This window comes from Coregonus clupeaformis, unplaced genomic scaffold (assembly GCF_020615455.1).
Source record: "Coregonus clupeaformis isolate EN_2021a unplaced genomic scaffold, ASM2061545v1 scaf2969, whole genome shotgun sequence".
Classification (NCBI taxonomy): domain Eukaryota; kingdom Metazoa; phylum Chordata; class Actinopteri; order Salmoniformes; family Salmonidae; genus Coregonus; species Coregonus clupeaformis.
In genome coordinates, this window is record NW_025536423.1 from 1 (window position 1) to 58,925 (window position 58,925).

General features: G+C 44.4%; 1 protein-coding gene and 1 long non-coding RNA gene across 2 annotated transcripts; both read left to right on the plus strand.

Annotated features, from left to right (window-relative positions):
• Window positions 1-232: 232 nt before the first annotated feature.
• LOC121557200 (cytosolic Fe-S cluster assembly factor nubp1) lies at window positions 233-7,556 on the plus strand (the record flags this gene model as incomplete). The annotated part of the gene is given in 6 exon segments (XM_045219984.1): window positions 233-323; window positions 594-748; window positions 3,899-4,009; window positions 4,299-4,401; window positions 6,630-6,713; window positions 7,368-7,556. Coding segments are annotated over 6 exon segments (597 nt in total), but the record flags the coding sequence as incomplete, so codon positions are not given.
• Window positions 7,557-28,621: 21,065 nt separating this feature from the next.
• LOC123489290 lies at window positions 28,622-29,153 on the plus strand. The gene is made up of 3 exons (XR_006660530.1): window positions 28,622-28,634; window positions 28,726-28,990; window positions 29,101-29,153. It is a non-coding gene; the product is annotated as an uncharacterized LOC123489290 (long non-coding RNA).
• The last annotated feature ends 29,772 nt before the right edge of the window (window positions 29,154-58,925 follow it).

Genomic DNA, 58,925 nt, shown 5'->3' on the forward strand with positions numbered 1-58,925 from the left:
CTGCCCGTTGGTCACGTGACCTCTCGGACCATTGTCTTAAAAAAAAAAAAAGAGGATTATCTACACAATTAACATTATTTTACCCGTTGGTCAAAAGATGCATCTTTGATTGGACGCCCTAATGAATATGACAAGAGGCAGAAATCAAATCACAAGCCAGTTACTTTATTAGATATGTTCTGTGTTTCAGTACGTAGAGGATAACCCGTGTGTGTGTGTGTGTGTGTTTCAGTACGTAGAGGATAACCTTGCCGTCATGTCCATTGGCTTCCTACTCAGTAGTCCTGACGATGCGGTTATATGGAGAGGACCCAAGAAGAACGGTAACACTGTGTGTGTGTGTGTGTGTGTGTGTGTGTGTGTGTGTGTGTGTTTGTGTGTGTGTGTGTTTAGCTGACACTTGACAGTGTCAACAGCCACTGTCTGACCTCAACGGGACTTCCTGGATAAATGGAGGTTCAATTAAAGGCTAAGATTTTAAAAAATATATATATATATCCAGTGTGAATGATGATGTGATGTGGACTTTCATTGGTTTATTGGCTGTGAGGCTGTGATCTGATTGGCTGTGGTGGTGCTGTACTTCCTGTCAGGGATGATCAAGCAGTTCCTGCGTGACGTTGATTGGGGGGATCTGGATTACCTCATCGTGGACACGCCCCCTGGCACCTCTGACGAGCACCTGTCTATCGTCCAGTACCTTAGCTCCGCCCACATCGACGGGGCCGTCATCGTCACCACCCCGCAGGTAACTACGGCAACTACGGCCTACTATAGCAACTAGCGTCGTGGAAATTCTAATCAGAAGGAAGAGAGAGAATAGTAGATTCTTCAAAACAACTTTTTTATTTTATTATAAGAATTGCAATTCTGGAGCGGTTAACAATCACTCAAAAGGTGCAGTCAAGAGCCCAATGGAGTTGGGTCTCAGCTTTACAACCTTTTGTCTAAGTGGCGGTTTAGCAGGTGTGCGAGATACATGATGGGGAAACAAAAGCGTACAAACGATTGATAACGCCAGTTTGTTTTCTTACTTCCTTTCTGCTGATAGCATTGTTGCTGCCCTCTGTTCTCTCCATATCTCCACACAGCTGTGCCCTTTGAAAGATACCGAAAATGAACAGAATGGACTGAGACGCTGCGGTCTCTGACGGCCCTGTTTGTCTTTGACCACGTCACCTAAAGTTACTTTAGAAAACAAGAGCGTAAAAAAACCACTGGCTTCTTATTACGCAATCATACAAAAACGCATGATAACATGCGCACTATGTACACGTGGATTTTGTGTTATAGACGGTGGTAGGGGAGTAGGGGGCCTGAGGACACACAGTTAGTGTGTTGTGAATTCTGTAATGAATGTAATTTTTATTGTATAACTGCCTTAATTTTGTTGGACCCCCTCAGGAAGAGTAGCTGCTGCCTTGGCAGGAACTAATGAGGATCCATAATAAACCCCAGGAAGAGTAGCTGCTGCCTTGGCAGGAACTAATGGGGATCCATAATAAACCCCCAGGGAAGAGTAGCTGCTGCCTTGGCAGGAACTAATGGGGATCCATAATAAACTCCCAGGAAGAGTAGCTGCTGTCTTGGCAGGAACTAATGGGGATCCATAATAAACCCCCAGGAAGAGTAGCTGCTGCCTTGGCAGGAACTAATGGGGATCCATAATAAACCCCCAGGAAGAGTAGCTGCTGCCTTGGCAGGAACTAATGGGGATCCATAATAAACCCCAGGAAGAGTAGCCGCTGCCTTGGCAGGAACTAATGGGGATCCATAATAAACCCCAGGAAGAGTAGCTGCTGCCTTGGCAGGAACTAATGGGGATCCATAATAAACCCCAGGAAGAGTAGCTGCTGCCTTGGCAGGAACTAATGGGGATCCATAATAAACCCCAGGAAGAGTAGCTGCTGCCTTGGCAGGAACTAATGGGGATCCATAATGAACCCCCAGGAAGAGTAGCTGCTGCCTTGGCAGGAACTAATGGGGATCCATAATAAACCCCAGGAAGAGTAGCTGCTGCCTTGGCAGGAACTAATGGGGATCCATAATAAACCCCCAGGAAGAGTAGCTGCTGCCTTGGCAGGAACTAATGGGGATCCATAATAAACCCCAGGAAGAGTAGCTGCTGCCTTGGCAGGAACTAATGGGGGATCCACAATAAACCCCAGGAAGAGTAGCTGCTGCCTTGGCAGGAACTAATGGGGATCCATAATAAACCCCAGGAAGAGTAGCTGCTGCCTTGGCAGGAACTAATGGGGGATCCATAATAAACCCCAGGAAGAGTAGCTGCTGCCTTGGCAGGAACTAATGGGGATCCATAATAAACCCCAGGAAGAGTAGCTGCTGCCTTGGCAGGAACTAATGGGGATCCATAATAAACCCCAGGAAGAGTAGCTGCTGCCTTGGCAGGAACTAATGGGGATTTATAATAAACCCCCAGGAAGAGTAGCTGCTGCCTTGGCAGGAACTAATGGCGATCCATAATAAACCCCCAGGAAGAGTAGCTGCTGCCTTGGCAGGAACTAATGGGGATCCATAATAAACCCCAGGAAGAGTAGCTGCTGCCTTGGCAGGAACTAATGGGGATCCATAATAAACCCCAGGAAGAGTAGCTGCTGCCTTGGCAGGAACTAATGGGGATTTATAATAAATACTAATACATGAGAGAAACAGACAGGTTTAAGGCTCATACAGAGCATGTGCATAAAAAAAGTTTGTAATTTCCCACAATACTAGGTAGCTGCACGTTACTATGGCAACCAGGTAGTTTATATATACAGTGCCTTGCAAAAGTTATTCATCCCCCTTGCCGTTTTTTCCTATTTTGTTGCATTACAACCTGTAATTTAAATGGATTTATATTTGGATTTCCTGTAATGGACATACACAAAATAGTCCAAATTGGTGAAGTGAAATGAAAAGAAGATAACTTGTTTCAAGAAATTCAAAAAAATAAATAACGGAAAAGTGGTGCGTGCATATGTATTCACCCCCTTTTGCTATGAAGCCCCTAAATAAGATCTGGTGCAACCAATTACCTTCAGAAGTCACATAATTAGTTAAATAAAGTCCACCTGTGTGCAATCTAAGTGTCACGTGATCTGTCACATTATCCCAGTATATTTACACCTGTTCTGAAAGGCCCCAGAGTCTGCAACACCACTAAGCAAGGGGCACCACCAAGCAAGCGGCACCATGAAGACCAAGGAGCTCTCCAAACAGGTCAGGGACAAAGTTGTGGAGAAGTACAGATCAGGGTTGGGTTATAAAAAAATATCAGAAACTTTGAACATCCCACAGAGCACCATTAAATCCATTATTAAAAAATGGAAAGAATATGGCACCACAACAAACCTGCCAAGAGAGGGCCGCCCACCAAATCTCATGGACCAGGCAAGGAGGGCATTAATCAGAGAGGCAACAAAGAGACCAAAGATAACCCTGAAGGAGCTGCAAAGCTCCACAGCGGAGATTGGAGTATCTGTCCATAGGACCACTTTAAGCCGTACACTCCACAGAGCTGGGCTTTACGGAAGAGTGGCCAGAAAAAAGCCATTGCTTAAAGAAAAAATAAGCAAACACATTTGGTGTTCGCCAAAAGGCACGTGGGAGACTCCCCAAACATATGGAAGAAGGTACTCTGGTCAGATGAGACTAAAATTGAGCTTTTTGGCCATGAAGGAAAACGCTATGTCTGGCGCAAACCCAACACCTCTCATCACCCCGAGAACACCATCCTCCCACCATTTGCTCTCTGTTATGGCTGGTGGTCAGATCAATCATAAAGTCCTGTTAGACTACCCAGTCATAACTCAACCTAACAGGACTTTAACTCGCCCCTCTCTCTCTCTCTCTCTCACCCCCCTCTCTCTCACCCCTCCCTCTCCCTCCTCTCCAGGAGGTATCTCTTCAGGATGTAAGGAAGGAGATCCGGTTCTGTCAGAAGGTCCAGCTGCCCATCATAGGAGTGGTGGAGAACATGAGTGGATTTGTCTGTCCCAAATGCAAGGTATGAGTATCACACACACACACACACACACACACAGACACACAGACACACACACACACACACACAGACACACAGACACACACACACACACACATGAATGCAGGTCAGACACAATATGTAACTTTCTCTTATAGACAAACACACCATTCATCGGCATGATGGGTAACCCTTTATCTCCCCCCTCTCCCCCTCCATCTCTCCCCCCTCCATCTCTCCTTCCTCCATCTCTCCCCCCTCCATATCTCCTTCCTACATCTCTCTCCCCCTCCCCCTCTCTCTCCCCCTCTAGAACACGTCTCAGATCTTCCCCCCCACCACTGGAGGAGCAGAGAGGATGTGTGAAGAGATGAACCTTACTCTGTTAGGACGAGTCCCACTGGACCCCAGGATAGGTACTGGACTACAGATGGCTGTGTTAGGACCGGTCCTACTGGACTACAGATGGCTGTGTTAGGACCGGTCCTACTGGACTACAGATAGCTGTGTTAGGACCGGTCCTACTGGACTACAGATAGCTGTGTTAGGACCGGTCCTACTGGACTACGGATAGCTGTGTTAGGACCGGTCCTACTGGACTACAGATAGCTGTGTTAGGACCGGTCCTACTGGACTACAGATAGCTGTGTTAGGACCGGTCCTACTGGACTACAGATAGCTGTGTTAGGACCGGTCCTACTGGACTACAGATAGCTGTGTTGGGACCGGTTCTACTGGACTACAGATAGCTGTGTTAGGACCGGTCCTACTGGACTACAGATAGCCGTGTTAGGACCGGTCCTACTGGACTACAGATAGCTGTGTTAGGACCGGTCCTACTGGACTACAGATAGCTGTGTTAGGACCGGTTCTACTGGACTACAGATAGCTGTGTTAGGACCGGTCCTACTGGACTACGGATAGCTGTGTTAGGACCGGTCCTACTGGACTACGGATAGCTGTGTTAGGACCGGTCCTACTGGACTACGGATAGCTGTGTTAGGACCGGTCCTACTGGACTACAGATAGCTGTGTTAGGACCGGTCCTACTGGACTACAGATAGCTGTGTTAGGACCGGTCCTACTGGACTACAGATAGCTGTGTTAGGACCGGTCCTACTGGACTACAGATAGCGGTCCTACTGGACTACAGATAGCTGTGTTAGGACCGGTTCTACTGGACTACAGATAGCTGTGTTAGGACCGGTCCTACTGGACTACAGATAGCGGTCCTACTGGACTACAGATAGCTGTGTTAGGACCGGTCCTACTGGACTACAGATTGCTGTGTTAGGACCGGTCCTACTGGACTACAGATAGCTGTGTTAGGACCGGTTCTACTGGACTACAGATAGCTGTGTTAGGACCGGTCCTACTGGACTACAGATAGCTGTGTTAGGACCGGTCCTACTGGACTACAGATAGCTGTGTTAGGACCGGTCCTACTGGACTACAGATAGCTGTGTTAGGACCGGTCCTACTGGACTACAGATAGCTGTGTTAGAACCGGTCCTACTGGACTACAGATAGCTGTGTTAGGACCGGTCCTACTGGACTACAGATAGCTGTGTTAGGACCGGTCCTACTGGACTACAGATGGCTGTGTTAGGACCGGTCCTACTGGACTACAGATAGCTGTGTTAGGACCGGTCCTACTGGACTACAGATAGCTGTGTTAGGACCGGTCCTACTGGACTACGGATAGCTGTGTTGCTGCAGAAAGATCCTAGTTGTCCAGTCTAGACAGAGGACAGGGGATTTACAGACTTGGGAAAGCACTGGACACTCCTCCCTTTGACCACTGTTTCCTCCTCTCTCTCTCTCTCTCTCTCTGTCTCTCTCTCTCTCTCTGTCTCTCTCTCTCTCTCTCTCTCTCTCTCTCTGTCTCTCTCTCTCTCTCTCTCTCTCTCTCTCTCTCTCTCTCTCTCTCTGTCTCTCTCTCTCTCTCTCTCTCTCTCTCTCTCTCTCTGTCTCTCTCTCTCTCTCTGTCTCTGTCTCTCTCTGTCTCTCTCTCTCTGTCTCTCTCTCTCTCTCTCTCTCTGTCTCTCTCTCTGTCTCTCTGCTCTCTCTCTCTCTCTCTCTGTCTCTCTCTCTCTCTGTCTCTCTCTCTCTGTCTCTCTCTCTCTCTCTCTCTCTCTCTCTCTCTCTCTCTGTCTCTCTCTCTCTCTCTCTCTCTCTCTGTCTCTCTCTCTCTCTGTCTCTCTCTCTCTGTCTCTCTCTCTCTCTCTCTCTCTCTCTCTGTCTCTGTCTCTGTTCTCTCTCTCTCTCTCTCTCTCTCTCTCTCTCTCTCTCTCTCTCTCTCTCTCTGTCTCTCTCTCTCTCTCTGTCTCTGTCTCTGTCTCTCTCTCTCTCTCTCTCTGTCTCTCTCTCTCTCTCTCTCTCTCTCTCTCTCTCTCTCTCTCTCTCTCTCTCTCTCTGTCTCTCTGTCTCTCTCTCTCTCTCTCTCTCTCTCTCTCTCTGTCTCTCTCTCTCTCCTCTGTCTCTCTCTCTCTCTCTCTGTCTCTGTCTCTGTCTCTGTCTCTGTCTCTGTCTCTGTCTCTCTGTCTCTCTGTCTCTCTCTCTCTCTCTCTGTCTCTCTGTCTCTCTCTCTCTCTCTCTCTCTGTCTCTCTCTCTCTCTCCCTCTCTCATCCTCTTCTCTCTCAGGTAAGAGTTGTGATGAAGGGAAGTCCTTCCTGACTGAATTCCCAGACTCCCCTGCTGCTGCTGCCTACCGCACTATAGTACAGAGTGAGTATAGAACAGGGACACACCACATACAGAGACACACACACACACACACACACACAGAGACACACCACACACAGAGACAGAGACAGACACAGGGACACACCACACACACACAGGGACACACATGGACACACCACACACAGAGACACAAACACACCACACACAGAGACACACTTGTTTAATTGTGTTGAGGTGGAGTGAAAGGGGAAGAGATACTTTACTAGAGGAAGTAAGAAGAATAACAACATTGATATCAGGAAATGAAATGTAGGTTTAAGCAAGTTGGGGGGGGAGGCGGTGGGGGGGGATATCATCAGACTGCTAAAACAACGGTAATATGGGGGCGAGGGGAGGGGGGGGGATATCATCAATATGGAGCTACGCACCAAGGATTACTGCTAGGTACAGTGGGGAGGTGTGACACTTACTCCTAGCTTTTGAGGTGAGGCGCGATCGGCTAAAGACGCTTGAGAAGGGCTGTCGTGTGTGTGTGAGGTCACGAGTTGGCACCGAGTGTGGGCTTTAATCAGGAGGAAGTGTTACTCGCTAAGCAAGCAGTTTGACATACTTTACAGTGACACACATCTTAACTCCTTGACGTTATCAAACCCGTATCTTGATACGTCTACATTTCCCTCTCCACTTTGCATCCAGGTATCCAGGCCTACTGCTTGTCCCATGTGACACGGGAGGAGAGTGCTGGCTAGAAGCCCGTCTGGAGGGAGCCATGTTGCTCCTTGGATGCCAGGGGACAGATCACGTGTCAAGGGTCCTACTGTCTGGTGAATTTTGTAATAAACCAACATGCTCTGGTTAATAACTGATCTAGGATCAGCCCGCCCCCCCCCCTTAGTGTCTCAGAGTAGTTCTGCTGACCTAGGATCAGGGCCCCATTCACAAAGAGTTCTGTTACTGAGACTGTGTGAATATTGGACCTGATCCTAGGTCAGTTCTGTTACTTTCAGACTGTGTGAATATTGGACCTGATCCTAGGTCAGTTCTGTTACTTTCAGACTGTTTGTGAATATTGGACCTGATCCTAGGTCAGTTCTGTTACTGAGACTGTGTGAATATTGGACCTGATCCTAGGTCAGTTCTGTTACTTTCAGACTGTTTGTGAATATTGGACCTGATCCTAGGTCAGTTCTGTTACTTTCAGACTGTTTGTGAATATTGGACCTGATCCTAGGTCAGTTCTGTTCCTTTCAGACTGTTTGTGAATATTGGACCTGATCCTAGGTCAGTTCTGTTACTTTCAGACTGTTTGTGAATATTGGACCTGATCCTAGGTCAGTTCTGTTACTTTCAGACTGTTTGTGAATATGGGACCTGATCCTAGGTCAGTTCTGTTACTTTCAGACTGTTTGTGAATATTGGACCTGATCCTAGGTCAGTTCTGTTACGGAGACTGTGTGAATATTGGACCTGATCCTAGGTCAGTTCTGTTACTTTGAGACTGTTTGTGAAATGGGTCCAGGTCTCTGACCTTTTTTTTAAAGGGATAGTTAACCTAAAACGATGTATTGGTTTTCCTGACCCTGTAAACAGTCTTGGGACAAAGTAAAAGACCAATCCATGCTCTGGTTTTGTCTACCTGGACACTGTCTCCAAACGCTGACTTTGTAAAAATGTTTCTGTCCAAAAACCTGCTAGTCAATATCCCCTTTGTTGGTATGTTTTTTTTGCATTTCATGTCCCTGGATTAAAATAAATCCCTTTAACCCCTTTACAATCGGCCCTATATTGGATAGGGATACGTTGGAATGTTTCTTACGGAAGAAATATGGAAAAGCATATGCATAAACATGGTAGTAATTAAAAGAGAACAGTTTGGAGGTTATGGGAAAATTATTAGACCACAGGTGAAGACGCAATACAACAAATAATCTTTCTTCGCAATACAACAAACACGTGCTTATTCTGATCAGAACGACCCGGGGTTCTGACGCCACGTCATCTTTTAACTGTACGTCAAACACAGTGATCATAAACGTTGACACTGTGGATGGACAGGAGTTTTAATGATATGGAAATGTGCACGTTCTGCTTGCTTGTATGACATCAAAGCAGTATTTATTTTAACCTTTAAACGTCTCATCTTTCAAAATACGTAAGAGTCCTCTTTATTTACAGCATTTACACTCGCAGACAACAAAATGTTGCAAAAGTGGCCCAATTTAGTGGGAGGAATTTGGCAACTTAGAACGGCTGTCAGTCAAAACCTACACATATCCGGACCGCTGCTGGTTTTCAGTTCTACATGATTATAAATATCACCCACATGGGCTGCGTTTACACAGGCAGACCAATTCTGGTCTTTTTTCTGCTAATTGTGGTCTTTTCACATCAGATCTTTTTTTAGCAAGAGAGACTTCCGAGTCACCAATGGTCGAGTCTCGTGTCTCTATGGCTGAAGTCCTGGTCCAAGTGCTTGAGTATGAGCCATTGGGTCCTCATTAACTCCAAATAAAGTTCATTACCCAGTCAGATATAGTGTAGTGGTAATAAAGTAATGTTACCATGGCTACGTTCAGTAGACTACTGGTAATGTTACCATGGTCACGTTCAGTAGAAAATGTTTCTTGAACGTTACAGATAGAGATGCCATGAATAGAGACAACGTTATGAAATGTCATGTCAGAGAGGCGTGTTTTTGTTCCACGTGACGTATATTTTTTATCTGAAGGTTCCAAAACGTTGCGTCCTGCTGAACGCGCCCCCCAGGTTGTTAGCGATAGCTAGCTAACGAGGTGACATCACTGAACAAGATAAGGCCTAAACAGATGATTTAGCGGTCTGGTCCTAGTGGCCCAGTCTTAGAACGGGCCCGCCATAGAAAGAAGGAAATTAGAACTACATTGCTGTAAATGTATGTTTGGACAAAGTGTGATTTTCTGTAATCAAATATTCTTTTTTTATTTTTTTTAATGTACTTTTGACTAATGAATGAATAAATTATGCAAATCACATCCTGTTTCTTATGTTTTATATATATACTTCTGTTCAATGTGTTGTATTTATATACTATGCTATGGATGGAGACATGGTCTAGTGCCCCCCAGTTCTAGTGTCCTCATGGTCTAATGTGTCGTCAATGTTTGGTTGTCTTGGTAACAGCTACTGTCATTTTAATTTCTTAAGAAAATCTATTTGGGAGTGTGTGTTTTAAGGCCTACTGGAAACTCCACCCCAGCAGCAGTCCTTCTCAGTAATCTAGACTATAGATTGGGTAATACTATTATTCCAGTGTATTAAAAATAGTGAAGTGAAATCAGAACCAGCCCGGAGAGTGACGTCTTTCCAGTCCCCTGAGGACAACGGACAACCACAAGTGAAACTGGTAGACATAAAGAAATGGTCATTCAGTTAGCAGACATAATGATATGGTCATTCAGTTAGCAGACACTCATCCACAGAGACATTAAGTCATCTCTCTGCAATCTACAGGAAGGCAGGTCTTATAATAACACTGTTACACTTTTACTATGTTTAGTTAGGATTTGAGTCAAAGCTATTGTTTGGTATTTGAAACTGAAAGACCAGAGGGGGGTGTGCAAGAAAGGGAGAGGAGAGGGAGGGAGGAGAGAGGGAAGGAGAGAGGAGATGGAGGAAGGAGAGAGGAGAGGGAAGGAGGAGAGAGGGAGGGAGGAGAGAGGGAAGGAGGAAGGAGAGCGGGGTGTTTTCCTGTCGGTAACCACAACAAGTACATTAAACAAACATGGGAGGAGGGGTGGGAAAGTCGGGTCAGAGAACATGAGCTAGGAGGTGACTGTCACTATCTCTGACTCTGTCATGGTTCTGCTCCAGAGGTGACTGTCACTATCTCTGACTCTGTCATGGTCCTGCTCCAGAGGTGACTGTCACTATCTCTGACTCTGTCATGGTCCTGCTCCAGAGGTGACTGTCACTGTCTCTGTCTCTGTAATGGTCCTGCTCCAGAGGTGACTGTCACTGTCTCTGACTCTGTAATGGTCCTGCTCCAGAGGTGACTGTCACTGTCTCTGACTCTGTAATGGTCCTGCTCCAGAGGTGACTGTCACTGTCTCTGACTCTGTAATGGTCCTGCTCCAGAGGTGACTGTCACTGTCTCTGACTCTGTAATGGTCCTGCTCCAGAGGTCTCTGACTCTGTAATGGTCCTGCTCCAGAGGTCACTGTCTCTGACTCTGTAATGGTCCTGCTCCAGAGGTGACTGTCACTGTCTCTGACTCTGTAATGGTCCTGCTCCAGAGGTGACTGTCACGATCTCTGACTCTGTAATGGTCCTGCTCCAGAGGTGACTGTCACTGTCTCTGACTCTGTAATGGTCCTGCTCCAGAGGTGACTGTCACGGTCTCTGACTCTGTAATGGTCCTGCTCCAGAGGTGACTGTCACTATCTCTGACTGTGTCATGGTCCTGCTCCAGAGGTGACTGTCACTGTCTCTGACTCTGTAATGGTCCTGCTCCAGAGGTGACTGTCACGATCTCTGACTCTGTAATGGTCCTGCTCCAGAGGTGACTGTCACTGTCTCTGACTCTGTAATGGTCCTGCTCCAGAGGTGACTGTCACGGTCTCTGACTCTGTAATGGTCCTGCTCCAGAGGTGACTGTCACTGTCTCTGACTCTGTAATGGTCCTGCTCCAGAGGTGACTGTCACTGTCTCTGACTCTGTAATGGTCCTGCTCCAGAGGTGACTGTCTCTGACTCTGTAATGACTCTCAACTGAGTGTTTACCCTTGAGAGAGTAGGTTACTCATTAAATATTATTTCTGGCAATGGAGTTCTGTGTTCCCAGTGGTCCTAAAGGTTACTACAAGCTTTACGCCGTTGATCTACGTGCATGCGTGGGTGGGCGGGCGGAGTGGGATTTCTGGAGTAGCAGACAGCTTTTGGTAGCATGATGTACTCGCCAGTCCCATTCATAGCAAAGTATTTTCTTTTTGTGGAAGCAAGGAAGAGTCGCCTTCCCTTGCTAGTGGTAGATGGCTGGCTTTAGCCTGGCTAGCTGGCTTTAGCTTGGTTAGCTGGCTTTAGCTTGGTTAGCTGGCTTTAGCCTGGCTAGCTGGCTTTAGCTTGGTTAGCTGGCTTTAGCCTGGCTAGCTGGCTTTATCCTGGCTAACAACATAGCAAGCTATCTAGCCTTTTTAGCTTCCCACATCTCCATGTGAAATAATCAGTTGTAAATGAGAACCTGTTCTCAACTGGCTTACCTGGTTAAATAAAGGTGAAATAAAAAAAAAAAATTAAAAAAAATAATAAAAAAAAAAAATTCCCAGGTAAATATTGTTCTACTTGCCGGTTGTAACCTAAAACATTATCCCATTTTTGATATTGCTGCTTGTGTATTCATTCCCGTTTCAGCTAAAAAATAGAATGTGGTTATGTTTTGGTCATGGAGAAAAAAAGCCCATGGCTACTAGTGGTGTTTGTTCACCTGCACCCACCCGCAATTGCTAATAACATTTACATTACATTACATTTTAGTCATTTAGCAGACGCTCTTATCCAGAGCGACTTACAGGAGCAATTAGGGTTAAGTGCCTTGCTCAAGGGCACATTTACGTCATTTAGCAGACGCTCTTATCCAATAACCCATCCACAACCCATCCACAACCGCCGGACCGTGTGACAAAGTGATCATCTGAGGTTGCCGCACCCGACATAAAGCAACAAATATAGATATATACAGTGGGGAGAACAAGTTCTGCTTTTCTGATGTATCAAATACTTATGTCATGCAATAAAATGCAAATTATTTACTTTAAAATCATACAACGTGATTTTCTGGATTTTTGTTTTAGATTCCGTCTCTCACAGTTGAAGTGTACCTATGATAAAAAATTACAGACCTCTACATGCTTTGTAAGTAGGAAAACTTGCAAAATCGGCAGTGTATCAAATACTTGTTCTCCCCACTGTATATATATTATGTGCTGTACAGTGCCGCTTTTTTCTCTTGAACATTTATTGAACAATTTACTTTTTTTTTCTTCAAAATGTATACATTTATTTATTGGATATTTAGGCCTGTTGAACAGGAGCTTAATGTTTTGTGGAAAAAAGGAAGTCAAAACAATTGGCCTAAATTGACTCCTTGCGTCTGAAAATTCACTGTACTATTAGTCTACTTTGCCCTTGAACAATTTATTGAACTGAACAATTTATGTTTTTTTCTTGAGCATTTAAGTCCCATTCATTTGAAAAGGCTTATTGAACAGTACCCTCTATTTGCTGAAACCAAACAAAGTGTGAACCAATAGGCCTAAACCTCCCTGTTGTAGACCGACTGCCTGTGGGGTCTAATAGCCATATGAACTCAATTTAAAAAATAAAAAATAAATTTAAAAAAAGGCTATAACACAACATAAAGTTTAGAAAATCTAAGTACCCACAGCCCCACGCATCACTATTGGCTACAGCAGATTCTACCATTTCACAATAGCCTGTAATCAGTAGTTATTCTAAACAAAATACACTTTTGGGATTGATTCTTGTTGTTCGGTTTACTGTTTGAACAGTCGCTGAGATTATATTTGGTTATCAACGCAAAAAATAGGCTACTTTGATAAATAGCCTATAGATCAGATCAAGGAACCAGGAGACAACACTGCCCCCCATGGCTGTGGGAGGAATGACACAGCGCGTCCCAGGAGACAACACTGCCCCCCATGGCTGGAATGATACAGCGTGTCCCAGGAGACAACACTGCCCCCCCCATGGATGTGGGAGGAATGACACAGCGTGTCCCAGGGAGACAACACTGCCCCCCATGGCTGGAATGATACAGCGTGTCCCAGGGAGACAACACTGCCCCCCATGGCTGGAAGGATACAGCGTGTCCCAGGAGACAACACTGCCCCCCATGGCTGGAATGATACAGCGTGTCCCAGGAGACAACACTGCCCCCCATGGCTGTGGGAGGAAGGACACAGCGTGTCCCAGGTGACAACACTGCCCCCCATGGCTGTGGGAGGAATGACACAGCGTGTCCCAGGAGACAACACTGCCCCCCATGGCTGTGGGAGGAATGACACAGCGCGTCCCAGGTGACAACACTGCCCCCCATGGCTGTGGGAGGAATGACACAGCGCGTCGACGTCTCTTCAGGTGGTAAAATGTTGAATGCTGGAGAAGTATTACAAGGAGCTCGCCCCCTTTTGTGACGAAAAGCGACATTGCAACATTCCGAATCTTACGTCTGTGTATTTGTATTTATTATGGATCCCCATTAGTTCCTGCCAAGGCAGCAGCTACTCTTCCTGGGGGTTTATTATGGATCCCCCATTAGTTCCTGCCAAGGCAGCAGCTACTCTTCCTGGGGGGTTTATTGTGGATCCCCATTAGTTCCTGCCAAGGCAGCAGCTACTCTTCCTGGGGGTTTATTATGGATCCCCATTAGTTCCTGCCAAGGCAGCAGCTACTCTTCCTGGGGGTTTATTATGGATCCCCATTAGTTCCTGCCAAGGCAGCAGCTACTCTTCCTGGGGTTTATTATGGATCCCCATTAGTTCCTGCCAAGGCAGCAGCTACTCTTCCTGGGGTTTATTATGGATCCCCATTAGTTCCTGCCAAGGCAGCAGCTACTCTTCCTGGGGGTTTATTATGGATCCCCATTAGTTCCTGCCAAGGCAGCAGCTACTCTTCCTGGGGTTTATTATGGATCCCCATTAGTTCCTGCCAAGGCAGCAGCTACTCTTCCTGGGGGTTTATTATGGAGCCCCATTAGTTCCTGCCAAGGCAGCAGCTACTCTTCCTGGGGGTTTATTGTGGATCCCCATTAGTTCTTGCCAAGGCAGCAGCTACTCTTCCTGGGGTTTATTATGGATCCCCATTAGTTCCTGCCAAGGCAGCAGCTACTCTTCCTGGGGGTTTATTATGGATCCCCATTAGTTCCTGCCAAGGCAGCAGCTACTCTTCCTGGGGGTTTATTATGGATCCCCCATTAGTTCCTGCCAAGGCAGCAGCTACTCTTCCTGGGGGTTTATTATGGATCCCCATTAGTTCCTGCCAAGGCAGCAGCTACTCTTCCTGGGGGTTTATTATGGATCCCCATTAGTTCCTGCCAAGGCAGCAGCTACTCTTCCTGGGGGTTTATTATGGATCCCCATTAGTTCCTGCCAAGGCAGCAGCTACTCTTCCTGGGGTTTATTATGGATCCCCATTAGTTCCTGCCAAGGCAGCAGCTACTCTTCCTGGGGTTTATTATGGATCCCCATTAGTTCCTGCCAAGGCAGCAGCTACTCTTCCTGGGGGTTTATTATGGATCCCCATTAGTTCCCTGCCAAGGCAGCAGCTACTCTTCCTGGGGTTTATTATGGATCCCCATTAGTTCCTGCCAAGGAGCAGCTACTCTTCCTGGGGGTTTATTATGGATCCCCATTAGTTCCTGCCAAGGCAGCAGCTACTCTTCCTGGGGGTTTATTATGGATCCCCATTAGTTCCTGCCAAGGCAGCAGCTACTCTTCCTGGGGTTTATTATGGATCCCCATTAGTTCCTGCCAAGGCAGCAGCTACTCTTCCTGGGGGTTTATTATGGATCCCCATTAGTTCCTGCCAAGGCAGCAGCTACTCTTCCTTGGGTCCAAACATATTAAAGCACTTACATTACATATAAAACAAAATATAAAACTACATCATATAACATTATTACACCACTACCTATTTACAATACAAAATGTTTAATACCACCATACAACAATATTACAATGTTTGCATATGCATGTGTCTGTACCTTTTGTGTGTCTCTTCACAGTCCCCGTTGTTCAATAAGGTGTATTTTAATCTGTTTTTTAAATCTGATTCTACTGCTTGCATCAGTTACCTGATGTGGAATAGAGTTCCATGTAGTCATGGCTCTATGTAGTAGTGTGCGCCTCCCATAGTCTGTTCTGGACTTGGGGACTGTGAAGAGACCTCTGGTGGCATGTCTTGTGGGGTATGCATGGGTGTCTGAGCTGTGTGCCAGTAGACAGACAGCTCGGTACATTCAGCTTGTCAACACCTCTTACAAAAACAATTAGTGATTAAGTAAATCTCTCCTCCACTTTGAGCCAGGAGAGATTGACATGCATGTCATTAATGTTAGCTTTCCATGTACTTTTAAGGGCCAGCCGTGCTGCCCTGTTCTGAGCCAACTGCAAGTCCCTCTTTGTGGCACCTGACCACACGACTGAACAGTAGTCCAGGTGTGACAAAACTAGGGCGTGTAGGACCTGCCTTGTTGATTATAGACAGACTTCTCCCCATCTTAGCTACTGTTGTATCAATATGTTTTGACCATGACAGTTTACAATCCAGGGTTACTCCAAGCAGTTTAGTCACCTCAACTTGCTCAATTTCCACATTATTCATTACGAGATGTAGTTGAGGTTTAGGGTTTAGTGAATGATTTGTCCCAAATACAATGCTTTTAGTTTTGGAAATATTTAGCACTAAGTTATTCCTTGCCACCCATTCAGAAACTAACTGCAGCTCTTTGTTAAGTGTTGCAGTCATTTCAGTTGCTCATTTCAGTTGCTGTAGTAGCTGACGTGTATAGTGCTGAGTCATCCGCATACATAGACACACTCGCTTAACTCAAAGCCAGTGGCATGTCGTTAGTAAAGATTTAAAAGTAAGGGGCCTAGACAGCTGCCCTGGGGAATTCCTGATTCTACCTGGATTATGTTGGAGAGGCTCCCATTAAAGAACACCCTCTGTGTTCTGTTAGATAAGTAACTCTTTATCCACAATATAGCAGGAGGTGTAAAGCCATAACACATACCTTTTTCCAGCAACAGACTATGATCGATAATGTCAAAAGCTGCACTGAAGTCTAACAAGACAGCCCCCACAATCATTTTATCATCAATTTCTCTCAGCCAATCATCAGTCATTTGTGTAAGTGCTGTGCTTGTTGAGTGTCCTTCCCTATTAGCGTGCTGAAAGTCTGTTGTCAGTTTGTTTACTGTGAAATAGCACTGTATCTGGTCGAACGCCATTTTTTCCTGAAGTTTACTAAGGGTTGGTAACAGGCTGATTGGTCGGCTATTTGAGCCAGTAAAGGGGGCTTTACTATTCTTGGGTAGCGGAATTACTTTTGCTTCCCTCCAGGCCTGAGGGGACACACTTTCTAGTAGGCTTAGACTGAAGAGATGTGGCAAATAGGAGTGGCAATATCGTCCGCTATCATCCTCAGTAAATTTTCCATCCAGATTGTCAGACCCCGGTGGCTTGTCATTGTTGACGGACAACAATCTTTTTTTTCCACCTCTTCCACACTCACTTCACGGAATTCAAAAGTACAACTTGGTCAGATATACTCGGATGTGTAGTGTCAGCATTTGTTGCTGGCATGTCGTGCCTAAGTTTGCTAATCTTGCCAATGGAAAAAGTCATTAAAGTAGTTGGCAATATCAGTGGGTTTTGTGATGAATGAGCCATCTGATTCAATGAATGATGGAGCTGAGTTTTCCTTTTTCCCCAAAATGTCATTTAAGGTGCTCCAAAGTTTTTTTACTATCATTCTTTATATCATTTATTTTTGTTTCATAGTGTAGTTTATTTTTTGTTTAGTTTAGTCACATGATTTCTTCATTTGGGGATGCTTTGCTGCCTCGGGACCTGGACGACTTGCCTTAATAGAAGGAACCGTGAATTCTGCTCTGTATCAGAGAATTCTACAGGAGAATGTCAGACCATCCGTCTGTGAGCTGAAGCTGAATCGCAGCTGGGTCATGCAGCAAGACAATGATCCAAAACACACAATCAAGTCTACATGAAAATTGCTAAAAAAAGCAACAAATTGGAAGTTTTGGAATGGCTTAGTCAAAGTCCAGACCTAATCCCAATTGAGATGTTGTGGCAGGACTTGAAACGAGCAGTTAATGCTTGAAAACCCACACGTCACTGAGTTAAAGCAGTTCTGCATGGAAGAGTGGGCCAAAATTCCTCCACAGCGACGTGAGAGACTGATCAACAACTACAGGAAGCATTTGGTTGGAGTCATTGCAGCTAAAGGTGGCACAACCAGTTATTGAGTGTAAGGGGGCAATTACTTTTTCACACAGGGGAATTGGGTGTTGCATGACTTTGTTAATGAAATAAATATGTAATTGTTGTGTTATTGGTTCACTTATGTTCCCTTTATCTAATATTAGGTTTTGGTTGAAGATCTGATAACATTCAGTATCACAAATATGCAGAAGTAGAGAAAATTAGAAAGGGGGCAAATACTTTTTCATAGCACTGTATCTCAGTCCAAGTGGTGGTAAGAATGTTTATTCTTTACATCAAGAACATAGGAATCACTACTAAACGTATTGTGTGACCTCTTATACACAATATTAGGCCCAGCCTTTGGAGCTTTGGTTTTCCTAGATATGGCTACTATATTGTGATCACTACATCCAATGGCGCAGTGGTCTAAGGCTGTGCCACTAGAGATCCTGGTTCGAATCCAGGCTCTGTCGTAACCGGCCGCGACCCGGGAGACCCCATGGGGACGGCGCACAATTGGCCCAGCGTCGTCCAGGGTAGGGGAGGGAATGGCCCGCAGGGATGTAGCTCAGTTGGTAGAGCATGGCGTTTGCAACGCCAGGGTTGTGGGTTTGATTCCCACGGGGGGCCAGTATGAAAAAATAAAAATAATGTATGCACTCACTAACTGTAAGTCGCTCTGGATAAGAGTGTCTGCTAAATGACTTAAATGTAAAAGCAAATTTCTGCAGCATTAGTAAAGATGTGATCAATACATGTTGATGATATCATTCCTGTGCTGTTTGTAAATACCCTGGTAGGTTGACTGACAACCTGAACCAGGTTGCAGCTTGATGAGAGGCAGTCAATATTTAAATCACCCAGAAATATATACTTCTCTGTTGCTATCACATACATTATCAAGCGTTTCACACATGTTATCCAGATACTGACTGTTAGCACTTGGTGGTCCATAGAAGCTTCCCATCAGAATGGGCTTTAGGTGTGAGGCAGGTGAACCAGGCAGTACATTATGTGTGTTTGTGTGTGCGTATGGCATTCGTTTGAGGAAACTACGTCGGGTGACTGGTGATCCAACTGGTATTACCATGCTAGCTACAATGCCAGAGAAAGGAATGAGGTGGGGTGTGGTGGCATTTCTGAGAAAAAGGTACGGTGATCAAACTGGCATTACCATGCTAGCTACAATGCCAGAGAAAGGAATGGGGGGCGTGGCGGCATTTCTGAGAAAAAGGTACGGTGATCAAACTGGCATTACCATGCTAGCTACAATGCCAGAGAAAGGAATGGGGGGGTGTCTGTTTATGTTGTACCTGCGTGCGTGAGTCTACGTACGTGCCTATCAGACTGGTGTGGTAGTACCTGCCTACCACACAGATAGACAGGTTGGTATTGCCGGTACTTTCCCAGCTAGACTGAAACCAAACTCCCTGTATTTCCTCCTCTAAAAACAGAGGGAGAGGGAGAGAGGGAGGAGGGAGGAGGGAGAGGGACAGAGGGAGGAGGGAGAGGGACAGAGGGAGGAGGGAGAGGGAGGAGGGAGAGGGACAGAGGGAGAGGGAGGAGGGACAGAGGGAGGAGGGAGAGGGACAGAGGGAGGAGGGAGGAGGGACATAGGGAGGAGGGAGGAGGGACAGAGGGAGGAGGGAGAGGGACAGAGGGAGGAGGGAGAGGGACATAGGGAGGGGAGGGACAGAGGGAGAGGGAGAGGGACAGAGGGAGAGGGAGGAGGGACAGAGGGACAGAGGGAGGAGGGAGAGGGACAGAGGGAGGAGGGAGAGGGACAGAGGGAGAGGGACAGAGGGACAGAGGGAGAGGGACAGAGGGAGGAGGGAGAGGGAGGAGGGACAGAGGGAGGAGGGACAGAGGGAGGAGGGAGGAGGGACAGAGGGAGGAGGGAGAGGGACAGAGGGAGGAGGGAGAGGGACATAGGGAGGAGGGACAGAGGGAGAGGGAGAGGGACAGAGGGAGAGGGAGGAGGGACAGAGGGACAGAGGGAGGAGGGAGAGGGACAGAGGGAGGAGGGAGAGGGACAGAGGGAGAGGGACAGAGGGAGAGGGACAGAGGGAGGAGGGAGAGGGAGGAGGGACAGAGGGAGGAGGGACAGAGGGAGGAGGGAGGAGGGACAGAGGGAGGAGGGAGAGGGACAGAGGGAGAGGGACAGAGGGAGGAGGGAGAGGGACAGAGGGAGAGGGACAGAGGGAGAGAGGGACAGAGGGACAGAGGGAGGAGGGAGAGGGAGGAGGGACGGAGGGACAGAGGGAGGAGGGAGAGGGAGAGGGACAGAGGGACAGAGGGAGGAGGGACAGAGGGAGGAGGGAGGAGGGACAGAGGGAGGAGGGACAGAGGGAGAGGGACGGAGGGAGGAGGGACAGAGGGAGAGGGACAGAGGGAGGAGGGAGAGGGACAGGGACAGAGGGAGAGGGACAGAGGGAGGAGGGAGAGGGACAGAGGGGAAAGGGACAGAGGGAGGAGGGAGAGGGGAGCGGTATCCTCAGATCCTCTGGTCCTGGAGGGTCCTCTGTCATATCCTTTCTTTGTCCTGCTTTTCCCCTGCAACACAATTATCCAGGGAGCAAACTTTCACTGGAATGTGATATAAAAACCAGGCAATGGTGTGCTTCAGGACCATGCGGACGCCTCCGAGGGGTCCGGTAGGCTGTTTGGAGTGTTTAAAACAAAAATAATGTCCCCCTGCAATGATCTCTTCGCATAACCAAAAGTTAGTCTGGTATTATTGGGTTCCCAGGTCAACATTAGTCTCTGATTTATCAGATTTTAGCCATACAAACAATCAATCAATCAAGCAGTCAATCAATACACCCCTGGCCTGGTCTGATCTGAATGAACTGGAGTGATGAAAGTACCTGTCTTTAGTTTGTAGAAACAAGTGAACGCACACAACGACACTCCTATCGAAAGTAAAAGTAAATGGAAGTCTTGCGAGCGACGCGGCATCTCTTAACTTTCAGACGCGCAACAAACGGCCACAAAGTGCACGGGTCGTTCAAGGACAGCTGCAGCTTTTAATGCATAGGACACGGATCATATAGGAAGCTGTTGCGTTTACCGAGGGATGGAGACACTCGACGCCTGCCAGACAGGTGAGATTTTAGGGGGGTATTTTTCCTGCCGGTCTCCTCAGTATAGTTGAATTGCATGGAGGTTGTCTGTCTCCCCAACGCACTTGCACTGATAACATAACCACTGAAATAAAGTGAAATAAAACCCATATATTTTATTGAAAAGACGATAAATATAACTTATTATGCACTATTTATTTCGGAGTTTACTGTTTTATATTTATTTTTGTAAATACATTTTATTTCGCCGTACCCTGCGTGTGAATGATTGCGTGGGGCGTGTGATTTGATGTTTTGGGGGGGATTCCAGTGCAGCAAAAAGAGAGAAAGTGAGTGTCTTCTTTGGTCCGGTAGAGTTGTTCTCCGCTCTTGTTGTTCAGATGGAATAATACTGTGTTGCAATCTTATCTTCTGTAATGTTTCATGTTGTGTGTTTGGCAGCTTATCAGGCATTTATTATTTTATTATAGAACTTGTATCATGTCGTCGTCGTCGTCGTCCCCCCTCCCACGTGTTTCACAGAGCAATACAACTGTGACGCCTGAAAAAAAAAAAAACATGGCGGTCATTATTTCGTCTATTTATTTAGGACATCATTTATTTTCTGATCTGTTTTAATATATGGATGTGGTTACAATCTAGCTGCCCTGACTGTCTGCCAGGGTCTCTGCTGCAGCCCATAGCCTACTTATAGAGTAAATCAACAACTGGAACACCAGTCTGTCTGTTTCAGCTTTGGACCAGAGACATTATGTTTATTATATACACCTAGACACCTTATTGAGAGGTCCTGATGCTGGCGTAGAGACCGTAACCCAACACCTAGACACCTTATTGAGAGAGGTCCTGATGCTAAGCGTAGAGACCGTAACCCAACACCTAGACACCTTTATTGAGAGGTCCTGATGCTAGCGTAGAGACCGTAACCCAACACCTAGACACCTTATTGAGAGGTCCTGATGCTAGCGTAGAGACCGTAACCCAACACCTTATTGAGAGGTCCTGATGCTAGCGTGAGAGACCGTGAACCCAACACCTAGACACCTTTATTGAGAGGTCCTGATGCTAGTGTAGAGACCGTAACCTAACACCTAGACACCTTTATTGAGAGGTCCTGATGCTGGCGTAGAGACCGTAACCCAACACCTAGACACCTTATTGAGAGGTCCTGATGCTAGCGTAGAGACCGTAACCCAACACCTTATTGAGAGGTCCTGATGCTAGCGTAGAGACCGTAACCCAACACCTAGACACCTTTATTGAGAGGTCCTGATGCTAGCGTAGAGACCGTAACCCAACACCTAGACACCTTATTGAGAGGTCCTGATGCTGGCGTAGAGACCGTAACCCAACACCTAGACACCTTTATTGAGAGGTCCGGTTCTCTAATGGCTAAATTGTTGGGTTGACAGTCGCTGGACCCGGGTTCGACTACCCCCCTCCTGAATTCCCTACAATATGGTGATCCAGTGTGGTTTGGTCAGCAGGTGCCAGGATGCAGGATGTTGATATCATGGATCTGCCCTCTCCCCTCCGCCTGAGGTTGAAGACATTCTGTCAGGTAACCCTGCACTAACGCTGTTCTGCAAATATACAGTAACCCTGCACTAACCCTGTTCTACGAATATACAGTAACCCTGCACTAACCCTGTTCTACGAATATACAGTAACCCTGCACTAACACTGTTCTACGAATATACAGTAACCCTGCACTAACCCTGTTCTACGAATATACAGTAACCCTGCACTAACACTGTTCTACAAATATACAGTAACCCTGCACTAACCCTGTTCTACGAATATACAGTAACCCTGCACTAACCCTGTTCTACGAATATACAGTAACCCTGCACTAACACTGTTCTAGAAATATACAGTAACCCTGCACTAACCCTGTTCTACGAATATACAGTAACCCTGCACTAACCCTGTTCTACGAATATACAGTAACCCTGCACTAACACTGTTCTACAAATATACAGTAACCCTGCACTAACCCTGTTCTACGAATATACAGTAACCCTGCACTAACCCTGTTCTACGAATATACAGTAACCCTGCACTAACCCTGTTCTACGAATATACAGTAACCCTGCACTAACCCTGTTCTACGAATATACAGTAACCCTGCACTAACCCTGTTCTACGAATATACAGTAACCCTGCACTAACACTGTTCTACAAATATACAGTAACTCTGTTCTACAAATATACAGTAACACTGTTCTACAAATATACAGTAACCCTGCACTAACCCTGTTCTACGAATATACAGTAACACTGTTCTACAAATATACAGTAACACTGTTCTACAAATATACAGTAACCCTGCACTAACACTGTTCTACGAATATACAGTAACACTGTTCTACGAATATACAGTAACACTGTTCTACAAATATACAGTAACACTGTTCTACAAATATACAGTAACACTGTTCTACAAATATACAGTTGATATCAGGGAAGGTTAGTTCCACATGCAAATGGTACCTCTTTGTGTTTGGGTCAAACACTAACACTGTTCAACAAAGATATAAACTCAACAAAAAAAGAAACTTCCCTTTTTCAGGACCCTGTCTTTCAAAGATAAAAAATCAAAATCACTTCACAGATCTTCATTGTGAAGGGTTTAAACACACTGTTTCCCATGCTTGTTCAATGAACCATAAACAATTCATGAACATGCACCTGTGGAACGGTCGTTAAGACACTAACAGCTGACAGACGGTAGGCAATTAAGGTCACAGTTATGAAAACTTAGGACACTAAAGAGGCCTTTCTACTGAGTCTGAAAAACACCAAAAGAAAGACGCCCAGGGTCCCTGCTCATCTGCGTTAACGTGCCTTAGGCATGCTGCAAGGAGGCAGGAGGACTGCAGATGTGGCCAGGGCAATAAATTGCAATGTCCGTACTGTGAGACACCTAAGACAGCGCTACAGGGAGACAGGACGGACAGCTGATCGTCCTCGCAGTGGCAGACCACGTGTAGCAACACCTGCACAGGATCGGTACGTCCGAACATCACACCTGCGGGACAGGTACAGGATGGCAACAACAACTGCCCGAGTTACACCAGGAACGCACAATCCCTCCATCAGTGCTCAGACTGTCCGCAATAGGCTGAGAGAGGCTGGACTGAGGGCTTGTAGGCCTGTTGTAAGGCAGGTCCTCACCAGACATCACCGGCAACAACGTCGCCTATGGGCACAAACCCACCGTCGCGGTTTTCTCTCACCAGGGGTGATGGTCGGATTCGTGTTTATCGTCGAAGGAATGAGCGTTACACCGAGGCCTGTACTCTGGAGCGGGATCGATTTGGAGGTGGAGGGTCCGTCATGCTCTGGGGCGGTGTGTCACAGCATCATCGGACTGAGCTTGTTGTCATTGCAGGCAATCTCAACGCTGTCCGTTACAGGGAAGACATCCTCCTCCCTCATGTGTTACCCTTCCTGCAGGCTCATCCTGACATCCTGTGCGTGATTTCCTGCAAGACAGGAATGTCCGTGTTCTGCCATGGCCAGCGAAGAGCCAGGATCTCAATCCCATTGAGCACGTCTGGGACCTGTTGGATCGGAGGGTGAGGGTTAGGGGCCATTCCCCCAGAAATGTCCGGGAACTTGCAGGTGCCTTGGTGGAAGAGTGGGGTAACATCTCACAGCAAGAACTGGCAAATCTGGTGCAGTCCATGAGGAGGAGATGCACTGCAGTACTTAATGCAGCTGGTGGCCACACCAGATACTGACTGTTACTTTTTATTTTGACCCCCCCCTTTGTTCAGGGACACATTATTCAATTTCTGTTAGTCACATGTCTGTGGAACTTGTTCAGTTTATGTCTCAGTTGTTGAATCTTGTTATGTTCATACAAATATTTACACATGTTAAGTTTGCTGAAAATAAACGCGGTTGACAGTGAGAGGACGTTTCTTTATTTTGCTGAGTTTAGTTGATATCAGGGCATGTTAGTTCCACATGCAAATGCTACCTCTGTGGTAGACGAGATCTAAAACTGGTAACCCCTGCACTAACACTGTTCTACAAAGATACAGTTTGATATCAGGGCATGTTAGTTCCACACGCAAATGCTACCTCTGTGGTAGACGCGATTGTCACGATCGTTAGAGTGAGTAGACCAAGGCGCAGCGTGAGATTCGTGACATCTTATTTTATTAAGTGGACACACAAATAAACAAAACAACAAACGATACGTGAAGTCCAACGGTACAAACACAAAACCAACTGGAACAAGATCCCACAACTATTGTGGGAAAACAGCCTCTATAAATATGGCTCCCAATCAGAGACAACCAGCAACAGCTGACACTCGTTGCCTCTGATTGGGAACCACTCTGGCCAACACAGAAATACAAAACATAGAATATACACACCCTGGCTCAACATATAGAGTCCCCAGAGCCAGGGTGTGACAGTGATCTAAAACACAAGGGTGTACTACGATGCAAGCTAGATCTTACTCAGGGTTTTCTAAAGCTAGCCAGCGTCAGTTAGCTTCACTTTTCCCAGCTCAGGCCTGTATTACGACGGTGGATATTTTGCTCGTTCGCCTGCCCCTAACTCTAGCAGTGGCTAGAAGAACGCCGAACTCTCCATTGAGACAATGCTGAAACATCAATCCACATTTTCATGTGTGGCAGAAAAAAAATATATATATATATATATATATATATATATTATCTTGCAAATTCAGCAGGCTATAGTGTGAAATAGGCTTTTAGAAGTGCCGTGTTTATTGTATTAGTTATCGTTAATGTCATTGTGTGCTTATTCATGTGCAACCACCTTTTTTTCCCCACTCCTAACAATACAACTATTTGATTAAAATCATACAAAAGTTTTACTGTGCGTGAAGTTTCATTCTGTCATTATTAATGTGTAATGTGATAGGTATTTTTTTTTTAAATGACTCATTTTTAAACACAAAAAAACCCACATTTGATTAATAGAATATCACAATCTTTGCGAGCGGTGGGGGGGGGATGTGATTTCATTGGTCCTCAGCTTGCGTTACAGACATTTCATTCATAAATAATATAAATGATAAATAAAAATAATAGATAATAATAATAATAATAATTATAATTATAATAATAGATAAATGGAGTCAGCCCTGTTAACCTGCCCCAGAGCAGGTTAGTTCTGAATGATTCGTTGCCATAGACATTTACCTGGCTAAAAGGTGACCCACTTTCGTGGTACCGGTTATGCTGAAGTTAACTCAGAGTCGACCAAAGTTACCTTGGTAGTGCAGGGCTCAGGTAACCCATGACACCGTTCTACAAAAGGGCAATGTTCAGAAACCTTTAGTTCCCCGTGGATATCACACCCACCCACACGCAATGTTAAACCCTGGACCCAGAACCACTGGAGGACGTTAGTTCCCCATGGATATCACACCCACCCACACGCAATGTTAAACCCTGGACCCAGAACCACTGGAGGACGTTAGTTCCCCATGGATATCACACCCACCCACACGCAATGTTAAACCCTGGACCCAGAACCACTGGAGGACGTTAGTTCCCCGTGGATATCACACCCACCCACACGCAATGTTAAACCCTGGACCCAGTACCACTGGAGGACGTTAGTCCCCATGGATATCACACCCACCCACACGCAATGTTAAACCCTGGACCCAGAACCACTGGAGGACGTTAGTTCCCCATGGATATCACACCCACCCACACGCAATGTTAAACCCTGGACCCAGAACCACTGGAGGACGTTAGTTCCCCATGGATATCACACCCACCCACACGCAATGTTAAACCCTGGACCCAGAACCGCAGGAGGACGTTAGTTCCCCATGGATATCACACCCACCCACACGCAATGTTAAACCCTGGACCCAGAACCACTGGAGGACGTTAGTTCCCCGTGGATATCACACCCACCCACACGCAATGTTAAACCCTGGACCCAGAACCACTGGAGGACGTTAGTTCCCCATGGATATCACACCCACCCACACGCAATGTTAAACCCTGGACCCAGAACCGCAGGAGGACGTTAGTTCCCCATGGATATCACACCCACCCACACGCAATGTTAAACCCTGGACCCAGAACCACTGGAGGTTGGTGGCGCCTTAATTTGGGGAGGACGGGGCTCGTGGTAATGGCTGGAGCGGAATCAGTGGAATTGCTATCAAATACATCAAACGCGTGGTTTCCGTGGTTTCCAGGTGTTTCCGATGCCATTCCATTTACTCCGTTCCGGACATTATTATGAGCCGTTCTCTCCCCCTCCACAGCAGCCTCCACTGCACCCAAACGCTGTTCTACAAAGGACATAGAGTTGATGTCAGGACGTTATTCATTAGAGGACGTCAGTTACGCATAATAGCCTTTGAGCCTTGGGCTAGCTCTGTGAAAACACACTCTGTGAAAACACCTCTATCTAACACGCATCTAAAACCCAACCCGAAGATCATTTCCTCGTTTGCCAGTCCACGCTGCCAACAACCTGTCGTCTTCTTCATCTTTGTGGTTTAACGGGCGGTTGGCATTCAATATGTTGCATTACCGCCCCCAGCTGGACTGTGATATATATACCCATATATATATAATATATATAAATCCATTATACTGTGATACAACATGTGAAAAGGAAAAACAACAAACAATTAAATACAACCCCCCCTCTCTTCCAACGAACCCTACACTCATTAAAAACCCACTACCCCATTCCACTACTTTGACCCTATCTGCTCCTGCACCATGGCAACGGCCTGGGAGGACGGGACACCACCACTCAACACACCCTGGAACTCTTCTGAAGTCAAATCTCGCACTCCCCCCAAATACTTCTCTTGCAGCTGCCACCACAACGTCTATTTTCTGTGATTTACGTTCCGTTTCTGTGGTACGGTTTGGTAGCTTAGTGGTTAAGAGCGTTGTGCCAGTAACCGAAAGGTCGCTGGTTCTAATCCCCGAGCCGACTAGGTGAAAAATCTGTCGATGTGCCCTTGAGCAAGGCACTTAACCCTAATTGCTCCTGTAAGTCGCTCTGGATAAGAGCGTCTGCTAAATGACCAATTATTTTTAATTATTATATAACCATCGCTGTGAACGTTAAGAAGCCAAACCTTTACTGAAGCATATTATCAGTCGTTGGCCGATCCCTCTGCGCTGGCACAGATCTACTACTCACAGGGATCCTCTCAGCACTTGACACCGATCTTCTTCCACACCCCATTGTCCATTTTTTAGATCCATCCATTCCTGAAAAAATCCAAATCCTCATTGTCTTCGTCATCATCTTCCTCTTCCTTCTCCGTTCCTCCTCAGAAATCCACCTTTCTGTGTCCCTGTCCCAATATTCATCATCTTCCTCTTCCTCCTCAGAAATCCACCTTTCTGTGTCCCTGTCCCAATATTCATCATCTTCCTCTTCCTCCTCAGAAATCCACCTTTCTGTGTCCCTGTCCCAATATTCATCATCTTCCTCTTCCTCCTCAGAAATCCACCTTTCTGTGTCCCTGTCCCAATATTCATCTTGTTCCTCTTCCTCCTCCATTCCTCCTCAGAAATCCACCTTTCTGTGTCCCTGTCCCAATATTCATCATCTTCCTCTTCCTCCTCAGAAATCCACCTTTCTGTGTCCCTGTCCCAATATTCATCATATTCCTCTTCCTCCTCAGAAATCCACCTTTCTGTGTCCCTGTCCAAATATTCATCTTCTCCTGACTTTGCTTGCAGCCCGGTGGCATCCCGACGTAACTCCATCTCATAATTGTCCTCCTCACCTTGGAAACGTGTCTTTCGCGCGCCCCAAGAACCTGTCACTCATGAGGGAACGGGTATAGTTGTTGTTATAATGTTACTTCACTTCCTGGTGAGGCACAGCCGGGTAAGGTGATTGGCTGTTTAGTCAGAGCCAGGTAAGGTGTTTGGCTGTTTAGTCAGAGCCAGGGAGGTGATTGGCTGTTTAGTCAGAGCCAGGGAGGTGATTGGCTGTTTAGTCAGAGCCAGGGAGGTGATTGGCTGTTTAGTCAGAGCCAGGTAAGGTGTTTGGCTGTTTAGTCAGAGCCAGGGAGGTGATTGGCTGTTTAGTCAGAGCCAGGGAGGTGATTGGCTGTTTAGTCAGAGCCAGGGAAGGTGATTGGCTGTTTAATGGAGTTGATTGGCTGTTTGACTGTTTCCTTCCTGTTTCTCAGAATTAGACCTGGAGGCCATTCTGGAACATTTGGATCTTCATTTGGAGTTCAATGGTAAGTTATACACACACACACACACACACACACACACACACACACACACACACACACACACACACACTGTGACTGGCTGACTGACTCAAAGCAACTGTCTCCTGTTTCAGACTCGTTGTTTGACCTGGACTGTGATGTGGACATACAGAGTGGTAAGGAGTTTAGAACAGGCGCTTCTAGTCGTTGTGTTTCTATACCTGGTGATGCCATCTGTCTGTTCTAGTGGTTGTGTTTCTATACCTGGTGATGCCATCTGTCTGTTCTAGTGGTTGTGTTTCTATACCTGGTGATGCCATCTGTCTGTTCTAGTGGTTGTGTTTCTATACATGGTGATGCCATCTGTCTGTTCTAGTGGTTGTGTTTCTATAACTGGTGATGCCATCTGTCTGTTCTAGTGGTTGTGTTTCTATACCTGGTGATGCCATCTGTCTGTTCTAGTGGTTGTGTTTCTATACATGGTGATGCCATCTGTCTGTTCTAGTGGTTGTGTTTCTATACCTGGTGATGCCATCTGTCTGTTCTAGTGGTTGTGTTTCTATACATGGTGATGCCATCTGTCTGTTCTAGTGGTTGTGTTTCTATACATGGTGATGCCATCTGTCTGTTCTAGTGGTTGTGTTTCTATACCTGGTGATGCCATCTGTCTGTTCTAGTGGTTGTGTTTCTATACCTGGTGATGCCATCTGTCTGTTCTAGTGGTTGTGTTTCTATACCTGGTGATGCCATCTGTCTGTTCTAGTGGTTGTGTTTCTATACCTGGTGATGCCATCTGTCTGTTCTAGTGGTTGTGTTTCTATACATGGTGATACCATCTGTCTGTTCTAGTCGTTGTGTTTCTATACATGGTGATGCCATCTGTCTGTTCTAGTGGTTGTGTTTCTATACATGGTGATGCCATCTGTCTGTTCTAGTGGTTGTGTTTCTATACATGGTGATGCCATCTGTCTGTTCTAGTGGTTGTGTTTCTATACATGGTGATGCCATCTGTCTGTTCTAGTGGTTGTGTTTCTATACATGGTGATGCCATCTGTCTGTTCTAGTGGTTGTGTTTCTATACATGGTGATGCCATCTGTCTGTTCTAGTGGTTGTGTTTCTATACCATGGTGATGCCATCTGTCTGTTCTAGTGGTTGTGTTTCTATACATGGTGATGCCATCTGTCTGTTCTAGTGGTTGTGTTTCTATACCCGGTGATGCCATCTGTCTGTTCTAGTGGTTGTGTTTCTATACCTGGTGATGCCATCTGTCTGTTCTAGTGGTTGTGTTTCTATACATGGTGATGCCATCTGTCTGTTCTAGTGGTTGTGTTTCTATACCTGGTGATGCCATCTGTCTGTTCTAGTGGTTGTGTTTCTATACCTGGTGATGCCATCTGTCTGTTCTAGTGGTTGTGTTTCTATACATGGTGATGCCATCTGTCTGTTCTAGTGGTTGTGTTTCTATACCTGGTGATGCCATCTGTCTGTTCTAGTGGTTGTGTTTCTATACATGGTGATGCCATCTGTCTGTTCTAGTGGTTGTGTTTCTATACATGGTGATGCCATCTGTCTGTTCTAGTGGTTGTGTTTCTATACCTGGTGATGCCATCTGTCTGTTCTAGTGGTTGTGTTTCTATACCTGGTGATGCCATCTGTCTGTTCTAGTGGTTGTGTTTCTATACATGGTGATGCCATCTGTCTGTTCTAGTGGTTGTGTTTCTATACCTGGTGATGCCACCTGTCTGTTCTAGTGGTTGTGTTTCTATACCTGGTGATGCCATCTGTCTGTTCTAGTGGTTGTGTTTCTATACATGGTGATGCCATCTGTCTGTTCTAGTGGTTGTGTTTCTATACATGGTGATGCCATCTGTCTGTTCTAGTGGTTGTGTTTCTATACCTGGTGATGCCACCTGTCTGTTCTAGTGGTTGTGTTTCTATACATGGTGATGCCATCTGTCTGTTCTAGTGGTTGTGTTTCTATACATGGTGATGCCATCTGTCTGTTCTAGTGGTTGTGTTTCTATACCTGGTGATGCCATCTGTCTGTTCTAGTGGTTGTGTTTCTATACATGGTGATGCCATCTGTCTGTTCTAGTGGTTGTGTTTCTATACATGGTGATGCCATCTGTCTGTTCTAGTGGTTGTGTTTCTATACATGGTGATGCCATCTGTCTGTTCTAGTGGTTGTGTTTCTATACATGGTGATGCCATCTGTCTGTTCTAGTGGTTGTGTTTCTATACATGGTGATGCCATCTGTCTGTTCTAGTGGTTGTGTTTCTATACATGGTGATGCCATCTGTCTGTTCTAGTGGTTGTGTTTCTATACATGGTGATGCCATCTGTCTGTTCTAGTGGTTGTGTTTCTATACACGGTGATGCCATCTGTCTGTTCTAGTGGTTGTGTTTCTATACATGGTGATGCCATCTGTCTGTTCTAGTGGTTGTGTTTCTATACACTGGTGATGCCATCTGTCTGTTCTAGTGGTTGTGTTTCTATACACGGTGATGCCATCTGTCTGTTCTAGTGGTTGTGTTTCTATACCTGGTGATGCCATCTGTCTGTTCTAGTGGTTGTGTTTCTATACATGGTGATGCCATCTGTCTGTTCTAGTGGTTGTGTTTCTATACATGGTGATGCCATCTGTCTGTTCTAGTGGTTGTGTTTCTATACATGGTGATGCCATCTGTCTGTTCTAGTGGTTGTGTTTCTATACATGGTGATGCCATCTGTCTGTTCTAGTGGTTGTGTTTCTATACATGGTGATGCCATCTGTCTGTTCTAGTGGTTGTGTTTCTATACATGGTGATGCCATCTGTCTGTTCTAGTGGTTGTGTTTCTATAGATGGTGATGCCATCTGTCTGTTCTAGTGGTTGTGTTTCTATACATGGTGATGCCATCTGTCTGTTCTAGTGGTTGTGTTTCTATACATGGTGATGCCATCTGTCTGTTCTAGTGGTTGTGTTTCTATACATGGTGATGCCACCTGTCTGTTCTAGTGGTTGTGTTTCTATACATGGTGATGCCATCTGTCTGTTCTAGTGGTTGTGTTTCTATACATGGTGATGCCATCTGTCTGTTCTAGTGGTTGTGTTTCTATACAGGTGATGCCATCTGTCTGTTCTAGTGGTTGTGTTTCTATACATGGTGATGCCATCTGTCTGTTCTAGTGGTTGTGTTTCTATACATGGTGATGCCATCTGTCTGTTCTAGTGGTTGTGTTTCTATACATGGTGATGCCATCTGTCTGTTCTAGTGGTTGTGTTTCTATACATGGTGATGCCATCTGTCTGTTCTAGTGGTTGTGTTTCTATACATGGTGATGCCATCTGTCTGTTCTAGTGGTTGTGTTTCTATACATGGTGATGCCATCTGTCTGTTCTAGTGGTTGTGTTTCTATACCTGGTGATGCCACCTGTCTGTTCTAGTGGTTGTGTTTCTATACATGGTGATGCCATCTGTCTGTTCTAGTGGTTGTGTTTCTATACATGGTGATGCCATCTGTCTGTTCTAGTGGTTGTGTTTCTATACATGGTGATGCCATCTGTCTGTTCTAGTGGTTGTGTTTCTATACATGGTGATGCCATCTGTCTGTTCTAGTGGTTGTGTTTCTATACACGGTGATGCCATCTGTCTGTTCTAGTGGTTGTGTTTCTATACCTGGTGATGCCATCTGTCTGTTCTAGTGGTTGTGTTTCTATACATGGTGATGCCATCTGTCTGTTCTAGTGGTTGTGTTTCTATACCTGGTGATGCCATCTGTCTGTTCTAGTGGTTGTGTTTCTATACATGGTGATGCCATCTGTCTGTTCTAGTGGTTGTGTTTCTATACCTGGTGATGCCATCTGTCTGTTCTAGTGGTTGTGTTTCTATACCTGGTGATGCCATCTGTCTGTTCTAGTGGTTGTGTTTCTATACCTGGTGATGCCATCTGTCTGTTCTAGTGGTTGTGTTTCTATACATGGTGATGCCATCTGTCTGTTCTAGTGGTTGTGTTTCTATACCTGGTGATGCCATCTGTCTGTTCTAGTGGTTGTGTTTCTATACATGGTGATGCCACCTGTCTGTTCTAGTGGTTGTGTTTCTATACCTGGTGATGCCATCTGTCTGTTCTAGTGGTTGTGTTTCTATACCTGGTGATGCCATCTGTCTGTTCTAGTGGTTGTGTTTCTATACATGGTGATGCCATCTGTCTGTTCTAGTGGTTGTGTTTCTATACATGGTGATGCCATCTGTCTGTTCTAGTGGTTGTGTTTCTATACATGGTGATGCCATCTGTCTGTTCTAGTGGTTGTGTTTCTATACATGGTGATGCCATCTGTCTGTTCTAGTGGTTGTGTTTCTATACATGGTGATGCCATCTGTCTGTTCTAGTGGTTGTGTTTCTATACATGGTGATGCCATCTGTCTGTTCTAGTGGTTGTGTTTCTATACATGGTGATGCCATCTGTCTGTTCTAGTGGTTGTGTTTCTATACATGGTGATGCCATCTGTCTGTTCTAGTGGTTGTGTTTCTATACATGGTGATGCCATCTGTCTGTTCTAGTGGTTGTGTTTCTATACATGGTGATGCCATCTGTCTGTTCTAGTGGTTGTGTTTCTATACCTGGTGATGCCATCTGTCTGTTCTAGTGGTTGTGTTTCTATACATGGTGATGCCATCTGTCTGTTCTAGTGGTTGTGTTTCTATACATGGTGATGCCATCTGTCTGTTCTAGTGGTTGTGTTTCTATACACTGGTGATGCCATCTGTCTGTTCTAGTGGTTGTGTTTCTATACATGGTGATGCCATCTGTCTGTTCTAGTGGTTGTGTTTCTATACCTGGTGATGCCATCTGTCTGTTCTAGTGGTTGTGTTTCTATACCTGGTGATGCCATCTGTCTGTTCTAGTGGTTGTGTTTCTATACACTGGTGATGCCATCTGTCTGTTCTAGTGGTTGTGTTTCTATACATGGTGATGCCATCTGTCTGTTCTAGTGGTTGTGTTTCTATACATGGTGATGCCATCTGTCTGTTCTAGTGGTTGTGTTTCTATACATGGTGATGCCATCTGTCTGTTCTAGTGGTTGTGTTTCTATACATGGTGATGCCATCTGTCTGTTCTAGTGGTTGTGTTTCTATACATGGTGATGCCATCTGTCTGTTCTAGTGGTTGTGTTTCTATACCTGGTGATGCCATCTGTCTGTTCTAGTGGTTGTGTTTCTATACATGGTGATGCCATCTGTCTGTTCTAGTGGTTGTGTTTCTATACATGGTGATGCCATCTGTCTGTTCTAGTGGTTGTGTTTCTATACATGGTGATGCCATCTGTCTGTTCTAGTGGTTGTGTTTCTATACCTGGTGATGCCATCTGTCTGTTCTAGTGGTTGTGTTTCTATACATGGTGATGCCATCTGTCTGTTCTAGTGGTTGTGTTTCTATACATGGTGATGCCATCTGTCTGTTCTAGTGGTTGTGTTTCTATACATGGTGATGCCATCTGTCTGTTCTAGTGGTTGTGTTTCTATACATGGTGATGCCATCTGTCTGTTCTAGTGGTTGTGTTTCTATACATGGTGATGCCATCTGTCTGTTCTAGTGGTTGTGTTTCTATACATGGTGATGCCATCTGTCTGTTCTAGTGGTTGTGTTTCTATACCTGGTGATGCCATCTGTCTGTTCTAGTGGTTGTGTTTCTATACATGGTGATGCCATCTGTCTGTTCTAGTGGTTGTGTTTCTATACATGGTGATGCCATCTGTCTGTTCTAGTGGTTGTGTTTCTATACCTGGTGATGCCATCTGTCTGTTCTAGTGGTTGTGTTTCTATACATGGTGATGCCATCTGTCTGTTCTAGTGGTTGTGTTTCTATACATGGTGATGCCATCTGTCTGTTCTAGTGGTTGTGTTTCTATACCTGGTGATGCCATCTGTCTGTTCTAGTGGTTGTGTTTCTATACATGGTGATGCCATCTGTCTGTTCTAGTGGTTGTGTTTCTATACATGGTGATGCCATCTGTCTGTTCTAGTGGTTGTGTTTCTATACATGGTGATGCCATCTGTCTGTTCTAGTGGTTGTGTTTCTATACCTGGTGATGCCATCTGTCTGTTCTAGTGGTTGTGTTTCTATACATGGTGATGCCATCTGTCTGTTCTAGTGGTTGTGTTTCTATACCTGGTGATGCCATCTGTCTGTTCTAGTGGTTGTGTTTCTATACATGGTGATGCCATCTGTCTGTTCTAGTGGTTGTGTTTCTATAACTGGTGATGCCATCTGTCTGTTCTAGTGGTTGTGTTTCTATACCTGGTGATGCCATCTGTCTGTTCTAGTGGTTGTGTTTCTATACATGGTGATGCCATCTGTCTGTTCTAGTGGTTGTGTTTCTATACCTGGTGATGCCATCTGTCTGTTCTAGTGGTTGTGTTTCTATACACTGGTGATGCCATCTGTCTGTTCTAGTGGTTGTGTTTCTATACCTGGTGATGCCATCTGTCTGTTCTAGTGGTTGTGTTTCTATACATGGTGATGCCATCTGTCTGTTCTAGTGGTTGTGTTTCTATACATGGTGATGCCATCTGTCTGTTCTAGTGGTTGTGTTTCTATACATGGTGATGCCATCTGTCTGTTCTAGTGGTTGTGTTTCTATACCTGGTGATGCCATCTGTCTGTTCTAGTGGTTGTGTTTCTATACCTGGTGATGCCATCTGTCTGTTCTAGTGGTTGTGTTTCTATACATGGTGATGCCATCTGTCTGTTCTAGTGGTTGTGTTTCTATACATGGTGATGCCATCTGTCTGTTCTAGTGGTTGTGTTTCTATACATGGTGATGCCATCTGTCTGTTCTAGTGGTTGTGTTTCTATACATGGTGATGCCATCTGTCTGTTCTAGTGGTTGTGTTTCTATACATGGTGATGCCATCTGTCTGTTCTAGTGGTTGTGTTTCTATACATGGTGATGCCATCTGTCTGTTCTAGTGGTTGTGTTTCTATACATGGTGATGCCATCTGTCTGTTCTAGTGGTTGTGTTTCTATACCTGGTGATGCCATCTGTCTGTTCTAGTGGTTGTGTTTCTATACCTGGTGATGCCATCTGTCTGTTCTAGTGGTTGTGTTTCTATACACGGTGATGCCATCTGTCTGTTCTAGTGGTTGTGTTTCTATACATGGTGATGCCATCTGTCTGTTCTAGTGGTTGTGTTTCTATACACGGTGATGCCATCTGTCTGTTCTAGTGGTTGTGTTTCTATACCTGGTGATGCCATCTGTCTGTTCTAGTGGTTGTGTTTCTATACATGGTGATGCCATCTGTCTGTTCTAGTGGTTGTGTTTCTATACCTGGTGATGCCATCTGTCTGTTCTAGTGGTTGTGTTTCTATACATGGTGATGCCATCTGTCTGTTCTAGTGGTTGTGTTTCTATACATGGTGATGCCATCTGTCTGTTCTAGTGGTTGTGTTTCTATACACGGTGATGCCATCTGTCTGTTCTAGTGGTTGTGTTTCTATACCTGGTGATGCCATCTGTCTGTTCTAGTGGTTGTGTTTCTATACATGGTGATGCCATCTGTCTGTTCTAGTGGTTGTGTTTCTATACATGGTGATGCCATCTGTCTGTTCTAGTGGTTGTGTTTCTATACATGGTGATGCCATCTGTCTGTTCTAGTGGTTGTGTTTCTATACATGGTGATGCCATCTGTCTGTTCTAGTGGTTGTGTTTCTATACACTGGTGATGCCATCTGTCTGTTCTAGTGGTTGTGTTTCTATACATGGTGATGCCATCTGTCTGTTCTAGTGGTTGTGTTTCTATACCTGGTGATGCCATCTGTCTGTTCTAGTGGTTGTGTTTCTATACATGGTGATGCCATCTGTCTGTTCTAGTGGTTGTGTTTCTATACATGGTGATGCCATCTGTCTGTTCTAGTGGTTGTGTTTCTATACATGGTGATGCCATCTGTCTGTTCTAGTGGTTGTGTTTCTATACATGGTGATGCCATCTGTCTGTTCTAGTGGTTGTGTTTCTTACCTGGTGATGCCATCTGTCTGTTCTAGTGGTTGTGTTTCTATACATGGTGATGCCATCTGTCTGTTCTAGTGGTTGTGTTTCTATACCTGGTGATGCCATCTGTCTGTTCTAGTGGTTGTGTTTCTATACATGGTGATGCCATCTGTCTGTTCTAGTGGTTGTGTTTCTATACATGGTGATGCCATCTGTCTGTTCTAGTGGTTGTGTTTCTATACATGGTGATGCCATCTGTCTGTTCTAGTGGTTGTGTTTCTATACATGGTGATGCCATCTGTCTGTTCTAGTGGTTGTGTTTCTATACATGGTGATGCCATCTGTCTGTTCTAGTGGTTGTGTTTCTATACATGGTGATGCCATCTGTCTGTTCTAGTGGTTGTGTTTCTATACATGGTGATGCCATCTGTCTGTTCTAGTGGTTGTGTTTCTATACATGGTGATGCCATCTGTCTGTTCTAGTGGTTGTGTTTCTATACATGGTGATGCCATCTGTCTGTTCTAGTGGTTGTGTTTCTATACATGGTGATGCCATCTGTCTGTTCTAGTGGTTGTGTTTCTATACATGGTGATGCCATCTGTCTGTTCTAGTGGTTGTGTTTCTATACATGGTGATGCCATCTGTCTGTTCTAGTGGTTGTGTTTCTATACATGGTGATGCCATCTGTCTGTTCTAGTGGTTGTGTTTCTATACATGGTGATGCCATCTGTCTGTTCTAGTGGTTGTGTTTCTATACATGGTGATGCCATCTGTCTGTTCTAGTGGTTGTGTTTCTATACCTGGTGATGCCATCTGTCTGTTCTAGTGGTTGTGTTTCTATACCTGGTGATGCCATCTGTCTGTTCTAGTGGTTGTGTTTCTATACATGGTGATGCCATCTGTCTGTTCTAGTGGTTGTGTTTCTATACCTGGTGATGCCATCTGTCTGTTCTAGTGGTTGTGTTTCTATACATGGTGATGCCATCTGTCTGTTCTAGTGGTTGTGTTTCTATACATGGTGATGCCATCTGTCTGTTCTAGTGGTTGTGTTTCTATACATGGTGATGCCATCTGTCTGTTCTAGTGGTTGTGTTTCTATACATGGTGATGCCATCTGTCTGTTCTAGTGGTTGTGTTTCTATACATGGTGATGCCATCTGTCTGTTCTAGTGGTTGTGTTTCTATACCTGGTGATGCCATCTGTCTGTTCTAGTGGTTGTGTTTCTATACCTGGTGATGCCATCTGTCTGTTCTAGTGGTTGTGTTTCTATACATGGTGATGCCATCTGTCTGTTCTAGTGGTTGTGTTTCTATACATGGTGATGCCATCTGTCTGTTCTAGTGGTTGTGTTTCTATACATGGTGATGCCATCTGTCTGTTCTAGTGGTTGTGTTTCTATACATGGTGATGCCATCTGTCTGTTCTAGTGGTTGTGTTTCTATACATGGTGATGCCATCTGTCTGTTCTAGTGGTTGTGTTTCTATACCTGGTGATGCCATCTGTCTGTTCTAGTGGTTGTGTTTCTATACATGGTGATGCCATCTGTCTGTTCTAGTGGTTGTGTTTCTATACCTGGTGATGCCATCTGTCTGTTCTAGTGGTTGTGTTTCTATACATGGTGATGCCATCTGTCTGTTCTAGTGGTTGTGTTTCTATACATGGTGATGCCATCTGTCTGTTCTAGTGGTTGTGTTTCTATACATGGTGATGCCATCTGTCTGTTCTAGTGGTTGTGTTTCTATACCTGGTGATGCCATCTGTCTGTTCTAGTGGTTGTGTTTCTATACATGGTGATGCCATCTGTCTGTTCTAGTGGTTGTGTTTCTATACCTGGTGATGCCATCTGTCTGTTCTAGTGGTTGTGTTTCTATACATGGTGATGCCATCTGTCTGTTCTAGTGGTTGTGTTTCTATACTGGTGATGCCATCTGTCTGTTCTAGTGGTTGTGTTTCTATACCTGGTGATGCCATCTGTCTGTTCTAGTGGTTGTGTTTCTATACATGGTGATGCCATCTGTCTGTTCTAGTGGTTGTGTTTCTATACCTGGTGATGCCATCTGTCTGTTCTAGTGGTTGTGTTTCTATACATGGTGATGCCATCTGTCTGTTCTAGTGGTTGTGTTTCTATACCTGGTGATGCCATCTGTCTGTTCTAGTGGTTGTGTTTCTATACATGGTGATGCCATCTGTCTGTTCTAGTGGTTGTGTTTCTATACATGGTGATGCCATCTGTCTGTTCTAGTGGTTGTGTTTCTATACATGGTGATGCCATCTGTCTGTTCTAGTGGTTGTGTTTCTATACATGGTGATGCCATCTGTCTGTTCTAGTGGTTGTGTTTCTATACATGGTGATGCCATCTGTCTGTTCTAGTGGTTGTGTTTCTATACATGGTGATGCCATCTGTCTGTTCTAGTGGTTGTGTTTCTATACATGGTGATGCCATCTGTCTGTTCTAGTGGTTGTGTTTCTATACATGGTGATGCCATCTGTCTGTTCTAGTGGTTGTGTTTCTATACATGGTGATGCCATCTGTCTGTTCTAGTGGTTGTGTTTCTATACATGGTGATGCCATCTGTCTGTTCTAGTGGTTGTGTTTCTATACATGGTGATGCCATCTGTCTGTTCTAGTGGTTGTGTTTCTATACATGGTGATGCCATCTGTCTGTTCTAGTGGTTGTGTTTCTATACATGGTGATGCCATCTGTCTGTTCTAGTGGTTGTGTTTCTATACATGGTGATGCCATCTGTCTGTTCTAGTGGTTGTGTTTCTATACATGGTGATGCCATCTGTCTGTTCTAGTGGTTGTGTTTCTATACATGGTGATGCCATCTGTCTGTTCTAGTGGTTGTGTTTCTATACATGGTGATGCCATCTGTCTGTTCTAGTGGTTGTGTTTCTATACATGGTGATGCCATCTGTCTGTTCTAGTGGTTGTGTTTCTATACATGGTGATGCCATCTGTCTGTTCTAGTGGTTGTGTTTCTATACATGGTGATGCCATCTGTCTGTTCTAGTGGTTGTGTTTCTATACATGGTGATGCCATCTGTCTGTTCTAGTGGTTGTGTTTCTATACCTGGTGATGCCATCTGTCTGTTCTAGTGGTTGTGTTTCTATACATGGTGATGCCATCTGTCTGTTCTAGTGGTTGTGTTTCTATACCTGGTGATGCCATCTGTCTGTTCTAGTGGTTGTGTTTCTATACATGGTGATGCCATCTGTCTGTTCTAGTGGTTGTGTTTCTATACCTGGTGATGCCATCTGTCTGTTCTAGTGGTTGTGTTTCTATACATGGTGATGCCATCTGTCTGTTCTAGTGGTTGTGTTTCTATACATGGTGATGCCATCTGTCTGTTCTAGTGGTTGTGTTTCTATACATGGTGATGCCATCTGTCTGTTCTAGTGGTTGTGTTTCTATACATGGTGATGCCATCTGTCTGTTCTAGTGGTTGTGTTTCTATACATGGTGATGCCATCTGTCTGTTCTAGTGGTTGTGTTTCTATACACTGGTGATGCCATCTGTCTGTTCTAGTGGTTGTGTTTCTATACATGGTGATGCCATCTGTCTGTTCTAGTGGTTGTGTTTCTATACATGGTGATGCCATCTGTCTGTTCTAGTGGTTGTGTTTCTATACATGGTGATGCCATCTGTCTGTTCTAGTGGTTGTGTTTCTATACATGGTGATGCCATCTGTCTGTTCTAGTGGTTGTGTTTCTATACATGGTGATGCCATCTGTCTGTTCTAGTGGTTGTGTTTCTATACATGGTGATGCCATCTGTCTGTTCTAGTGGTTGTGTTTCTATACATGGTGATGCCATCTGTCTGTTCTAGTGGTTGTGTTTCTATACATGGTGATGCCATCTGTCTGTTCTAGTGGTTGTGTTTCTATACCTGGTGATGCCATCTGTCTGTTCTAGTGGTTGTGTTTCTATACATGGTGATGCCATCTGTCTGTTCTAGTGGTTGTGTTTCTATACATGGTGATGCCATCTGTCTGTTCTAGTGGTTGTGTTTCTATACCTGGTGATGCCATCTGTCTGTTCTAGTGGTTGTGTTTCTATACATGGTGATGCCATCTGTCTGTTCTAGTGGTTGTGTTTCTATACCTGGTGATGCCATCTGTCTGTTCTAGTGGTTGTGTTTCTATACATGGTGATGCCATCTGTCTGTTCTAGTGGTTGTGTTTCTATACATGGTGATGCCATCTGTCTGTTCTAGTGGTTGTGTTTCTATACATGGTGATGCCATCTGTCTGTTCTAGTGGTTGTGTTTCTATACCTGGTGATGCCATCTGTCTGTTCTAGTGGTTGTGTTTCTATACATGGTGATGCCATCTGTCTGTTCTAGTGGTTGTGTTTCTATACCTGGTGATGCCATCTGTCTGTTCTAGTGGTTGTGTTTCTATACATGGTGATGCCATCTGTCTGTTCTAGTGGTTGTGTTTCTATACATGGTGATGCCATCTGTCTGTTCTAGTGGTTGTGTTTCTATACATGGTGATGCCATCTGTCTGTTCTAGTGGTTGTGTTTCTATACATGGTGATGCCATCTGTCTGTTCTAGTGGTTGTGTTTCTATACATGGTGATGCCATCTGTCTGTTCTAGTGGTTGTGTTTCTATACATGGTGATGCCATCTGTCTGTTCTAGTGGTTGTGTTTCTATACATGGTGATGCCATCTGTCTGTTCTAGTGGTTGTGTTTCTATACCTGGTGATGCCATCTGTCTGTTCTAGTGGTTGTGTTTCTATACATGGTGATGCCATCTGTCTGTTCTAGTGGTTGTGTTTCTATACATGGTGATGCCATCTGTCTGTTCTAGTGGTTGTGTTTCTATACATGGTGATGCCATCTGTCTGTTCTAGTGGTTGTGTTTCTATACATGGTGATGCCATCTGTCTGTTCTAGTGGTTGTGTTTCTATACCTGGTGATGCCATCTGTCTGTTCTAGTGGTTGTGTTTCTATACATGGTGATGCCATCTGTCTGTTCTAGTGGTTGTGTTTCTATACCTGGTGATGCCATCTGTCTGTTCTAGTGGTTGTGTTTCTATACATGGTGATGCCATCTGTCTGTTCTAGTGGTTGTGTTTCTATACATGGTGATGCCATCTGTCTGTTCTAGTGGTTGTGTTTCTATACCTGGTGATGCCATCTGTCTGTTCTAGTGGTTGTGTTTCTATACATGGTGATGCCATCTGTCTGTTCTAGTGGTTGTGTTTCTATACCTGGTGATGCCATCTGTCTGTTCTAGTGGTTGTGTTTCTATACATGGTGATGCCATCTGTCTGTTCTAGTGGTTGTGTTTCTATACATGGTGATGCCATCTGTCTGTTCTAGTGGTTGTGTTTCTATACATGGTGATGCCATCTGTCTGTTCTAGTGGTTGTGTTTCTATACCTGGTGATGCCATCTGTCTGTTCTAGTGGTTGTGTTTCTATACATGGTGATGCCATCTGTCTGTTCTAGTGGTTGTGTTTCTATACATGGTGATGCCATCTGTCTGTTCTAGTGGTTGTGTTTCTATACATGGTGATGCCATCTGTCTGTTCTAGTGGTTGTGTTTCTATACCTGGTGATGCCATCTGTCTGTTCTAGTGGTTGTGTTTCTATACATGGTGATGCCATCTGTCTGTTCTAGTGGTTGTGTTTCTATACATGGTGATGCCATCTGTCTGTTCTAGTGGTTGTGTTTCTATACATGGTGATGCCATCTGTCTGTTCTAGTGGTTGTGTTTCTATACATGGTGATGCCATCTGTCTGTTCTAGTGGTTGTGTTTCTATACATGGTGATGCCATCTGTCTGTTCTAGTGGTTGTGTTTCTATACATGGTGATGCCATCTGTCTGTTCTAGTGGTTGTGTTTCTATACCTGGTGATGCCATCTGTCTGTTCTAGTGGTTGTGTTTCTATACATGGTGATGCCATCTGTCTGTTCTAGTGGTTGTGTTTCTATACATGGTGATGCCATCTGTCTGTTCTAGTGGTTGTGTTTCTATACATGGTGATGCCATCTGTCTGTTCTAGTGGTTGTGTTTCTATACATGGTGATGCCATCTGTCTGTTCTAGTGGTTGTGTTTCTATACATGGTGATGCCATCTGTCTGTTCTAGTGGTTGTGTTTCTATACATGGTGATGCCATCTGTCTGTTCTAGTGGTTGTGTTTCTATACCTGGTGATGCCATCTGTCTGTTCTAGTGGTTGTGTTTCTATACATGGTGATGCCATCTGTCTGTTCTAGTGGTTGTGTTTCTATACATGGTGATGCCATCTGTCTGTTCTAGTGGTTGTGTTTCTATACATGGTGATGCCATCTGTCTGTTCTAGTGGTTGTGTTTCTATACATGGTGATGCCATCTGTCTGTTCTAGTGGTTGTGTTTCTATACCTGGTGATGCCATCTGTCTGTTCTAGTGGTTGTGTTTCTATACCTGGTGATGCCATCTGTCTGTTCTAGTGGTTGTGTTTCTATACATGGTGATGCCATCTGTCTGTTCTAGTGGTTGTGTTTCTATACATGGTGATGCCATCTGTCTGTTCTAGTGGTTGTGTTTCTATACATGGTGATGCCATCTGTCTGTTCTAGTGGTTGTGTTTCTATACATGGTGATGCCATCTGTCTGTTCTAGTGGTTGTGTTTCTATACATGGTGATGCCATCTGTCTGTTCTAGTGGTTGTGTTTCTATACATGGTGATGCCATCTGTCTGTTCTAGTGGTTGTGTTTCTATACATGGTGATGCCATCTGTCTGTTCTAGTGGTTGTGTTTCTATACATGGTGATGCCATCTGTCTGTTCTAGTGGTTGTGTTTCTATACATGGTGATGCCATCTGTCTGTTCTAGTGGTTGTGTTTCTATACATGGTGATGCCATCTGTCTGTTCTAGTGGTTGTGTTTCTATACCTGGTGATGCCATCTGTCTGTTCTAGTGGTTGTGTTTCTATACATGGTGATGCCATCTGTCTGTTCTAGTGGTTGTGTTTCTATACATGGTGATGCCATCTGTCTGTTCTAGTGGTTGTGTTTCTATACCTGGTGATGCCATCTGTCTGTTCTAGTGGTTGTGTTTCTATACCTGGTGATGCCATCTGTCTGTTCTAGTGGTTGTGTTTCTATACATGGTGATGCCATCTGTCTGTTCTAGTGGTTGTGTTTCTATACATGGTGATGCCATCTGTCTGTTCTAGTGGTTGTGTTTCTATACATGGTGATGCCATCTGTCTGTTCTAGTGGTTGTGTTTCTATACATGGTGATGCCATCTGTCTGTTCTAGTGGTTGTGTTTCTATACCTGGTGATGCCATCTGTCTGTTCTAGTGGTTGTGTTTCTATACATGGTGATGCCATCTGTCTGTTCTAGTGGTTGTGTTTCTATAGCTGGTGATGCCATCTGTCTGTTCTAGTGGTTGTGTTTCTATACATGGTGATGCCATCTGTCTGTTCTAGTGGTTGTGTTTCTATACATGGTGATGCCATCTGTCTGTTCTAGTGGTTGTGTTTCTATACATGGTGATGCCATCTGTCTGTTCTAGTGGTTGTGTTTCTATACATGGTGATGCCATCTGTCTGTTCTAGTGGTTGTGTTTCTATACATGGTGATGCCATCTGTCTGTTCTAGTGGTTGTGTTTCTATACATGGTGATGCCATCTGTCTGTTCTAGTGGTTGTGTTTCTATACATGGTGATGCCATCTGTCTGTTCTAGTGGTTGTGTTTCTATACATGGTGATGCCATCTGTCTGTTCTAGTGGTTGTGTTTCTATACATGGTGATGCCATCTGTCTGTTCTAGTGGTTGTGTTTCTATACATGGTGATGCCATCTGTCTGTTCTAGTGGTTGTGTTTCTATACATGGTGATGCCATCTGTCTGTTCTAGTGGTTGTGTTTCTATACCTGGTGATGCCATCTGTCTGTTCTAGTGGTTGTGTTTCTATACATGGTGATGCCATCTGTCTGTTCTAGTGGTTGTGTTTCTATACATGGTGATGCCATCTGTCTGTTCTAGTGGTTGTGTTTCTATACATGGTGATGCCATCTGTCTGTTCTAGTGGTTGTGTTTCTATACATGGTGATGCCATCTGTCTGTTCTAGTGGTTGTGTTTCTATACCTGGTGATGCCATCTGTCTGTTCTAGTGGTTGTGTTTCTATACATGGTGATGCCATCTGTCTGTTCTAGTGGTTGTGTTTCTATACATGGTGATGCCATCTGTCTGTTCTAGTGGTTGTGTTTCTATACATGGTGATGCCATCTGTCTGTTCTAGTGGTTGTGTTTCTATACATGGTGATGCCATCTGTCTGTTCTAGTGGTTGTGTTTCTATACATGGTGATGCCATCTGTCTGTTCTAGTGGTTGTGTTTCTATACATGGTGATGCCATCTGTCTGTTCTAGTGGTTGTGTTTCTATACATGGTGATGCCATCTGTCTGTTCTAGTGGTTGTGTTTCTATACATGGTGATGCCATCTGTCTGTTCTAGTGGTTGTGTTTCTATACATGGTGATGCCATCTGTCTGTTCTAGTGGTTGTGTTTCTATACATGGTGATGCCATCTGTCTGTTCTAGTGGTTGTGTTTCTATACCTGGTGATGCCATCTGTCTGTTCTAGTGGTTGTGTTTCTATACATGGTGATGCCATCTGTCTGTTCTAGTGGTTGTGTTTCTATACATGGTGATGCCATCTGTCTGTTCTAGTGGTTGTGTTTCTATACATGGTGATGCCATCTGTCTGTTCTAGTGGTTGTGTTTCTATACATGGTGATGCCATCTGTCTGTTCTAGTGGTTGTGTTTCTATACATGGTGATGCCATCTGTCTGTTCTAGTGGTTGTGTTTCTATACCTGGTGATGCCATCTGTCTGTTCTAGTGGTTGTGTTTCTATACATGGTGATGCCATCTGTCTGTTCTAGTGGTTGTGTTTCTATACATGGTGATGCCATCTGTCTGTTCTAGTGGTTGTGTTTCTATACATGGTGATGCCATCTGTCTGTTCTAGTGGTTGTGTTTCTATACATGGTGATGCCATCTGTCTGTTCTAGTGGTTGTGTTTCTATACATGGTGATGCCATCTGTCTGTTCTAGTGGTTGTGTTTCTATACATGGTGATGCCATCTGTCTGTTCTAGTGGTTGTGTTTCTATACCTGGTGATGCCATCTGTCTGTTCTAGTGGTTGTGTTTCTATACATGGTGATGCCATCTGTCTGTTCTAGTGGTTGTGTTTCTATACATGGTGATGCCATCTGTCTGTTCTAGTGGTTGTGTTTCTATACATGGTGATGCCATCTGTCTGTTCTAGTGGTTGTGTTTCTATACCTGGTGATGCCATCTGTCTGTTCTAGTGGTTGTGTTTCTATACATGGTGATGCCATCTGTCTGTTCTAGTGGTTGTGTTTCTATACATGGTGATGCCATCTGTCTGTTCTAGTGGTTGTGTTTCTATACATGGTGATGCCATCTGTCTGTTCTAGTGGTTGTGTTTCTATACATGGTGATGCCATCTGTCTGTTCTAGTGGTTGTGTTTCTATACATGGTGATGCCATCTGTCTGTTCTAGTGGTTGTGTTTCTATACCTGGTGATGCCATCTGTCTGTTCTAGTGGTTGTGTTTCTATACATGGTGATGCCATCTGTCTGTTCTAGTGGTTGTGTTTCTATACATGGTGATGCCATCTGTCTGTTCTAGTGGTTGTGTTTCTATACATGGTGATGCCATCTGTCTGTTCTAGTGGTTGTGTTTCTATACCTGGTGATGCCATCTGTCTGTTCTAGTGGTTGTGTTTCTATACATGGTGATGCCATCTGTCTGTTCTAGTGGTTGTGTTTCTATACCTGGTGATGCCATCTGTCTGTTCTAGTGGTTGTGTTTCTATACATGGTGATGCCATCTGTCTGTTCTAGTGGTTGTGTTTCTATACATGGTGATGCCATCTGTCTGTTCTAGTGGTTGTGTTTCTATACATGGTGATGCCATCTGTCTGTTCTAGTGGTTGTGTTTCTATACATGGTGATGCCATCTGTCTGTTCTAGTGGTTGTGTTTCTATACATGGTGATGCCATCTGTCTGTTCTAGTGGTTGTGTTTCTATACCTGGTGATGCCATCTGTCTGTTCTAGTGGTTGTGTTTCTATACATGGTGATGCCATCTGTCTGTTCTAGTGGTTGTGTTTCTATACCTGGTGATGCCATCTGTCTGTTCTAGTGGTTGTGTTTCTATACATGGTGATGCCATCTGTCTGTTCTAGTGGTTGTGTTTCTATACATGGTGATGCCATCTGTCTGTTCTAGTGGTTGTGTTTCTATACCTGGTGATGCCATCTGTCTGTTCTAGTGGTTGTGTTTCTATACATGGTGATGCCATCTGTCTGTTCTAGTGGTTGTGTTTCTATACATGGTGATGCCATCTGTCTGTTCTAGTGGTTGTGTTTCTATACATGGTGATGCCATCTGTCTGTTCTAGTGGTTGTGTTTCTATACATGGTGATGCCATCTGTCTGTTCTAGTGGTTGTGTTTCTATACATGGTGATGCCATCTGTCTGTTCTAGTGGTTGTGTTTCTATACATGGTGATGCCATCTGTCTGTTCTAGTGGTTGTGTTTCTATACATGGTGATGCCATCTGTCTGTTCTAGTGGTTGTGTTTCTATACATGGTGATGCCATCTGTCTGTTCTAGTGGTTGTGTTTCTATACATGGTGATGCCATCTGTCTGTTCTAGTGGTTGTGTTTCTATACATGGTGATGCCATCTGTCTGTTCTAGTGGTTGTGTTTCTATACATGGTGATGCCATCTGTCTGTTCTAGTGGTTGTGTTTCTATACCTGGTGATGCCATCTGTCTGTTCTAGTGGTTGTGTTTCTATACATGGTGATGCCATCTGTCTGTTCTAGTGGTTGTGTTTCTATACATGGTGATGCCATCTGTCTGTTCTAGTGGTTGTGTTTCTATACATGGTGATGCCATCTGTCTGTTCTAGTGGTTGTGTTTCTATACATGGTGATGCCATCTGTCTGTTCTAGTGGTTGTGTTTCTATACATGGTGATGCCATCTGTCTGTTCTAGTGGTTGTGTTTCTATACATGGTGATGCCATCTGTCTGTTCTAGTGGTTGTGTTTCTATACATGGTGATGCCATCTGTCTGTTCTAGTGGTTGTGTTTCTATACATGGTGATGCCATCTGTCTGTTCTAGTGGTTGTGTTTCTATACCTGGTGATGCCATCTGTCTGTTCTAGTGGTTGTGTTTCTATACCTGGTGATGCCATCTGTCTGTTCTAGTGGTTGTGTTTCTATACCTGGTGATGCCATCTGTCTGTTCTAGTGGTTGTGTTTCTATACATGGTGATGCCATCTGTCTGTTCTAGTGGTTGTGTTTCTATACATGGTGATGCCATCTGTCTGTTCTAGTGGTTGTGTTTCTATACCTGGTGATGCCATCTGTCTGTTCTAGTGGTTGTGTTTCTATACATGGTGATGCCATCTGTCTGTTCTAGTGGTTGTGTTTCTATACCTGGTGATGCCATCTGTCTGTTCTAGTGGTTGTGTTTCTATACCTGGTGATGCCATCTGTCTGTTCTAGTGGTTGTGTTTCTATACATGGTGATGCCATCTGTCTGTTCTAGTGGTTGTGTTTCTATACATGGTGATGCCATCTGTCTGTTCTAGTGGTTGTGTTTCTATACATGGTGATGCCATCTGTCTGTTCTAGTGGTTGTGTTTCTATACATGGTGATGCCATCTGTCTGTTCTAGTGGTTGTGTTTCTATACCTGGTGATGCCATCTGTCTGTTCTAGTGGTTGTGTTTCTATACATGGTGATGCCATCTGTCTGTTCTAGTGGTTGTGTTTCTATACATGGTGATGCCATCTGTCTGTTCTAGTGGTTGTGTTTCTATACATGGTGATGCCATCTGTCTGTTCTAGTGGTTGTGTTTCTATACATGGTGATGCCATCTGTCTGTTCTAGTGGTTGTGTTTCTATACATGGTGATGCCATCTGTCTGTTCTAGTGGTTGTGTTTCTATACCTGGTGATGCCATCTGTCTGTTCTAGTGGTTGTGTTTCTATACATGGTGATGCCATCTGTCTGTTCTAGTGGTTGTGTTTCTATACATGGTGATGCCATCTGTCTGTTCTAGTGGTTGTGTTTCTATACATGGTGATGCCATCTGTCTGTTCTAGTGGTTGTGTTTCTATACCTGGTGATGCCATCTGTCTGTTCTAGTGGTTGTGTTTCTATACCTGGTGATGCCATCTGTCTGTTCTAGTGGTTGTGTTTCTATACATGGTGATGCCATCTGTCTGTTCTAGTGGTTGTGTTTCTATACATGGTGATGCCATCTGTCTGTTCTAGTGGTTGTGTTTCTATACATGGTGATGCCATCTGTCTGTTCTAGTGGTTGTGTTTCTATACATGGTGATGCCATCTGTCTGTTCTAGTGGTTGTGTTTCTATACCTGGTGATGCCATCTGTCTGTTCTAGTGGTTGTGTTTCTATACATGGTGATGCCATCTGTCTGTTCTAGTGGTTGTGTTTCTATACATGGTGATGCCATCTGTCTGTTCTAGTGGTTGTGTTTCTATACATGGTGATGCCATCTGTCTGTTCTAGTGGTTGTGTTTCTATACATGGTGATGCCATCTGTCTGTTCTAGTGGTTGTGTTTCTATACATGGTGATGCCATCTGTCTGTTCTAGTGGTTGTGTTTCTATACATGGTGATGCCATCTGTCTGTTCTAGTGGTTGTGTTTCTATACATGGTGATGCCATCTGTCTGTTCTAGTGGTTGTGTTTCTATACATGGTGATGCCATCTGTCTGTTCTAGTGGTTGTGTTTCTATACATGGTGATGCCATCTGTCTGTTCTAGTGGTTGTGTTTCTATACCTGGTGATGCCATCTGTCTGTTCTAGTGGTTGTGTTTCTATACCTGGTGATGCCATCTGTCTGTTCTAGTGGTTGTGTTTCTATACATGGTGATGCCATCTGTCTGTTCTAGTGGTTGTGTTTCTATACATGGTGATGCCATCTGTCTGTTCTAGTGGTTGTGTTTCTATACATGGTGATGCCATCTGTCTGTTCTAGTGGTTGTGTTTCTATACCTGGTGATGCCATCTGTCTGTTCTAGTGGTTGTGTTTCTATACCTGGTGATGCCATCTGTCTGTTCTAGTGGTTGTGTTTCTATACATGGTGATGCCATCTGTCTGTTCTAGTGGTTGTGTTTCTATACCTGGTGATGCCATCTGTCTGTTCTAGTGGTTGTGTTTCTATACATGGTGATGCCATCTGTCTGTTCTAGTGGTTGTGTTTCTATACATGGTGATGCCATCTGTCTGTTCTAGTGGTTGTGTTTCTATACATGGTGATGCCATCTGTCTGTTCTAGTGGTTGTGTTTCTATACATGGTGATGCCATCTGTCTGTTCTAGTGGTTGTGTTTCTATACATGGTGATGCCATCTGTCTGTTCTAGTGGTTGTGTTTCTATACATGGTGATGCCATCTGTCTGTTCTAGTGGTTGTGTTTCTATACATGGTGATGCCATCTGTCTGTTCTAGTGGTTGTGTTTCTATACATGGTGATGCCATCTGTCTGTTCTAGTGGTTGTGTTTCTATACCTGGTGATGCCATCTGTCTGTTCTAGTGGTTGTGTTTCTATACATGGTGATGCCATCTGTCTGTTCTAGTGGTTGTGTTTCTATACATGGTGATGCCATCTGTCTGTTCTAGTGGTTGTGTTTCTATACATGGTGATGCCATCTGTCTGTTCTAGTGGTTGTGTTTCTATACATGGTGATGCCATCTGTCTGTTCTAGTGGTTGTGTTTCTATACATGGTGATGCCATCTGTCTGTTCTAGTGGTTGTGTTTCTATACATGGTGATGCCATCTGTCTGTTCTAGTGGTTGTGTTTCTATACATGGTGATGCCATCTGTCTGTTCTAGTGGTTGTGTTTCTATACATGGTGATGCCATCTGTCTGTTCTAGTGGTTGTGTTTCTATACATGGTGATGCCATCTGTCTGTTCTAGTGGTTGTGTTTCTATACATGGTGATGCCATCTGTCTGTTCTAGTGGTTGTGTTTCTATACATGGTGATGCCATCTGTCTGTTCTAGTGGTTGTGTTTCTATACATGGTGATGCCATCTGTCTGTTCTAGTGGTTGTGTTTCTATACATGGTGATGCCATCTGTCTGTTCTAGTGGTTGTGTTTCTATACATGGTGATGCCATCTGTCTGTTCTAGTGGTTGTGTTTCTATACCTGGTGATGCCATCTGTCTGTTCTAGTGGTTGTGTTTCTATACATGGTGATGCCATCTGTCTGTTCTAGTGGTTGTGTTTCTATACCTGGTGATGCCATCTGTCTGTTCTAGTGGTTGTGTTTCTATACATGGTGATGCCATCTGTCTGTTCTAGTGGTTGTGTTTCTATACATGGTGATGCCATCTGTCTGTTCTAGTGGTTGTGTTTCTATACATGGTGATGCCATCTGTCTGTTCTAGTGGTTGTGTTTCTATACATGGTGATGCCATCTGTCTGTTCTAGTGGTTGTGTTTCTATACATGGTGATGCCATCTGTCTGTTCTAGTGGTTGTGTTTCTATACATGGTGATGCCATCTGTCTGTTCTAGTGGTTGTGTTTCTATACATGGTGATGCCATCTGTCTGTTCTAGTGGTTGTGTTTCTATACATGGTGATGCCATCTGTCTGTTCTAGTGGTTGTGTTTCTATACATGGTGATGCCATCTGTCTGTTCTAGTGGTTGTGTTTCTATACATGGTGATGCCATCTGTCTGTTCTAGTGGTTGTGTTTCTATACATGGTGATGCCATCTGTCTGTTCTAGTGGTTGTGTTTCTATACATGGTGATGCCATCTGTCTGTTCTAGTGGTTGTGTTTCTATACATGGTGATGCCATCTGTCTGTTCTAGTGGTTGTGTTTCTATACATGGTGATGCCATCTGTCTGTTCTAGTGGTTGTGTTTCTATACATGGTGATGCCATCTGTCTGTTCTAGTGGTTGTGTTTCTATACATGGTGATGCCATCTGTCTGTTCTAGTGGTTGTGTTTCTATACCTGGTGATGCCATCTGTCTGTTCTAGTGGTTGTGTTTCTATACATGGTGATGCCATCTGTCTGTTCTAGTGGTTGTGTTTCTATACCTGGTGATGCCATCTGTCTGTTCTAGTGGTTGTGTTTCTATACATGGTGATGCCATCTGTCTGTTCTAGTGGTTGTGTTTCTATACCCGGTGATGCCATCTGTCTGTTCTAGTGGTTGTGTTTCTATACATGGTGATGCCATCTGTCTGTTCTAGTGGTTGTGTTTCTATACCTGGTGATGCCATCTGTCTGTTCTAGTGGTTGTGTTTCTATACATGGTGATGCCATCTGTCTGTTCTAGTGGTTGTGTTTCTATACCTGGTGATGCCATCTGTCTGTTCTAGTGGTTGTGTTTCTATACATGGTGATGCCATCTGTCTGTTCTAGTGGTTGTGTTTCTATACATGGTGATGCCATCTGTCTGTTCTAGTGGTTGTGTTTCTATACATGGTGATGCCATCTGTCTGTTCTAGTGGTTGTGTTTCTATACATGGTGATGCCATCTGTCTGTTCTAGTGGTTGTGTTTCTATACATGGTGATGCCATCTGTCTGTTCTAGTGGTTGTGTTTCTATACATGGTGATGCCATCTGTCTGTTCTAGTGGTTGTGTTTCTATACCTGGTGATGCCATCTGTCTGTTCTAGTGGTTGTGTTTCTATACATGGTGATGCCATCTGTCTGTTCTAGTGGTTGTGTTTCTATACATGGTGATGCCATCTGTCTGTTCTAGTGGTTGTGTTTCTATACCTGGTGATGCCATCTGTCTGTTCTAGTGGTTGTGTTTCTATACCTGGTGATGCCATCTGTCTGTTCTAGTGGTTGTGTTTCTATACCTGGTGATGCCATCTGTCTGTTCTAGTGGTTGTGTTTCTATACATGGTGATGCCATCTGTCTGTTCTAGTGGTTGTGTTTCTATACCTGGTGATGCCACCTGTCTGTTCTAGTGGTTGTGTTTCTATACCTGGTGATGCCATCTGTCTGTTCTAGTGGTTGTGTTTCTATACCTGGTGATGCCATCTGTCTGTTCTAGTGGTTGTGTTTCTATACATGGTGATGCCAGCTGTCTGTTCTAGTGGTTGTGTTTCTATACATGGTGATGCCATCTGTCTGTTCCAAGGGATGTGTTTCTATACATGGTGATGCCATCTGTCTGTTCTAGTGGTTGTGTTTCTATACATGGTGATGCCATCTGTCTGTTCTAGTGGTTGTGTTTCTATACCTGGTGATGCCATCTGTCTGTTCTAGTGGTTGTGTTTCTATACATGGTGATGCCATCTGTCTGTTCTAGTGGTTGTGTTTCTATACATGGTGATGCCATCTGTCTGTTCTAGTGGTTGTGTTTCTATACCTGGTGATGCCATCTGTCTGTTCTAGTGGTTGTGTTTCTTTACATGGTGATGCCATCTGTCTGTTCTAGTGGTTGTGTTTCTATACCTGGTGATGCCATCTGTCTGTTCTAGTGGTTGTGTTTCTATACATGGTGATGCCATCTGTCTGTTCTAGTGGTTGTGTTTCTGTACATGGTGATGCCATCTGTCTGTTCTAGTGGTTGTGTTTCTATACATGGTGATGCCATCTGTCTGTTCTAGTGGTTGTGTTTCTATACATGGTGATGCCATCTGTCTGTTCTAGTGGTTGTGTTTCTATACATGGTGATGCCATCTGTCTGTTCTAGTGGTTGTGTTTCTATACATGGTGATGCCACCTGTCTGTTCTAGTGGTTGTGTTTCTATACCTGGTGATGCCATCTGTCTGTTCTAGTGGTTGTGTTTCTATACCTGGTGATGCCATCTGTCTGTTCTAGTGGTTGTGTTTCTATACATGGTGATGCCATCTGTCTGTTCTAGTGGTTGTGTTTCTATACATGGTGATGCCATCTGTCTGTTCTAGTGGTTGTGTTTCTATACATGGTGATGCCATCTGTCTGTTCTAGTGGTTGTGTTTCTATACCTGGTGATGCCATCTGTCTGTTCTAGTGGTTGTGTTTCTATACATGGTGATGCCATCTGTCTGTTCTAGTGGTTGTGTTTCTATACCTGGTGATGCCATCTGTCTGTTCTAGTGGTTGTGTTTCTATACATGGTGATGCCACCTGTCTGTTCTAGTGGTTGTGTTTCTATACATGGTGATGCCATCTGTCTGTTCTAGTGGTTGTGTTTCTATACATGGTGATGCCATCTGTCTGTTCTAGTGGTTGTGTTTCTATACATGGTGATACCATCTGCATCTGTCTGTTCTACTGGTTGTGTTTCTATACCTGGTGATGCCATCTGTCTTTTCTAGTGGTTGTGTTTCTATACATGTTGATGCCATCTGTCTGTTCTAGTGGTTGTGTTTCTATACATGGTGATGCCATCTGTCTGTTCTAGTGGTTGTGTTTCTATACATGGTGATGCCATCTGTCTGTTCTAGTGGTTGTGTTTCTATACATGGTGATGCCATCTGTCTGTTCTAGTGGTTGTGTTTCTATACCTGGTGATGCCATCTGTCTGTTCTAGTGGTTGTGTTTCTATACATGGTGATGCCATCTGTCTGTTCTAGTGGTTGTGTTTCTATACATGGTGATGCCATCTGTCTGTTCTAGTGGTTGTGTTTCTATACATGGTGATGCCATCTGTCTGTTCTAGTGGTTGTGTTTCTATACCTGGTGATGCCATCTGTCTGTTCTAGTGGTTGTGTTTCTATACATGGTGATGCCATCTGTCTGTTCTAGTGGTTGTGTTTCTATAGCTGGTGATGCCATCTGTCTGTTCTAGTGGTTGTGTTTCTATACATGGTGATGCCATCTGTCTGTTCTAGTGGTTGTGTTTCTATACATGGTGATGCCATCTGTCTGTTCTAGTGGTTGTGTTTCTATACCCGGTGATGCCATCTGTCTGTTCTAGTGGTTGTGTTTCTATAGCTGGTGATGCCATCTGTCTGTTCTAGTGGTTGTGTTTCTATACCTGGTGATGCCATCTGTCTGTTCTAGTGGTTGTGTTTCTATACATGTTGATGCCATCTGTCTGTTCTAGTGGTTGTGTTTCTATACATGGTGATGCCATCTGTCTGTTCTAGTGGATGTGTTTCTATACATGGTGATGCCACCTGTCTGTTCTAGTGGTTGTGTTTCTATACCTGGTGATGCCATCTGTCTGTTCTAGTGGTTGTGTTTCTATACATGGTGATGCCATCTGTCTGTTCTAGTGGTTGTGTTTCTATACATGGTGATGCCATCTGTCTGTTCTAGTGGTTGTGTTTCTATACCCGGTGATGCCATCTGTCTGTTCTAGTGGTTGTGTTTCTATACCTGGTGATGCCATCTGTCTGTTCTAGTGGTTGTGTTTCTATACATGGTGATGCCATCTGTCTGTTCTAGTGGTTGTGTTTCTATAGCTGGTGATGCCATCTGTCTGTTCTAGTGGTTGTGTTTCTATAACTGGTGATGCCATCTGTCTGTTCTAGTCGTTGTGTTTCTATACCTGGTGATGCCACCAGTCTGTTCTAGTGGTTGTGTTTCTATACATGGTGATGCCATCTGTCTGTTCAAGTGGTTGTGTTTCTATACATGGTGATGCCATCTGTCTGTTCTAGTGGTTGTGTTTCTATACCTGGTGATGCCATCTGTCTGTTCTAGTGGTTGTGTTTCTATACATGGTGATGCCATCTGTCTGTTCTAGTGGTTGTGTTTCTATACATGGTGATGCCATCTGTCTGTTCTAGTGGTTGTGTTTCTATACATGGTGATGCCATCTGTCTGTTCTAGTGGTTGTGTTTCTATACCTGGTGATGCCATCTGTCTGTTCTAGTGGTTGTGTTTCTATACATGGTGATGCCATCTGTCTGTTCTAGTGGTTGTGTTTCTATACATGGTGATGCCATCTGTCTGTTCTAGTGGTTGTGTTTCTATACATGGTGATGCCATCTGTCTGTTCTAGTGGTTGTGTTTCTATACATGGTGATACCATCTGTCTATTCTAGTGGTTGTGTTTCTATACATGGTGATGCCATCTCTGTTCTAGTGGTTGTGTTTCTATACATGGTGATGCCATCTGTCTGTTCTAGTGGTTGTGTTTCTATACATGGTGATGCCATCTGTCTGTTCTAGTGGTTGTGTTTCTATACATGGTGATGCCATCTGTCTGTTCTAGTGGTTGTGTTTCTATACATGGTGATGCCATCTGCATCTGTCTGTTCTACTGGTTGTGTTTCTATACCCAGTGATGCCATCTGTCTGTTCTAGTGGTTGTGTTTCTATACATGGTGATGCCATCTGTCTGTTCTAGTGGTTGTGTTTCTATACCTGGTGATGCCATCTGTCTGTTCTAGTGGTTGTGTTTCTATACATGGTGATGCCATCTGTCTGTTCTAGTGGTTGTGTTTCTATACCTGGTGATAACATCTGTCTGTTCTAGTGGTTGTGTTTCTATACATGGTGATAACATCTGTCTGTTCTAGTGGTTGTGTTTCTATACCTGGTGATAACATCTGTCTGTTCTAGTGGTTGTGTTTCTATACATGGTGATGCCATCTGTCTGTTCTACTGGTTGTGTTTCTATACATGGTGATGCCATCTGTCTGTTCTAGTGGTTGTGTTTCTATACATGGTGATACCATCTGTCTGTTCTAGTGGTTGTGTTTCTATACCTGGTGATGCCACCTGTCTGTTCTAGTGGTTGTGTTTCTATACATGGTGATGCCATCTGTCTGTTCTAGTGGTTGTGTTTCTATACATGGTGATGCCATCTGTCTGTTCTAGTGGTTGTGTTTCTATACCTGGTGATGCCATCTGTCTGTTCTAGTGGTTGTGTTTCTATACATGGTGATGCCATCTGTCTGTTCTAGTGGTTGTGTTTCTATACCTGGTGATGCCATCTGTCTGTTCTAGTGGTTGTGTTTCTATACATGGTGATGCCATCTGTCTGTTCTAGTGGTTGTGTTTCTATACATGGTGATGCCATCTGTCTGTTCTAGTGGTTGTGTTTCTATACATGGTGATGCCATCTGTCTGTTCTAGTGGTTGTGTTTCTATAGCTGGTGATGCCATCTGTCTGTTCTAGTGGTTGTGTTTCTATACATGGTGATGCCATCTGTCTGTTCTAGTGGTTGTGTTTCTATAGCTGGTGATGCCATCTGTCTGTTCTAGTGGTTGTGTTTCTATACATGGTGATGCCATCTGTCTGTTCTAGTGGTTGTGTTTCTATACATGGTGATGCCATCTGTCTGTTCTAGTGGTTGTGTTTCTATACATGGTGATGCCATCTGTCTGTTCTAGTGGTTGTGTTTCTATACATGGTGATGCCATCTGTCTGTTCTAGTGGTTGTGTTTCTATACATGGTGATGCCATCTGTCTGTTCTAGTGGTTGTGTTTCTATACATGGTGATGCCATCTGTCTGTTCTAGTGGTTGTGTTTCTATACATGGTGATGCCATCTGTCTGTTCTAGTGGTTGTGTTTCTATACCTGGTGATGCCATCTGTCTGTTCTAGTGGTTGTGTTTCTATACCTGGTGATGCCATCTGTCTGTTCTAGTGGTTGTGTTTCTATACCTGGTGATGCCATCTGTCTGTTCTAGTGGTTGTGTTTCTATACATGGTGATGCCATCTGTCTGTTCTAGTGGTTGTGTTTCTATATCCAGTGATGCCATCTGTCTGTTCTAGTGGTTGTGTTTCTATACCTGGTGATGCCATCTGTCTGTTCTAGTGGTTGTGTTTCTATACCTGGTGATGCCATCTGTCTGTTCTAGTGGTTGTGTTTCTATACATGGTGATACCATCTGTCTGTTCTAGTGGTTGTGTTTCTATACCTGGTGATGCCATCTGTCTGTTCTAGTGGTTGTGTTTCTATACATGGTGATGCCATCTGTCTGTTCTAGTGGTTGTGTTTCTATACATGGTGATGCCATCTATCTGTTCTAGTGGTTGTGTTTCTATACATGGTGATGCCATCTGTCTGTTCTAGTGGTTGTGTTTCTATACCTGGTGATGCCATCTGTCTGTTCTAGTGGTTGTGTTTCTATACCTGGTGATGCCATCTGTCTGTTCTAGTGGTTGTGTTTCTATACCTGGTGATGCCATCTGTCTGTTCTAGTGGTTGTGTTTCTATACATGGTGATGCCATCTGTCTGTTCTAGTGGTTGTGTTTCTATACCCGGTGATGCCATCTGTCTGTTCTAGTGGTTGTGTTTCTATACATGGTGATGCCATCTGTCTGTTCTAGTGGTTGTGTTTCTATACATGGTGATGCCATCTGTCTGTTCTAGTGGTTGTGTTTCTATACATGGTGATGCCATCTGTCTGTTCTAGTGGTTGTGTTTCTATACCTGGTGATGCCATCTGTCTGTTCTAGTGGTTGTGTTTCTATACATGGTGATGCCATCTGTCTGTTCTAGTGGTTGTGTTTCTATACCTGGTGATGCCATCTGTCTGTTCTAGTGGTTGTGTTTCTATACCTGGTGATGCCATCTGTCTGTTCTAGTGGTTGTGTTTCTATACATGGTGATGCCATCTGTCTGTTCTAGTGGTTGTGTTTCTATACCTGGTGATGCCATCTGTCTGTTCTAGTGGATGTGTTTCTATACATGGTGATGCCATCTGTCTGTTCTAGTGGTTGTGTTTCTATACATGGTGATGCCATCTTTCTGTTCTAGTGGTTGTGTTTCTATACATGGTGATGCCATCTGTCTGTTCTAGTGGTTGTGTTTCTATACATGGTGATGCCATCTGTCTGTTCTAGTGGTTGTGTTTCTATACATGGTGATGCCATCTGTCTGTTCTAGTGGTTGTGTTTCTATACATGGTGATGCCATCTGTCTGTTCTAGTGGTTGTGTTTCTATACATGGTGATGCCATCTGTTTGTTCTAGTGGTTGTGTTTCTATACATGGTGATGCC